This window comes from Salvelinus fontinalis, chromosome 14 (assembly GCF_029448725.1).
Source record: "Salvelinus fontinalis isolate EN_2023a chromosome 14, ASM2944872v1, whole genome shotgun sequence".
Taxonomy (NCBI): domain Eukaryota; kingdom Metazoa; phylum Chordata; class Actinopteri; order Salmoniformes; family Salmonidae; genus Salvelinus; species Salvelinus fontinalis.
This window is the reverse complement of record NC_074678.1, coordinates 48,612,976-48,685,064: the sequence shown is the minus strand read 5'-3', so window position 1 is coordinate 48,685,064 and position 72,089 is coordinate 48,612,976. Positions and strand designations below refer to the sequence as shown.

The 72,089-nt window shown below is 42.4% G+C and overlaps 4 protein-coding genes and 1 pseudogene across 5 annotated transcripts in view; 1 reads left to right on the top strand and 4 right to left on the bottom strand.

The window, feature by feature from the left end:
- Nucleotides 1–14,409: 14,409 nt before the first annotated feature.
- Nucleotides 14,410–17,677, bottom strand: LOC129869346 (leucine-rich repeat-containing protein 15-like; annotated as a pseudogene).
- Nucleotides 17,678–20,083: 2,406 nt separating this feature from the next.
- LOC129811060 (leucine-rich repeat-containing protein 15-like) lies at nucleotides 20,084–36,817 on the bottom strand. The gene is made up of 2 exons (XM_055862179.1): nucleotides 36,560–36,817; nucleotides 20,084–25,432 (listed from the first exon to the last, which is right to left on the bottom strand). The coding sequence occupies exon 2, from the start codon at nucleotides 25,422–25,424 to the stop codon at nucleotides 23,703–23,705; it is 1,722 nt and encodes a 573-aa protein (XP_055718154.1). The 5' UTR covers nucleotides 25,425–25,432; nucleotides 36,560–36,817; the 3' UTR covers nucleotides 20,084–23,702.
- Nucleotides 36,818–38,878: 2,061 nt separating this feature from the next.
- Nucleotides 38,879–47,566, bottom strand: LOC129811059 (platelet glycoprotein V). Its single transcript, XM_055862178.1, has 2 exons — nucleotides 47,511–47,566; nucleotides 38,879–45,888 (listed from the first exon to the last, which is right to left on the bottom strand). Exon 2 carries the CDS (start codon nucleotides 45,881–45,883, stop codon nucleotides 43,892–43,894), a length of 1,992 nt encoding a protein of 663 aa, XP_055718153.1. The 5' UTR covers nucleotides 45,884–45,888; nucleotides 47,511–47,566; the 3' UTR covers nucleotides 38,879–43,891.
- Nucleotides 47,567–49,370: 1,804 nt separating this feature from the next.
- LOC129869295 (urotensin-2B-like) lies at nucleotides 49,371–51,525 on the bottom strand. The gene is made up of 5 exons (XM_055943650.1): nucleotides 51,302–51,525; nucleotides 50,818–50,922; nucleotides 50,641–50,678; nucleotides 50,192–50,285; nucleotides 49,371–50,041 (listed from the first exon to the last, which is right to left on the bottom strand). The coding sequence occupies exons 1-5, from the start codon at nucleotides 51,399–51,401 to the stop codon at nucleotides 50,016–50,018; spliced, it is 363 nt and encodes a 120-aa protein (XP_055799625.1). The 5' UTR covers nucleotides 51,402–51,525; the 3' UTR covers nucleotides 49,371–50,015.
- A 15,529-nt stretch (nucleotides 51,526–67,054) lies between these two features.
- Nucleotides 67,055–72,089, top strand: part of ccdc50a (coiled-coil domain containing 50a) — a 33,035-nt gene continuing 28,000 nt past the window's right edge. The window contains exon 1 of one of the 2 annotated variants that reach the window (XM_055862176.1): nucleotides 67,055–67,403. In XM_055862176.1, the coding sequence (XP_055718151.1) occupies nucleotides 67,355–67,403 (49 nt within the window). In that variant the 5' untranslated portion in view covers nucleotides 67,055–67,354. The remainder of the gene's footprint in view (nucleotides 67,404–72,089) is intronic. The other variant, XM_055862177.1, reaches the window with a different exon arrangement.

Sequence of the window (72,089 nt, the reverse complement as noted above, 5' to 3'; positions counted from 1 at the left end):
CTGGTATTCAGTGGAGGGTACTTCGATCAAGACGAGGAACAAAACACCCCGCAGTTACATTCGCCAAGACGCACGGGTCGGGGCGGGACTTTTGATCAGCAATGCCATTTACAGAATGAACCTTGGGAATGACACGAGAAAGTCTTACTTCTTAGTTCTTGACAAACCAGTTATGAAACCCTTCTAAAACCCCAAGCAACTCAGTCAAATCCCACCAAAGCTAAAGGGATAAGTACAAAAGGACATATTGATTTCCTTACCCGTGGGTTGCTGTCTTTCTCTATCCATAGACTGCTTGCAGAATACGGAACGTAAATATGTCATTTTGTATTTTAGGTTAACTCTCCCTTTAACATGCCAGTAAGAGTTATTTCCACTGGATGTTGTTTACATGTGGATTTTCACTATAGTCCAGTGAGGATTGTTTGTCTGTTCTCTTGTTTCAATTGGGGCTACAATTGGCCTTCCATTCAGGTTTGTGGCGCTTGTCGACTCCGGTGCCCTTTGACCCGAGCCACACTGTGGGTTTAGTCCGACGTATTCAAGGTGTTACCATCTGTGTGTCCCCCCTCCTCTATGACTGACTCTGTCCCCCCCTCCACCCCTCTTTCTCCAGGCTACATGCTGTGTCCAGGGCCGCTGGCGTGGAAAAGTTGCTTACTGTGCCTTATTTTGTTTGCCTTTGTCAAACTCCTCAACCCTAAAGAGACGGAAGGAGGAAAAGAAGCCGGCTCCTTTGAGAACCCTTGTATTTGTTTAGGTTCTCCATACCTAGAACGTAACTCGTAAGCACACGGTTTCAGCTGCTTCAGTCCTTTCACTCAAAGAAAAGAGCAGTTAGAATGTCGAAGGCCACTTTTTGATGGATCTTCAGTGGCAGATACAGTATGTGTGTGTGCGCGTGTGGGAGTGCGTGCGTGTTCGTGTACACGTGGGATTGTTTGCACACATCCAAGTGTGTGGACGTGGTAGCATGAAGTTGCGGGTGTGTGATTTAATCCGAGCAAGTGGGTTTGAGTCGGTGCATCTTTCGAATCTGCATCGAGTTTCCCAAGCATTCCGGGTATGTGCTGGTTTTGACTGTTGACGTGCGAGGGGAAGGCACTGAGCAGACTGTGAAACTAGGATGCGTCCTCTTTAGGGATGCTTCTGACGTCTGTGTGGTCGGCTTCATTTGGGACGATCACTGCACAAATCAACAACGGAACCATCCCCTCACTCTAAACCCTTGCAGATGGAGAACATGGCAGTGACACACAGCCGCGGCTGCGTCCCGAGTGGCACCCTTTTCCCTACGTAGTGCACTACTTTTTTTTGTTTTACCAGAGCCCTATGGGCCCTGGTTAAACGTAGTGCACTGTACAGGTAATAGGGTGCCATTTAGGACACAGAGGCGACGTCATTTTCAATCTGTGATATATCATCTTGGTCATCATCTTCGTGGCATGAACACTCAAGGCCCATAAATATATATGGAAATAATTTTCCAAACAGAATGGCCATACATGCCATTCCGCCATATGTGTCGTTTGGCTGCAAAGAACGTGGAATGGGTGTAGGCATTTATAGAAACGTTCAGAGATTGGAATGCAAAAGATCTTTGCTGAAATGTGAATGGCTTTATAAACATAGCAATCCGCTCTTTACATCCAGCTTCTCCTGGTGGTCTTCTGGCAGATGTACTCAGATGGAGCTGAGTTGTAGCCGCGCTGTGGTTGTGTCATGTATTTTGATATTTGTACATGTCTATGGGTCAATAGTGTTTCCTCTAATTGAGCTGATTGCATCTTTGGCATAGCAGTGGTAACTGAAAACGGACAGGAGGAACTGTATCTCGCAAACTCTGTTGGTTGTCATTGGAAGACAGCACCACCTAGTGGAAAGAATGGGAATGGGGACAGTAGGTCAGTGGTATTTATGCTGAATTGAATAATGAAATAGGAGGAACAATACTTGACATAAACTCAACACATACAGCATCAATAATGATTATGCTTTATATTAAATATAACATGATTTGTTCCAGAAAGTCTAAGAGATACGCGTATACACATTGTACAAAGCCATTGTGATTTGAGTGTGTGTATTAAGCGAATGTAAGCTATCAGTCTGAAAGGATGATCTAATCCTGCCATCTAATGGCTATTCTATACTATAATGTCAGAAGGCCTTTCCATAAAATCAAGAGAATGGAAAGATATAGCCTACTAAATGTGCATACCTCTGCTTGTAATCTTTGACCTTACCATTAAAGATGGAATCCGCAGTAGGGGAAGCAGTGCCATTGTCCGCCTCACGGCCGTTATTGTTTTTTATTTTGTTGAGGAATCGTGAGCGTCGCACACCATGGTAAAAAAACAATAAATTGCAGTACATATGCTGCTGTTCTATCCTGTGTTCGATGATGTCCGAGGGACCAACCAGTGTTCATTGTTTGCAGTAACTTCTTTGTGGTTGTAATATCGCAAACGGAGGTGGCAGTTTCACCATTAAGGATTCCAGCTTTGTTATTTGATTATTTAATACAGTACTGACCAGGGTTGGGTAGGTTACTTTCTAAATGGAAACTACAGTTACTAGTTACCTGTCCAAAATGTTTATCAGTAATGTAACCTTTAGATTACCCAAACTCAGTAACATAATCGGATTACTTAATTAAGTAATCAGTTACTTTTAGATTACTTTCCCCTTAAGAGACATTGGAAGAAGAAACAAATTAATGTTACCAATTGAACGATAACTATTGCAAGATAAATCAATGTTAGAGTTTACATAGATGGCTATGAATGGATGTTGCATTTTACTTCATGGGTGATGTAGGCTTCTAACCCGTTGCTTTCTACTTCAATACGGATAGTTAAAAGATTAGGCTAAACCATTAGTGCCTTCAGAAAGTATTCACACCCCTTGGCTTATTCCACATTTTCCCGTGTTACAGCCTGAATTTCAAATGGATTAAATCGAGATTTTGCGTCACTGATCTACACACAACACCCCATAATGTGTCAAAGTGGAATTCACCATTATCCATCAATCCATTTGAATCCCACCCTGTAACACAACGACATGTGGAAAAAGTCTACTTTCTGAAGACACTGTGTTTACATGAAAAACCAAAGTCTGTCACGTGTCCTGCCATTAGTCGAAAACATGGTTGAAAGAGAAATGCTGCTCTCGTGGAATGGTATGCATTGAGCACTACCGAAAAGTGCTGTTTGCATGACAGGACAAAATGAATTCCACGTGCTGCATTTGCTATAGGCCTCTTGTTGACATTTTTGTTGGTGGCGCCATAGATTTAGGAATCAGAGTACTTCATTCATTTAATTGAATCTCTATGGGTGACAAGTTTGGCATCTCGATAATTTGCAGCTACTAAAGTCCATCAAAAGTGTGCGAGATTAAGCACGTGTCCGTCCATGAGGCCTATGAATTGTATTTTTTTAATCAGCATGAATTAGATTGAGAAATAAAAGCCCTACTCGTCGTCTCCTTAAATTAAACTTATTTTTGACAGTATGTGTGGAGCACAGTACCACAGAGAAGTTTACAAGGGAGGAACTCCCTTAAACTTTTATTCCATAGGCTGGGATCCGCTCTATGCAGCTGTTGCAAGAGCACATTTTTCACTGACTGTCCACGAGTTGCATAGACAATGATTGATTTGTGAACAGCCATCTACAACAACCGCAATTTGTAAAGTGCAAATCATTGAGAGAGCAGCAGTGTGATTCACACAATTGCTACAGTAGATATCGATAATAGGTCTAAGTGATATCCATATCGCTCACAGTCTACACCAGTGCTGTCGTCCTTACCTCCAAGTGTTTATTCAAGCCGGTCGTATAATCTTTGATGCCGACAGCAGTCGGACAATTGGATGACATAGCTTGCACTATTTCTGCTCATTTCCCACCAACCATCAAACGCATTTGGTGTGTCATCATAGTGGTCTCTGACTTGTGGTCAGACTCGCTCATGCAGAACAAACTTGAACTGATTTGAATGTCAGCGAGAAAACAGAAAGGTGTCAAAGTATTTTTTCCGCAAACATCCCTTTCTGAATTTAAAAGTCATCCTTGTTTTTTTAAATATCTGTAATCTGATTACAATATTTTTGCTGGTAACAAAACGGGTTACAGTTACAGTTTCTTTTGTAATCAGTTACATGTAATGGATTAGGCCTATATGTAATCAGTTACACCTTCACCTTGATACTGGCAGTACTTCTCCATATACCACAGTGCTTGGACTGAAACTGGATCTATGCATGAATAACTTGAATGAAATAATTCATACATTGTAGTTGCACCTGCAAGTTGTATTTTATTCACATGAAGTCAGGATGCAGCCTTTAATGAGCATGGAACAGCTGAGATGGAGCGGAGAAGAATCTCCCTGGCTACGTCCTTAATGGCACCGCATTCCCTGTATAGCGACTACTTTTGGCCAGAGCCTTGGTCAAAAGTAGTGCCCTAAATAGGGAATAGGTTGCCATTTGGGATGATGTGACCAGCCACACAGCTGACAGCCCCAGGCACTTTGAAGAGCTTTGAAGAGTTCTTGAGAGAGTCACAGCTCTACCCCGCAAGAGGTTAAGACTGGTCAACTCTCCCCTCCACTTTCTCCCCCTTCTCCCTCTCTGTGAGCAAGGACAATGGCATCATTCAACCCTCCAATAACATGTGACGACAGTGGCCTCACCGCTGGGCCATGCCCCCCTCTTCTTCTTCCTTGGTTAATGAGGCTGGCTTCCTGTCCTGCACCTGTGCTAGCTGCTAGCTAAGCTCGTCATAAAAGGCTTAATTGAGGTGTTTAGCGGTTGGCTAGCAGACGCCCTCCCTCCAGGGCCATGCCCGTGCACTGACCTGGGTCACCGCCAACACACAGCCCTTCTCAGGGGTTCCACTCAAGTACCTTTGTGCTTGATGATTCCCCAGCCTGTGTTGATTGAAAGGTTCCAAACACTGTCATGTTTTTTGTGCTATACAGTTTCTTCACTACTTTATCCATGTCGTTAAAAATGCTCAGTGAACTGATTTCATTTGAGAACTGAACCAGTCTTTTCATAAAACATCTGTGCTTTGAACAAATGTCTTTCTGAGGCATCCCCTATACACAATTGTAATGAGTAGGATTATTGGTCTACTTCAGATGACATAAATACAGTGCGGTATCAGCATGCTGAGTTTTCCCATTCATTGTCCCATGAACCACCTCTCATGAATCTCTGGCTCCACCTGCTGATGAGGAATGACATTGCATGCCACATACTGGTGTACATACTAGGAATGTCCCGGTACTTATATGTGTTTTTCTGAAGTATATTGCAGACATGCAAACCATCTAAGCAGATGTTCCCATGTAATGTTTCCTGGGGAAAGTTTATAGCTAGAGGATAAGTTGTGTGTAACGTGCTCCAGATGTGCCATGTGGATGCCAGCTGTGCCCCTGTGACAACTTCCAGAATCCGCAGGGAGCTGACAGAGATGTATGTGTTATGTGTAAGGTTTGTTAGTTGTGTGGATATATAAAACAACGGTCCAAATATACCATCTAATGCTCCTTTGCTGTTGAGATGGCAGCTTCACTTCTAGTCCTTAGGAAACTGTGCAGTATTTCGTTTTTTTATGTATTATTTCTTACATTGTTAGCCCAGAAAACCTTAAGTGATGTTACATACAGCCGGGAAAAACTATTGGATATCAGAGAGACGTCAACTTACCAGCACAACCAGCACTGCGACCAGGAATACGACTTTCCCAAAGCGGATCCTTTGCCTGCATCTCCCAGGGCATTTGAACTGATTCCAGAGGCCGACCCAAAACAACGCCGTCGGAGGAGAGGGTGCCGGAGTGGTCTTCTAGTGAGGCTTCGTATGCACCCACCGCTTCTGAGTATATTACTCTTATTACTTTAATAATGTCCAGTTCCTAGTTAACAAAGTCGACGAAATCAGGGCAAGAGTTGCTTTCTAAAGAGATATCCGGGATTGTAGCATACTCTGTTTCACGGAAACATGGCTAGTTGGGGGCATGATGTCGGAGTCCGTACAGCCAACGGGATTTTCAGTGCATCGCGCCGACAGGAATAAACATCTCTCCGGTAAGAAGAAGGGCGGGGGTGTATGTTTCATGATTAACGACTCATGGTGTAATTGTAACAACGTACAAGAACTCGAGTCCTTTTGTACACCTGACCTAGAATTCCTCACAATCAGATACCAACCGTATTATCTCCCAAGGGAACTCTCCTCGGTTATCGTCACAGCCGTGTATATCCCCCCGCAAGCGGATACCAAGAAGGCCATCAAGGAACTTCACTTGACTTTATGCAAACTGGAAACCATATATCCTGAGACTGCATTTATTGTAGCTGGGGATTTTAACAAAGATACATTTTTGGACCAAGGCTACCTAATTTCTATCAGCATATCGATTTTAGGATTTATTGTGGAATTGTTAGATATTACCTGTTCGATACTGCTGCACTGTCAGATCTAGAAGCATAACCATTTCGCTACACTCACAATAACTATGTGTATGTGACCAATAAAATTAGATTTTGAGTACAAAATGCAGACAGACCTTACTAACATGACTGTGGCTTACAGGAAGAGAATGTATTTCGTTTTACAAAAATATATAGTATCTTCAACTGTGTATAAAGAAAACTATTATTATCATGTTTTATAGTATAGAGATATAAAGTAGATATTATGTGCATTACATCAGATGACAATGAAAGTGCTCACCACACGTGCCTGCATGGGGATGGTTAAAACTATTGTTATCACGCAGGGAATGAAGAATGTTGCTGGCTTTTTCTGTGGTTTAACCAACCAGGCTCGTAATTTAACAATTGTATTCATATTTACAGATGGCATAGAAGTTTGTTATTAAGGCATATGAAAGTTCACATGTTCGAGAAGGCATTTATGCCAAAAAACGCATTTTGATAAAGAAAAATATATGTTTACGTTCAAACGGCTCTCCTGTGAAGTTCTTTTGGTCCCCTAAAATGGGGGGGAACTATGTCCAAAAAGTGGTGTAATTTTTAAACGGTTCACCCGATATGGATGAAAATACCCTCAAATAAAAGCTGACAGTCTGCACTTTAACAGCATGGTCATTGTATCATTTCAAATCCAAAATGCTGGGGTACAGAGCAGAACAACAACAAAAAATGTCACTGTCCAAATACTTTTGGACCTCACTGTAGGCACATTTAACATTCTGTGAGTGGGTGAATGAGAATGTGAAAGATGATTCATTTGTACATACTGTGTCCTGTCTGAGGAGATCAGAAAGGCAACGTGACTCAAAGTGCAACACCAGTATCATCATCACCCAGAAAGATTTGAGGGCTATGCACAGGTGCTATGTATAGAGGGTCTGACTGGGCGCTGTTACTGGGAGGCAGAGTAGAGTGGGAGAGAAGCTGTTATAGGAGTAACATATTAAGCAATCAGCAGGAGAGGATCGCTTAATGACTTATGGGCCTGGAGACAATGACAAGTGCTGGAGTCTGGACTGCTTTGATGACGGGTACATTTCCTGGCACAATCATGAGGAAACTTCTGTACGTGTCAACGCCTCACGCTCCGACAGAGTAGGAGTGTATCTGGACTGGCCGACCGGTACTCTGTCAATCTACACCATCTCCGCTGATGACAAACTTGCAAACCTGCACACTCCCTCTATGCAGGATTAAGAATTAGGCGGTGTGACTGCTCAGTTTCCCTGTGTCAGATGGACCCTGTGTCAAAAGCAACGTGATGTTTCACTCATGGACTCATGTTCAGTACGGCACACCGTAGCAAAAAGGTACATTGAATAACTTTGTAGTCATGAGTAAACACATTGGGCCTATTGCAACCAGCATTGGCCACTGTACTAACAAATCTCTCGTTAAACCATCAATATATTCTAAAATCACCTGAACACCTGATCTCAATTTCAACTGTCATTGGCCAGCAAACTACTGCTCCCTAAAGCTGATGGCAGTGTTCATTTTTTGTCCTGCTTGCTGTCAACATCTTTGAAGATATTTTCGCCCTCCAATGGGTATTATCATCTGTATCATATGATATTAAAAAAAAACGATTTTTTTTGCAGACCAAGGATAGATTTAACTATTGGAAAATTATTCTGTACAATTTAAATAAAATATTTCCTTGTTTACCAAAGGAAATGTACTGCGGCAATTGACCCTACGCGTTTTATGAATGGAAAACTCGTGTTGGTTTAGCCTACTCAAATAAAAATGTTGTTTCTAATTTATGTAATCCATTAATTACAATTTGTCCTAAAAAGTATGGTCCTTTCTTATCATTATCGTGAAAGATATCCCTGCACTGTCCATATTTGAAATATGTAACTAAATTAAGGCAATTGTGATTGAGTTATAGAATATAACTATACATCGATTTTTTATCAAATATAGTCTAACAAAGTTATTGTAAATGGCACATATTACTTTGCCATTTAAGATGAAACGTTATGAAGGAAATATAGGCCTGCTACTCCAATCACCTTGTGATTGACCCAGTTCCTGATCAAACTTGATTCTTTCCTACTTCCGGCCCATTCGCAAACATAGTTAAATATGAACTATATTTGTCAAAACTATTAAATGACGTGGACAGAATTTAAAAGCCATGTTAATTCTAGATTGAGGAAAATTCTTGAAAAAAAATTTAACATTTGTTTACCCATAGTATAAGCACTCGGGAAGCTGACATTGTTAGCATTAGCATTCTCATAGACTTTGAATGGCGGGTTAGGTAGTTAGCATATTAGACTATCTAATGGTTGTTATCCATACAGGCTGTATACCTTTTCAATCAAAAGTCAATGCTTGAACTGGCAATGTTGTTAGACACAGACTATCAATGTCAAAAGACAGAAACGGTGCCTACAGTTCAAGTCGGAAGTTTTCATACACTTAGGTTGGAGTCATTAAACTTGTTTTTCAACCACTCCACAAATGTCTTGTCAGGACATCTACTTTGTGCATGACACAAGTAATTTTTCCAACAATTGTTTACAGACAGATTATTTCACTTATAATTCAGTGTATCACAATTCCAGTGGCTCAGAAGCTTACATACACTAAATTGACTGTGCCTTCAAACAGCTTGGAAATTTCCAGAAAATTATGTCATGTCTTTAGAAGCTTCTGATAGCCTAATTGACATAATTTGAGTCAATTGGAGGTGTACCTGTGGATGTATTTCAAGGCCTACCTTCAAATTCAGTGCCTCTTTGCTTGACATCATGGGAAAATCAAAAGAAATCAGCCAAGACCTGAGAAAAAAGATTGTAGACCTCCACAAGTCTGATTCATCCTTGGGAGCAATTTCCAAACGCCTGAAGGTACCACGTTCATCTGTACAAACAATAGTACGCAAGTATAACCACCATGGGACCACGCAGCCATCATACCGCTCAAGAAGGAGACGCGTTCTGTCTTCTAGAGATGAACGTACTTGGGTGCGAAAAGTGCAAATCAATCCCAGAACAACAGCAAAGGACCTTGTGAAGATGCTGGAGGAAACAGGTACAAAAGTATCTATATCCACAGTAAAACGAGTCCTATATCGACATAACCTGAATGGCCGCTCAGCAAGGAAGAAGCCACTGCTCCAAAACCGCCATAAAAAAGCCATACTCTGGTTTGCAACTGCACATGGGGACAAAGATGGTACATTTTTGAGAAATGTTCTCTGGTCTGACGAAACAAAAATAGAACTGTTTGGCTATGATGACCATCGTCATGTTTTGGAGGAAAAGGGGGAAGCTTACTAGCCGAAGAACACCCTACCAACCGTGAAGCACGGGGGTGGCAGCATCATGTTGTGGGGCTGCTTTGCTGCAGGAGGGATGGTGCACTTCACAAAATAGATGGCATCATGAGGTAAGAAAATGATGTGGATATATTAAAGCAACATCTCAAGACATCAGTCAGGAAGTTAAAGCTTGGTCGCAAATGGGTCTTCCAAATGGACAATGACCCCAAGCATACTTCCAAAGTTGTGGCAAAATGGCTTAAGTACAACAAAGTCAAGGTGTTAGAGTGGGCAACACAAAGCCCTGACCTCAATCCCATATAACATTTGTGGGCAGAACTGAAAAAGTGTGTGTGAGCAAGGAGGCCTACAAACCTGACTCAGTTACTCCAGCTCTGTCAGGAGGAATGGGCCAAAATTCACCCAACTTATTGAGGGAAGCTTGTGGAAGGCTACCTGAAATGTTTGACCCAAGTTAAACAATTTAAAGGCAATGCTACCAAATATTAATTGAGTGTATGTACTTCTGACCCACTGAAAAATTACTTATTTTTCACCATAATTTGCAAATAAATTCATTAAAAATCCTACAATGTGTTTTTCTGGAATTTGTTTTCTCATTTTGTCTGTCATAGTTGAAGTGTACCTATGATGAAAATTACAGGCATCTCTCATCTTTTTAAGTGGGAGAAATTGCACAATTGGTGGCTGACTAAATACTTTTTTGCCCCACTGTATTTGGCTAAGGTGCATGTAAACTTCCGACTTCAACTGTAAATGTTTTATGTTGATGACATTAGGATATTTGCAATCTGTTGTGGCACAAAGCTAATGAGCTAACCCACCATTCAAAGTCTATGAGAATGCTAACAATGTCGGCATCTGATTGCTTATTTTTTTATATAACCTGGCAAGTCATTTAAGAACAAATTCTTATTTACAATGATGGCCTACCCCAGCCAAACCGGGGTAGGCCTGTTTTTCAGCGGCAGGGACTGAGAGACTAGTCAGGATCGAGGGAAAGATGAAAAGAGTAAAGTACAGAGAGATCCTTGATGAAAACCTGCTCCGGAGCGCTCAGGATCTCAGACTGGGGCGAAGGTTCACCTTCCAACAGGACAACGACCCTAAGCACACAGCCAAGACAACGCAGGAGCCAAAGCCCGGACTTGAACCCAAACGAACATCTCTGGAGAGACCTGAAAATAGCTGTGCAGTGACTCTCCCCATCCAACCTGACAGAACGTGAGAGGATCTGCAAAGACGAATGGGAGAATTTGCAAAAAAACTATTTAATCAATTTTAGAATAAGGCTGTACCTTAATTAACAAAATATGGAAAAAGTCAAGGGGTCTGAATACTTTGCCGAATGTACTGTATATTCTGTTAGGTTTGAGAAGGGGAGTGTGACGATGAGGTGAACTGGAGGTCAACTTTGATACCTACTACTATAATTGAATTTTAATAAACAACAAGTTTCTTGCCCATGATGTATTTATCAGAGTCAGACGTCACATTAAGCCAGATTCAAGTAACTTACATTGTGGTTCTGAAACTTAACGCAGCAGTCGATTTGAGCTTCTACTTTTAAAAATCCACCTTTCCAGAAACAAGTCTCTCACCGTCGCCGCTTGTTATAGACCCCCTTCAGCCCCCAGTTGTGCCCTGGACACCATATGTGAATTGATCGCCCCACATCTATCTTCAGAGTTCGTACTGTTGGGTGACCTAAACTGGGCACGCTTAACACCCCAGCCTTCCTACAATCTAAGCTAGATGCCCTCAATCTCACACAAATTATAAAGGAACCTACCAGGTACAACCCTAATCCGTAACCATGGGCACCCGATATCATCCTGACCAATTTACCCTCTAAATACACCTCTGCTATCTTCAACCAGGATCTCAGAGATCACTGCCTCATTGCCTGCTTGCATAATGGGTCCGCGGTCAAACGACCACCCTTCAGCACTGTCAAACGCTCCCTAAAACACTTCAGTGAGCAGGCCTTTTTAATTAACCTGGCCCGGGTATCCTGGAAGGATATTGACCTCATCCCGTTAGTAGAGGATGCCTTGTTGCTCTTCAAAAGTGCTTTCCTCACCATCTTAAATAAGCATGCGCAATTCAAACATTTTTGCACTAAGTACCCCCATAGAGACTGCCAGAGGTCCGGACAACAGGCCCTCCGATTTGACACACTGAACTCTATCTGAGAAGTAGTTGGTGAACCAGGCGAGGCAGTCGTTTGAGAAACCAAGGCTATTGAGTCTGCCGATAAGAATACGGTGATTGAAAGAGTCGAAAGCCTTGGCCAGGTCGATGAAGACAGCTGCACAGTACTGTCTTTTATCGATGGCGGTTATGATATCGTTTAGTACCTTGAGCGTGGCCAAGGTGCACCCGTGACCATCTCGGAAAATGGATTGCACAGCGGAGACGGTACGGTGGGATTCGAAATGGTCAGGGATCTGTTTATTGACTTGGCTTTTGAAGACTTTAGAAAGGCAGGGCAGGATGGATATCGGTCCATAACAGTTTGGGTCTAGAGTGTCAGCCCCTTCGAAGAGGGGAATGACCGCGACAGCTTTCCAATCTTTAGGGATCTCGGACGATACAAAAGAGAGGTTGAACAGACTGGTAATAGGGGTTGCAACATTGGCGGAGGATACTTTTAGAAAGAGAAGGTCCAGATTGTCTAGCCCAGCTGATTTGTACGGGTCCAGGTTTTGCAGCTCTTTCAGAACATCTGCTATCTGGATTTGGGTGAAGGAGAAGCTGGGGAGGCTTGTGCAAGTAGCTGCGGGGGGTGCGGAGCTGTTGGCCGGGGTTGGGGTAGCCAGGAGAATAGCATGGCCAGCCGTAGAGAAATGCTTATTATGCTTACTTGCACATCATCATCAGCACATCTATCAATTATTTCACCACTATGGCCTATTTACTGCCTACCTCCCCACTCTTCTACATTTGCACACACTGTACATAGATTTAAAATGAAAAAATTATGTTGTGTTATTGATTGTATGTTTGTTTATGTGTAACTCTGTGCTGTTGTTTTAGTCGCACTGCTTTGCTTTATCTTGGCCAGGGCGCAGTTGTAAATGAGAACTTGTTCTCAACTTGCCTACCTGGTTAAATAATGGTGACAGTCAATCTGAAACGGACAGCTCATGATGATGAAAGTAGGCAAGTTCTGGTAGGCATAATTCATTTAGACCGTCTTAATTTTATTTAGACTTCACTAACAACAAGAAAGCTTTGTGGTGGAGCCTATTTCTTCCTATTTAAGAAATACAAGGTAGGCCTACCTGTTTGACAGACTAAATTAGGCCATAAACTATATACATATATAGTTATAAACATATATAGTTATATGCTATATACATAGATGTGTTGGCCAATTCCTCCTCCCACCATGCACTCTTTAAATAGCCTACCTCCATGCCAGTGAAGGGCTGTTAAGTTAAAACCAGGACTCGAATTGAAGGCGTATGAGAGGGTATGCCGAAGGCCTACCATTTATGAAAGTAAATGGCAAAAAGCACAAACCTACCCATTGTTAGCTTACGATTTAAGAAAATAAAACAGATCCAATTGTATAAAGTGATACGTATATAACAGCGGTTTGGTCCGCAATGCTTCAGCTAGAAACAAGCTGTAAAATACCAGGGAAAGACATGACTCCGATGCATATGGGGAGATCATTGTTTCATTTCTTTGACATGCAGAGGCTGAGCTACAACCTTCTATAGCCGAGGAGACAAAACATAGACTTTGCTTGGGAACTAATCTAGTTATGTCACTATCCCATGATTAAGCTATTCACTTTCTGTACAATAGAAGATGTTTTAACCTAGACCGCTTTTAGGGAAACACTTCTGACCTTTTCTCGTTTTGTTAAGAGTAGCCAGCAGTGAAAGCTTACACTTTTCTGTGTCGGTGGGCCTACTGTCTGGGGTGAAACTTTTGAAAGTACCATGCATCCTAATCTCAGATTTAATTGTTTGCAAACAGGGACAATTTTGTTGCAAACAAGGCAGACTGATTTGGCATCGGAGAAATATGATAAGACACACAGGCCTCTCTGTCCATTCTTAGCCTGTAATTTTGTAAAATGATGTAGATTTGCATGAAATGTTTATGAAAGGCAATTTTTTGTCAGACCTGCAAATACGATGATAGATTCATGCAATGTTTTTACTATGAAGTAGATCTTTCCACCCCTACTCTTGTCCACAGTGGTAGGGGGAACCCACAACCATCTGGCCCGCAAAATTCCTGAGGTGCCCTGTAATGCTTACAGGAGGAAGAACGCTCTAATGCTGATCTAATGCTCTGGTCTGTCCAATAAGTGAGGGTAAACGGTAAGGATGTTCTCTGCTATTCACTTTATGTTTGAGTTCTTATTTTAGGTATAGGGGAGGGTCTAGGTTGGGGGGTCTAGGCTTTCTTTTCAAGTGTTCAGGGAGGGTTTAGGTTGAATATATTTTGCTGAAGGTAGGGCCATCCATTTTCATTTCAGATAGGGCTGCTTTTCTCCATGTAACTTCTTATGAATAACGTTCACTCCCTAAGTTATTTTAGCTTCTCAAGGCTCTCGAAAGATGCTTCAGACATGTTCAAAAAAAATTAGAGACAGATCTAGCTTTGTGAGTTTTTTTAAGAGGACTCAATACGCCCTGTGTAAATCTTGTAAGACTGTTTTGAGTGAGACTCAACTCAGACAGTTTGGGCGTCTCTCCAAAGAGGACAGGAGGTAGACTTGCACGTTTATTTTCCCGTTGTGTCAATGTTTTAAGCAGAGGAGAGCCCACAAACATCTCAGAGACAGTTCAGTCAAAAGATTATTGCCCGAAAGTATCTTGTTTAATTTGTCTATACATGTATGCGGGAACAATTTGGGTGGTATTGCGGTGATATTGTTACCGTGTAGAGTGATCTCCTTCCTATTTGGATAGACTTTCTAATATCCCGTCCGGAACGGTGGTCAACTGGTTGTCATAGAGTCTCAGTACCTGCAGTTTGTGCAGCTTTGAGAACAGAGCAGAGGCCACCAAACGTGTTTTTTTGGCCAGATGGAGGATCTGAAGATTTACAAGGTCATCAAACATCCCTCCTCGATGGTGTCAATCTCGTTTATGTGTAACTGGAGTTCTCTCGGTTTCTTAAGGCCATCAAACAATCCTATGTCCAGACTACAAACTCCTCCTATTCCAGCTGGGGGTTGGTGGTGAAGGCCCCCATTGTGATGACAGTGATTTGACTGTCCACAAAGAATACCTTTGTGGCACCTGCTTTCAGAGTTACCGGGATCTGTGATACATCCTTGCCATCAACATCCTGGTTCTCTTTGGGGCAGTCAGTCTCCTTCTCACAGGACTGAGACTAATAGCCAAACCGCAAGGCAGAAGACAGATTATGTGCCCTCTAGCCATTTTTCCTGAAAATATAACTTTTTATGGAAAGATTTCGTTTTTATATTGCATTTAACTTGATATATTCAAAAGTTGTATTGATTCACAAAGAAAAGGGATCTCTAAAGTGATACCTGCAGCAAAACGCTAAGCGCTAAGCAGAGCAACGACAGTATACACTGGAGCCATTTAATGCTAGGTCATTTAAATGCCGTCCAACATAAAAAAAACAGCTAAGCCTGATTATTTCCTCGTGTCTTGAGGCTTATAACTGAGAGAGGCGATCAGGACAGTTATAGAGAGGGTCAGACAAATGCACAGTTTTGTAGAGGGTTAACTCTGGCCAAAATATGTCCACGAATATATATACACTACCGGTCAAAAGTTTCAAGGGTTTTTCTTTATTTTTACTATTTTCTACATTGCAGAATAATAGTGAAGATATCAAAACTATTAAATAATATATATGGAATCATGTAGTAACCAAAAAAAGTGTTAAACAAATCAAAAAATATTTTATTTTTGCGATTCTTCAAATAGCCACCCTTTGTCTTGATGACAGCTTTGCTCACTCTTGGCATTCTGTCAACCAGCTTCATGAGGTAGTCACCTGGAATGCATTTCAATTAACAAGTGTGCCTTCTTAAAGGTTAATTTGTGGAATTTCTTTCCTTCTTAATGCATTTGAGCCAATCAGTTGTGTTGTGACCAGGTATTGGGGTGTACAGAAGATAGCCCTATTTGGTAAAAGACCAAGTCCAAATTATGGCAAGAACAGCTCAAATAAGCAAATAGAAACGATAGTCCATCATCACTTTTAGACATGAAGGTCAGTCAATACGGAACATTTCAAGAACTTTGAAAGTTTCTTCAAGTACAGTCGCAAAAACCATCAAGCGCTATGATGAAACTGGCTCTCAGGAGGACCACCACAGGAATGGAAGACCCAGAGTTACCTCTGCTGCAGAGGATACGTTCATTAGAGTTACCAGCCTCAGAACTTGCCGCCCAAATAAATGCTTCACAGAGCTCGAGTAACAGACACATTTCAACATCAACTGTTCAGAGGAGACGGTGTGAATCAGGCCTTTATGTTTGAATTGCTGCAAAGAAAACACTACTAAAGGACACCAATAAGATGGAGAGGCTTGCTTGTGCTAAGAAACACGAGAATTAAAATATATATATATATTACCTTTATTTAAAGTCAGTTAAGAACATATTCTTATTTATTATTACTGCCTTGTTCAGGGGCAGAACGACAGATTTTTTTATTAAATATTTTTCTATTTTTTTAATCTTGTCAGCTCGGGGATTTGATCTTGAAGTCCAACGCTCTAACCACTAGGCTACTTGCTGCACCTGATCTCAATGTACATTAGACTGGTGAAAATTTGTTCTTTGGTCTGGAGTCCAAATTGGAGATTTTTGGTTCCAACCGCCGTGTCTTTGTGAGACACGATGTGGGTGAACGGATGATCTCCGCATGTGTATTTCCCACCGTAAAACATGGAGGAGGAGGTGTTATGGTGTGGGGGTGCTTTGCTGGTGACACTGTCTGTGATTCATTTAGAATCCAAGACACACTTAACCAGCATGGCTACCACAGCATTCTGCAGCAATACACCATCCCATCTGGTTCGGGCTTAGTGGGACTATCATTTGTTTTTCAACAGGACAATGACCCAAAACACACCTCCAGGCTGTGCATCAGATGACCTGGCCTCCACAATCCCCTGACCTCAACCTAATTGAAATGGTTTGAGATGAGTCGGATCGCAGAGTGAAGGAAAAGCAGCCAACAAGTGCTCAGCATATGTGGGAACTCCTTCAAGACTGTTGGAAAAGTATTCCTTATGAAGATGGTTGAGAGAATGCAAAGAGTGTGCAAAGCTGTCATCAAGGCAAAGGGTGGCTATTTGAAGAATCTCAAATATAAAATATATTTGGATTTGTTGAACCCTTTTTTGGTTACTACATGATCCCATATATGTTATTTCATAGCTTTGATGTCTACAATTAAGAAATAGTAAAAATAAAGACAACCCCTTGAATGAGTAGGTGTTCCAAAACTTTTGACCGGTAGTGTATATGTTTTTTTTTTGTATGGAGGTCAATGAGAGTGACAAATTTCGTCAACATAAAATGTACTTGTTATTTTGTTACATGCGGCTTATTTGATCGAATAGAAATTTCGTAATGGTTCGGTTTTTACGAATGCACTGATGTAAGTGGATGTACGTGGCATTTTGGCAACTTTTGAATAAAGCAACTTTATGTCGGCGTTGGGCCTGTTATTCACACACGTATCTGCCCTCTCATTGGCTGGAATGCTCTCACCTGATCTCGCCTATCTTTGATTGAACTCCCACAGCAGGCTACCAGTGCGCTAGGTGCCTACCGGAGGCAACATGGGCGTGGCTAGAGAACCCTCTGCTGTCAGCGATAAGAAGGAACAGAACTGTGAGCCCATAGATCACACATTGGGGGCTATACTAGAACTCTGAATCTAATGGCAGTGGTGTTACGTATGCTTTAGTACTGTGTTCTTTATTCTTATTTTCTAATAATCAATTAGGCTACTACACAGTATGTGTCCATATACAGTAGGTTCAATTACAGTAGGTATGGTTTCTGTTTTGTCATGTTACCTTCCAGTTGAAATGTGTATGCGTTCTTTGGTTGGTTATGCCATGGTCAGTGATTCAGTGAGTTCCAGAACGCACTATGTGATACAGAATACAGTAGCACTGTGTCAAAGGTCACTGGTCTGATCTAAACAATGCACCATTTTGTATGGTACCGCTCCAGAAAGTCACATGCAGCAGGGGACATTATTCCTCTCTAAGTGTAGCAGATTGGTTCAGAGAATGAATAATGATGAATTGACATATTTTCTTCATGAACTAGCAGGTTTATGAAGTAGTAGTAGAGTTTGTTTCATTTATTTGGGAGAGTAGCCTTTAGGTGGCGATGTCTTGACCTGCAGAAAGTTCACTGAAAGCTTCAACGCTTCATTTGAAAGAAAACCCCAAATGTGTATCTTTCAAGATTTAAAGCCCCTAAACCTCAAACTAAAAAGAGTCTAAGTCCATCCTTTTGCAATTGTGTATAATTGTGTTGTTGGTTTAATTGTTTACGGCCTGTATCTTGTCTGTTTGAATTTAGCCTCATGTGTCCTTCATCACCACTTAGTAGCACCACTCTGCACCTCTCTTACCCTCCAAAGTACTACAGGTGCAATCAAATGTGGGACACTGCGTTAACTGAATCCAGTTGATTTTGACTGAAATTTTTGACTCTTTGGTCAAACGTATATGGGTTGAGAGTGGCAGATTTGGGCACTGATAAATGCCTAAATTGTAACGCAGTGGCTGTCCAGTAACATGCTATACATAGAGTGCAAATTACTCCGTGACTTTTGTGAAATAAAATTGTTCATGGGCCTAATAATAAAGACTTCATTTTAACAGTAAAGATGAATGACCTTTGAATGTGGTATGAATACAACCAGTCATGATGCTTTCATCTGATTGTCAAACAAATCACTTCAAAAAGTACAGTATGTAGACCTATTATCATGACAGAGAGGTGTGGGTGTTCATTTAATTTCGAAGCTTTTATTTTCATATTTACTACTGTAAAACATATTTACCACGGCATTTTAAAAAAATTGGAAAATGGTTAAAATATTATTATTTAGACAACCCCCCCAAAGTTTGACTTGTTGCATTTAGGGGAGCCAATATCCCATTCAGCGGAGCGGAGTCCACCCTGCTCCCTCGTAATTCACACCCTGGCTATATCAGACCTTAGGCCCTGGGCTTCATAGTGATAAGAAGTTGCCCCCATCACTCCCACTAATTGGACCACTTTGCAAATGTTTTATTGACTAAGTGAGGATATTGCTGTAATTTAACTCTATGTATTTTGAAATATGAGACATTGAGGATTATAATAAATACTTTTTTTAGGTCATACAAGCAAGCCAAACACCAATGTTTATGATCACTATGTTTAATGTCCAGTTACCAGATGACATGGTGTTATACCCTGGGTTACTATGAACAGAATGAGCCTATGTTTGTCTACTGTGAAGAAAATTTGCCACGGCACACGCACCTGAATGCACTCATGGTGTAAGGACCGATGCTGGAGTAGAGAAGCAGGTACGGTGAGTCAAACATTTAATCAGGAACAGACATGGAACAAGACAGGAACAGCGTCAGCACACAGGTTTACAAGGACATGTGACAATCAATGCTGAATCCAGGAACAGAGCGGGGGAACAGACCGATGTAGGGGAGGTAATGACAGAGGTGATGGAGTCCAGGTGAGTCCAATAATCGCTGTTGCGCGTGACGGGGGAAGGCAGGTGTTCGTAACGATGGTGGCAGGAGTGCGTAATGCTGGGGAGCCTGGCGTCCTCGAGCGCCAGGGGGGAAGAGCGGGAGCAGGCGTGACACATGCAGTGTTGTGTTCGATACCACCTAAAGCGAGACCGATTCAGGACCAAATCAAGTCTGAGTTTAGACCAAGACTGGAAGGGGGTGCGAGACCGAGTCAAGACTGAGACTAGGAGGGGGACAAGGGTTCCGAGACCGAGTCGAGACCATGATTGTCATTTTGTCAACTAACCACCGTAATAAGAGTTCACAATGTCCAGTATTTCTGTGTTCATATTTCAGAATAACATATGGATTCTTAAGACATTCAGAATAGTGACAAAATGCATGCTGGGGTAAAATAGAGACACTACAAAGTATTACTAACCCAAACACAGTGGGGAACAATGGACCTTCTACGCATTCAGAGAAGGGCTAAAGATATCTAAAATAATTATAATTATATTATTATTATTTTCAATGACGTTCCGATTTAATCTCTTCAGTTTTCGTTGGAAAGGGTTAATACTGAACCGGTTAGTTGAGGTAATATGTACATGTAGGTAGAGTTATTAAAGTGAGTATGCATAGATAATAACAGAGTAGCAGGGCCTTCCTCTGACACCGCCTAGTATAGAGGTCCTGGATGGCAGGAAGCTTGGCCCCAGTGATGTACTGAGCCATATGCACTAACCTCTGTAGTGCCTTGCGGTCGGAGGCCAAGCAGTTGCCATACCAGGCAGCGATGCAACCAGTCAGGATGCTCTGGTAGCATCCAAAATACCACCGTTGACTGCAGTTACTTCACCTTTTCAAAACAGCAATATTTCTTTGTAAGTCCGCAACCGTTCCCGAGTACTACAACACTGCACTCATGACTCCTTTCTTTGCGCAACAAAATTAGGATCTGTTTCCCCAAATTGCATTGTGAAAGACTAACACTGTAATATTGTATTTTATAACTTAGCTAGTTGGCAATAGAACAAGCTTTCAAATGATGCCAACCTGACCCAGATTGCGATTTATAATGGACCATTTTTGGATTGCCTAAACAACAGCAGTAATTGTGTGATGGCGGGAATGCAGGGTTGTGTTCCAAACCAAACAGCTACAAGTCTGCTTGCTCTAGTTCCTCAATGCTTTTCATGTTTCTTCTGTAAGAAACATTTCAATTTATCCCTATCCATTTAGGCCAATTCCCACGAGTGTAAAGGGTTTTAAAGAAAGCTTTCCAGAAAAACCACAATAAAAGTTTAGTAACGTTCTAAGAATTGTGTTTAAAACATTCATTCCGTTCTCAGAACGTAAAGAAATTGTTCCACAAAAAAAACACAAGAAAAGTTTAGTAATGTTCTAAGAATGTTATTTAAAAACATATACATTCCATTCTCAGCATCAACAAAACTATCTATATCCTCTATCTTGTTAAGTGTGTTCAGTCAGATGAGTGGTTTACATTTCAATGCGAAGAGTAGGCCTATACCATCAATCTGCGTTAGACACATGGAATGTACCAAGGATAAAGTCCGAATCTCCCACACACACAAACACTGGGTGCCAAGGTCATGGCAGAGTTTTTCATCTGATACCCTCCCAACCCCATCACAAACCATTGGCATAAACATGATCATCAATCTTTTTTTTTGTGCAGCCTACTCAGAGTGCATACCAAATTTGACTAGTGTGATAACTTCTCATTCAAATAGCCAGGCTTAAAACTTCAATGTTTACCCGAGGAACAAGTGTTTTTGGTACACAACTGGACCAAATACAATGGGCTGAAGAAGACGGGAATCCCCCCACATCAGTTCAACATGGTGTTGTGGAAGGATAATAACTCTTTATCACACAGTGCCACACAATGAACACTTGTCTCTTGAGCATTTCAGAATATCACTACTATGTAGTGTATTTATTTAATTTTACAGTCAGTCATTTTACTTAATTTGTGTGTGGAGCATAATCATTTGCAAGTAGATGAAACCAGCCTTTATCTACTGATTACACTATAGAAAAATGACACCGAAAGTAGCCTAATTCCAGTCAGTAAATGATAAAAAATAGCTTCTAAAAATAACAGCAGGTGTGTGATAAGACTATGCTGAACATTACATTTGTTCAGTATACAGTTGAAGTCGGAAGTTTAGATGCACCTTAGCCAAATACATTTCAACTCAGTTTTTCACAATTCCTGATATTTAATCCTAGTAAAAATTCCCTGTTTTAGGTCAGTTAGGATCAGCACTTTATTTTAAAAATGTGAAATGTCAGAATAATAGTAGAGAGAAGGATTTATTTCAGCTTTTATTTCTTTCACCACATTCCCAGTGGGTCAGAAGTTTACATACACTCAATTAGTATTTGGTAGCATAGCCTTTAAATTGTTTAACTTGGGTCAAACGTTTCGGGTAGCCTTCTACAAGCTTCCCTCAATAAATTGGGTGAATTTTGGCCCATTCCTCCTGACAGAGCTGATGTAACTGAGTCAGGCTTGCTCGCACACACTTTTTCAGTTCTGCCCACAAGCTTTCTATAGGATCGAGGTCAGGGCTTTGTGATGGCCACTCCAATACCTTGACTTTGTTGTCCTTAAGCCATTTTGCCACAACTTTGGAAGTATGCTTGGGGTCATTGTCCATTTGAAAGACCCATTTGCGACCAAGATTTAACTTCCTGACTGATGTCTTGAGATGTTGCTTCAATATATCCACATAATTTTCCTGCCTCATGATGCCATCTATTTTGTGAAGTGCACCAGTCCATCCTGCAGCAAAGCACCCACACAACATGATGCTACCATCCCCGTGCTTCACGGTTGGGATGGTGTTCTTCGACTTGCAAGCCTCCCCCTTTTTCCTCCAAACATTACAATGGTCATTATGGCCAAACAGTTCTATTTTTGTTTCATCAGACCAGAGGACATTTCTCCAAAAAGTACGATCTTTGACATGACATATGCAGTTGCAAACCGTAGTCTGGCTTTTTTTAATGGCGGCTTCCTTGCTGAGCAGCCTTTCAGGTTATGTCGATATAGGACTCGTTTTACTGTGGATAAAGATACTTTTGTACCTGTTTCCTCCAGCATCTACACAGGGTCCTTTGCTATTGTTCTGGGATTGATTTGCACTTTTCGCACCAAAGTATGTTCATCTCTAGGAGGCACAACTCGTCTCCTTTCTGAGCGGTATGATGGCTGCGTGGTCCCATGGTGTTTAAACTTGCGTACTATTGTTTGTACAGCTGAACGTGATACCTTCAGGCGTTTGGAAATTGCTCCCAAGGATGAACCAGACTTGTGGAGGTCTACAATTTTTTTTCTGAGGTCTTGGTTGATTTCTTTTGATTTCCCCATGATGTCGAGCAAAGAGGCACTGAGTTTGAAGGTAGGCCTTGAAATACAGGTACCTCCAAATACCTCCACAGGTACCTCCAATTGACTCAAATGATGTCAATTAGCCTATCAGAAGCTTCTAAAGCCATAACATGATTTTCTGGAATTTTCCGAACTGTAAAGGCACAGTAAACTTAGTGTATGTAAACTTCTGACCCACTGGAATTGTGATAGATGTCCTAACCGACTTGCCAAAACTATAGTTTGTTGACCAGAAATGTGTGGAGTGGTTGAAAAACGAGTTTTAATGACTCCAACCCACGTGTATGGTGACTTCCGACTTCAATTGTATACGTTCAACTTTTTTTACCAGTTTCGAAAAAAAGATGAATGGCATTTTGTGCGTACCATCCATGCAATTTCCAGATGATTATGATTATGATTATTCCAGATGCTGGTTTATGAGATGTTCTTTTTGGTTATTTGTGCAAGATATTGTTCAAACCTCCGAAAGCTTGCTGAAGAGGGACTTGCAAAATGGCTTAACTATAATATTATGGGATCCCAATCAGAACAACTTATTCGATCGAAGTAGAGTTCCCCAAGGATCAGGCCCCAGCTAGTCTGTCCTTGGTCATGAGTTCTTGAAGAGACATGATAGAGACATGACGGGTTCCTGTGCTAAGATGTTTGGGAACAACTGCATCAGGATGTTTGCTCTGGCGTGCTCAGCATAACTGTACAGTACACCTCCTATGTGGTGCTCGGGTCTCTGGGCCAGTCTAGATGACCGAGTTGTTTTTGTTCCTGCGGCCAAGGTTGCGGCTGCCTCTGTTGTTCCTCCTCCAGCAGACGCAGCAGACAATGAGACTGGTGATGATGGCGGTGCAGACCACCGCGATGATAATGATCTGCGTGTTCCTGGACACACCCTCTCCGTTCCCCTGCCCACTGCTGGTGTCCTCCCCCTGCTCCTGGGTGGGCGTGGGCGTGGCCTCTGCAGCAGGGGAGGGGGTGCTCCTCTTGGGAGCTGGGGTGTGGGGCTTCCTCCTCTTCTCTGTCGGGGTGATATCAGGGACGGCGGTCGGAGTGGACAACGTCAGCTCCTCGTCAGTCAGTTCGGCTATGCTGTCACCGCTTAAGACAGAGGGCGTGAGGCACACCACAGTACTGAGGTTAGTCTTGGTGGGGTTCTGTGTCAGCCAGTCCCGCAGTGGCACGATGTCCTGGTCACACTTCCATGGATTTTCAGCGAGCAGCACCTCATTGGCCACCGTGAGGGTGCTGAGGAGCTCTGAGGGCAGGTTGAGGAGGGAGTTGTTGTGGAGGTCCAGCTGGCCAAGGTGTGAGTGGCCCTGGAGAAGCCTGGCAGGAAGGGAGTGGATGTAATTGTGCTCCAGGGAGATGTTTACCAGCTTATGCAGCCCCTGGAAGGTGCCTTCCTGCAGGCTGGTGAGGAGGTTGGTGTGTAGGGACACTTCCCCCAGCTCTGCCAGCCCACTGAAGGCCCCGGGAGACACAGAGCTGATCTGGTTCCGGCTCAGTACCAGCAGACGCAGCTGGGTCAGGTTGCTGAAGGTGTGGTCCTCCAGGTGGGTCAGCCGGTTGTCATACAGCCACAGCTCCCTCACGGCCATGGGGCCGAACACTCCCGGGGACAAACTCTGGAGCTCGTTCTCATACAGGGAGATCTGGGCCAGGTTAGGGAGGTTGAGGAGAATCCCCTCTGGGAGGGAAGATAGCCGGTTGCTGGAGAGATAAAGCTTCTTTAGCCTCTGCAGCTGGGAGAACAGGTTAGCGGGGAGATGAGTGATGGCATTATCCTGCAGGGAGAGCTCCTCCAGGCTTACCAGGTCATCAAACGCTCCAGCAGGGATCTCCCTGAGAGTGTTCCGGTTCAGACGCAGGGATTTGATCTTGCTCAGGCCCCTGAAGGTGTCCCTGTAGAGTTGGTTGATGCCGTTCCTGGCCAGGGTGAGATGCTCCAGCTGAGTGACAGAGCGAAAGGCCTTCTCTGGTACAGACGTGATGAGGTTCTTGCTGAAGTCTAGGGTCCTCAGAGCAGCGAGGGAGTAAAGCCAGGCGGGGCGAAGCACCAGGAGCTTGTTGCCGCTCAGAGTCAGAGATTCCAGCTTCACCAGATTTAGAAACAGGGCCTCAGGCAGGTCATTCAGATCAGTGCCTGTGAAGCCCAGGGCACCCAAGTTATGGGTGAGGTCAAAGGTGCCAGGGAATACTTCTCTGATCCCAGTGTCTTTGACCACAAAGATGCCAAGGGCCTCGGCAATACCAGCCAAGTCATCAGGTTTGAGAGCGGTGATGTTGGTGTTGGAGATGTAGAAGGTGGTAGTGGAACCGGGCACTGAGGAGGGAAACTCTGTGATTGACCTGCCATGGCAAAGGATTTTGTTGTCTTTGCACTGGCATCCATCTGGACACGCTCCAAGAACTCCACTGATGGCAAGGAGGAGGAGAAAGATGAGGAGGTCGATTGGCAGGTCCATTGATGCTCCTAGAAAAGATCAAAAGAGTGTTTACCCACTGGGCACAAACTGGTTGAATCAACATGGTTTCCACGTCATTTCAATGAAATGACATTAAACCAACCTGGAGTAGACGTTGAATTCACATCTGTGCCCAGTGGGTAGCTTTATTTGATGCCATGCACACCCAAACAACATGTCAAGTTTATAAAGCAATATGTGCCACACTGAATAAAAAAATCCACATTAAAATAAGACCTAATAAATAAAATTCAAGTGAGGTTAAAAAATGTATTAGACAAATACGGCTGCATCATCAATTCTTTAAATTGGGTCTTGTTAAATTGGGATCATGTGGATATAACACGCATGGGAGGGTGCGAGCTAAATAGACCATTAAATGGTTAAAAAATGTATTAGACAAATACGGCTGCATCATCAATTCTTTAAATTGTGTCTTGTTAAATTGGGATCATGTGGATATAACACGCATGGGAGGGTGCGAGCTAAATAGACCATTAAATGGGCTACATTTAGCATCTCCCGTTTAAGTACTGGAATCAGTCCATCTGTTGACGTAATAGTACTTAATCGTTAAGTTAATGGCTTAATGGGACTGTTAACTTAATAGTAGCAAAAATTAACAACTTTCTGTTCAAATGAGGGTAAACCGAAAATACTGCCAGAATGTGATGTTCTGGTTTTCATGAGATTTTTTTCTTTGATTGGATCCACAATGGCTAGGCTATTATATCTAGGAAATTCCCAGAGTCTAAAGTTAGAAAGACTAATTTCTCACCCGACATTCTTACCAAATTATGCCTACACTCAGTACCATCTGAACAGACATACTAGTTCACCAGCCTAACACCAGCTTAAAGGTCTGGCATGGAAGTCTAGGGCCTACATTTTTTACAAATATTTTTTGGTCTGTTTAGCAAACATTCCTATCCAGAGCTACTCACAGTAAATACTTCAAGTAAGCTGAAGGGAGGTGAAATAACCGAGTATTGTGAGGAAAAACCTGTGCACTTGTGACATGTTACTCTCTTACAAAAAAAGGTGCTATCTAGAACCAAAAAGGCTTCTTCGGCTGTCCCCATAAGATAACCCTTTTAAGAACCCCTTTTGGTTCCAGATAGAACCATTTTGGGTTCCACATAGAAGCCTTTCCACAGAGGGTTCTACATGGAATCAATAATAGTTTTCCCTGGAACCAAAAACAGTTATCCTATGGGGACAGCTGCAGAACCCTTTTGGAACTATTTTTTCTACATTGCCTTCAGAAAGTATTCACACCCCTTGACTTTTTCCACATTTTGTTGTGTTACAGCCTGAATTTAAAATGGATTAAATTGAGATTTTGTGTCACTGGCCTACACACAATACCCCATAATGTCAAAGTGGAATTATAGTTTTAGAAATGTTTACAAATTAATTAATAATAAAAATTCTGAAATGTCTTGAGTCAATAAGTATTCAACCCCTTTGTTATGGCAAGACTAAATAAGTTCATGAGTAAAAATGTGTTTAACAAATCACATAATAAGTTGCATGGACTCTCTTTGTGTGCAATATTTTTGAATGACTACATCATCTCTGTAACCGTCATATACAATTACAGTATACAGTGCCTTCAGAAAGTATTCAGACCCCTTAACTTTTTCCAAATTTTGTTACATTACAGCCTTATTCTATTTATAAAACTTTTTTTTTTTTTAAATCTCAGCCATGACAAAGCAAAAACAGGTTTTTAGAATTTTGGGCAAAAAAAAAAAAAAGACCAAACAGAAATACCTTATTTACTTAAGACCCTTTGCTATGAGATTTCAAAATGGAGCTCAGGTGCATCCTATTTCCATTGATCACTTGATTGGAGTCCACCTGTGGTAAATTCAATTGATTGGACATGATAAGAACAACTCTGTCTATGTAATAATCAACAACCAACTTGACAGAGCTTGATTTTTTTTTAAAGAATAATGTGCAAATATTGTACATTCTAGGTGTGCACAGCTCTTAGAGACTTACCCAAAAGACTCACAGCTGTAATCACTGTGAGTCATATATTGACTCAGTGGCGTGAATATTTATGTAAATTCGATACACTATATATACAAAAGTATGTGGACACCCCTTCAAATTAGTGGATTAGGCTATTTCAGCCACACCCCTTGCTAACAGGTGTATAAAATCACACAGCCACGCGATCTCTATAGACAAACATTGGCTGTAGAATGGCCTTACTGAAGTGCTCAGTGACTTTCAATGAGGCCTCGTCATAGGATGCCAGCTTTGCAACTAGTAAGTTAGTCAAATTTCTGCCCTGCTATAGCTGCTCCGGTCAACGGTAAGTGCTGTTATTGTGAAATGGAAATGTCTAGGAGCAACAACAGCTCAGCTCAAAGAACGGCAACCTCTGAGTGCTGAAGCGCGTAGCACGTAAAAATTGTCTGTCCACAGTTGCGACACTCGAAATCCAAACTGCCTCTGGAAGCAGCGTCAGCACAAGAACTGTTCGTTGGGAGCTTCATAAAATGGGTTTCCATGGCCGAACAGCCGCACACAAGCCTAAGATCACCATGCGCAAAGCCAAGCATCGGCTAGAGTGGTGCAAAGCTTGCCGCCATTGGACTATGGAGCAGTGAAAACGCGTTCTCTGGGGTGATGAATCACACTTCACCATCTGGCAGTCCGACGGACGAATCTGGGTTTGGCGGATGCCAGGAGAACGCTACCTGCCCAAATGCATAGTGGCAACTGTGAAGTTTGATGGATGAGGAATAATGGTCTGGGGCTGTTTTTCATAGTTCGGACTAGGCGCCTTAGTTCCAGTGAAGGGAAATCTTAACGCTACAGCAGACAATGACATTCTAGACGATTCTGTACTTCTAACTTTGTGGCAAGAAGTTTGGGGAAGGCTCTTTCCTGTTTCAGCATGACAATGCCCCTGTGCACAAAGCGAGGTCCATACAGAAATGGTCGATGTGGAAGAACTTGACTTGACTTGCCTGCACAGAGCCCTGGCCTCAACCCCATCGAACACCTTTGGGATTCACTGGAACGGCGACTGCGAGGCAGACCTAATAACGCAAAAACAATACCCGACCTCACTAATGCTCTTGTGGCTGAATGGAAACAAGTCCCCGCAGCAATGTTCCAACATCTAGTGGAAGACCTTCCCAGAAGCGTGGAGGCTGTTATCGCAGCAAAGGGGGGACCAACTCCATATAAATGCCTATGATTATGGAATGAGATGTTCAACGAGCAGGTGTCCACATACTTTTGGTCATGTGGAGTATTTCATTTTCAATAAGTTAACTAAAACGTATGAAAACAAAATGTCATTATGGGGTATTGTGTCTACATGGGTGAGAATTTTTTATATTTTTTTATCCATTTTGAATTCAGGCTGTAACAACAAAATGTTGAGTAAGTCAAGAGGCGTGAATACTTCCTGAAGGCACTGCAAGAGTGTAGTAATTGAATCAAAGTTTCAAAGTAGCAGTATAAGAAGTGCAAAATTCCACATAAAATATAATACTTTTAAGTGTGGCTTAATTCACCACCACAAATGTTCTAGACAGAGGATAGCCACAGCATTAGCATACAGGGCGACTGCAGCATTCTGGGGCTTAGGACTGTTTGGACTGTTTGTAATGGCAGAGGAAGCAGCATATACAAAGCTCTGCGAATAGTATTGTCGGTTTGGTTCTCTCTCCATATAGACCCTGGTCCATTATTGAAGTCAAATGGCAGCGGAATGTGATTTTAAAGTGCAGATGGAGTGTTTCAAAGACCAGCGTGTTTGTCCTTCCATTGAACACAGCCACAGAGGAATTGAGTTTTATTTTTACATCAAAGAAGAAGGAACATAAAACCGTTCCTGGAGTTTCCCAGATGTTACCCATTTCAATAGATTTTGTGTTCGGTCAGTATGTAGCCTATTTGCTTTGAGTTTCCCTCTATAAAGTAGAAATAACATAGCCTATTTCCTGTTTCTTATCAAAATATTGGTATCATACCATTTGGATTAGGTTTGAATGAGTTTTGTGTTAGGTTGCATGTTGCTCATCATAACCATAGCAAACTGTGGGTGTGTGTGTAACACGCTGCTTCCCCTGTGGATACATGGCAACCACCGCATTTAAAATGTTATTGGTAGTCCAAATAGGTCCGTATTGACTATAGCAGCAGTATATAGTGCTTTTGGAAAGTATTCAGACCCCTTGACTTTTTCCACATTTTGTTATGTTACAGCCTTATTCTAAAATATTTTTCCCCCTCTCATCAATCTACACACAGTACTCCATAATGACAAAGCGAAAACAGGTTTTTAGAAATTTCTGCAAATATACAGTACCAGTCAAAAGTTCAGACACCTACTCATTCAAGGGTTTTTCTTTATTTTTTACTATTTTCCACATTAAAGAATAATAGTGAAGACATCAAAACTATGAAATAACACATATGGAATCATGTAGTAACCAAAAAAGGGTTAAACAAATCATAAAATATTTGAGATTCTTCAAAGTAGCCACCTTTTTGCCTTGATGACAACTTTGCACACTCTTGGCATTCTCTCAACCAGCTTCACCTGGAATTCTTTTCCAACAGTCTTGCAGGAGTTCCCACATATGCACTTGTTGGCTGCTTTTCCTTCACTCTGCGGTCCAACTCATCCCAAACCATCTCAATTGGGTTGAGGTTGGGTGATTGCGGAGGCCAGGTCATCTGATGCAGCACTCCATCACTCTCCTTCTTGGTCAAATAACCCTTACATAGCCTGGAGGTGTTTTGGGTCATTGTCCTGTTGAAAAACAAATGATAGTTCCACTAAGCGCAAATCAGATGGGATGGCGTATGGCTGCAGAATGCTGTGGTAGCCATGCTGGTTAAGTGTGCCTTGAATTCTAAATGAATCACCAAGTGTCACCAGCAAAGCACCCCCACACCATAACACCTCCTCCTCCATGCTTCATGGTGGGAACTACACATGCGGAGATCATCCGTTCACCTTCTCTGTCTCACAAAGATACAGCGGTTGGAACCAAAAACCTCTATTTGTACTCATCAGACCAAAGGACAGATTTCCACCGGTCTAATGTCTATTGCTCGTGTTTCTTGGCTCAAGCAAGTCTTTGCTTTTTATTGGTGTCCTTCTGTAGGGGTTTCTTTGTAGCAATTCAACCATGAAGGCCTGATTCATGCAGTCTCCTCTGAACAGTTGATGAACTCTGTGAAGCATTTATTTCTTCATTCAAAGACTTAACATGGACACTCTTACTTACAGTTGTGGCTGCTTTGTGATTCATTGTTGTCTCTACCTTCTTGCCTTTGTGCTGTTGTCTGTGCCCAATAATGTTTGTACCATGTTTTGTGCTGCTACCATGTTGTGTTGCTACCATGTTGTTGTTATGTTGTGTTGCTACCATGCTGTGTTGTCATCGGTCTCTCTTTATATAGTGTTTTGTCGCTCTTGTTGTGATGTGTGTTTTGTCCTATATTTATATTGTATTTTTGTATTTTTAATCCCAGGCCCCCGTCCCCGCAGGAGGCCTTTTGCCTTTTGGTAGGCCGTCATTGTAAATAAGAATTTGTTCTTAACTAACTTGCCAAGTTAAATAAAGGTTAAATAGATAACAAATTTGGGCTGCAATCTGAGGTAAATTTAACTCTACTGAACATATCCTCTGCAGCAGAGGTAACTCTGTGTCTTCCTTTCCTGTGACGATCCTCATGAGACAGTTTCATCATAGCGCTTGATGGTTTTTTGGCACATGAACAAATTTTCAAAGCTGCAGATTATAGACTGTCGTTTCTCTTTGCTTATTTAAGCTGTTCTTGCCATAATATGGAATTGGTATTCTACCAAATAGGGCTATTTTCTGTATACCACCCCTACCATGTCAGAACACAACTGATTGGCTAAAACGAGTTGAGAAGGAAATAAATTCCACAAATGACCTTTTAACAAGGCACCCCTTTTTATTGAAATGCATTCCAGGTGACTACCTCATGAAGCTGGTTGAGGGAATGCCAATAGTGTGCAAAGCAGTCATCAAGGCAAAGGGTGGCTACTTTGAAGAATCTCAAAAATAAAATATATTTTGATGTCTTCACTATTATTCTACAATGTAGAAAATTGTAAAAGTAAAGAAAAACCATGAATGAGTAGGTGTGTCCAAACTTTTGACTGGTAATATATATACACTGCTCAAAAAAATAAAGGGAACACTTAAACAACACAATGTAACTCCAAGTCAATCACACTTCTGTGAAATCAAACTGTCCACTTAGGAAGCAACACTGATTGACAATAAATTGCACATGCTGTTGTGCAAATGGAAAAGACAAAAGATGGAAATTATAGGCAATTAGCATGACACCCTCAATAAAGGAGTGATTCTGCAGGTGGTGACCACAGACCACTTCTCAGTTCCTATGCTTCCTGGCTGATGTTTTGGTCACTTTTGAATGCTGGCGGAGCTCTCACTCTAGTGGTAGCATGAGACGGAGTCTACAACCCACACAAGTGGCTCAGGTAGTGCAGCTCATCCAGGATGGCACATCAATGCGAGCTGTGGCAAGAAGGTTTGCTGTGTCTGTCAGCGTGTCCAGAGCATGGAGGTGCTACCAGGAGACAGGCCAGTACATCAGGAGACATGGAGGAGGCCGTAGGAGGGCAACAACCCAGCAGCAGGGCCGCTACCTCCGCCTTTGTGCAAGGAGTAGCACTGTCAGAGCCCAGCAAAATGACCTCCAGCAGGCCACAAATGTGCATTACATGAGCCACTTGTGTGGGTTGTAGACTCCGTCTCATGCTACCACTAGAGTGAGGGCACCGCCAGCATTCAAAAGTGACCAAAACATCAGCCAGGAAGCATAGGAACTGAGAAGTGGTCAGTGGTCACCACCTGCAGAATCACTCCTTTATTGGGGGTGTCTTGCTAATTGCCTATAATTTCCACCTTTTGTCTATTCCATTTGCACAACAGCATGTGCAATTTATTGGCAATCAGTGTTGCTTCCTAAGTGGACAGTTTGATTTCACAGAAGTGTGATTGACTTGGAGTTACATTGTGTTGTTTAAGTGTTCCCTTAATTTTTTTGAGTAGTGTATATGTATATATATATATATATATATATATATATATATATATATATATATATATATATATATATATATATATATATATATATATATATATATATATATATATATATATATATATATATATGTATATATACTGTACAGTTGAAGTCGGAAGTTTACATACACTTACTCGTTTTTCAACCACTCCACAGATTTCTTGTTAAACTTCATTTTGGCAAGTCGGTTAGGACATCTACATTGTGAATGACACAATAAATTTTTCCAACAATTGTTTACAGACAGATTATTTAAATTATAATTCACTGTATCACAATTCCAGTGGGTCAGAAATGTACATACACTAAGTTGACTGTGCCTTTAAACAGCTTGGAAAATTCCAGAAAATGATGTCATGGCTTTAGAAGCTTCTGATTGACATCATTTGAGTCAATTGGAGGTGTACCTGTGGATGTATTTCAAGGCCTACCTTCAAACTCAGTGCCTCTTTGCTTGACATCATGGAGAAATCAAAAGAAATCAGCCAAGACCTCAGATAAAAAACTGTAGACCTCCACAAGTCTGGTTCATCCTTGGGAGCAATTTCCAAACGCCTGAAGGTACCACGTTCATCTGTACAAACAATAGTACGCAAGTATAAACACCATAGGACCACGCAGCCATCATACCGCTCAGGAAGGAGACGAGTTCTGTCTCCTAGCGATGAACGTACTTTGGTGCGAAAAGTGCAAATCAATCCCAGAACAACAGCAAAGGACCTTGTGAAGTTGCTGGAGGAAACAGGTACAATAATATCTATATCCACAGTAAAACGAGTCCTATATCGACATAACCTGAAAGGCCGCTCAGCAAGGAAGAAGCCACAGCTCCAAAACCGCCATAAAAAAAGCCAGACTACGGTTTTCAACTGCACGTGGGGACAAAGATTGTACTTTTTTGAGAAATGTCCTCTGGTCTGATGAAACAAAAATAGAACTGTTTGTCCATAACAACCATTGTTATGTTTGGAGGAAAAAGGGGGAGGCTTGCAAGTCGAAGAACACCATCCCAACCGTGAAGCACGGGGGTGGCAGCATCATGTTGTGGGGGTGCTTTGCTGCAGGAGGGACTGGTGCACTTCACAAAATAGGTAGCATCATGAGGCAGGAAAATTATGTGGATATATTGAAGCAGCATCTCAAGACATCAGTCAGGAAGTTAAAGCTTGGTCGCAAATGGGTCTTCCAAATGGACAATGGCCCCAAGCATACTTCCAAAGTTGTGGCAAAATGGCTTAAGCACAACAAAGTCAAGGTATTGGAGTGGCCATCACAAAGCCCTGACATCAATCCTATAGAAAATGTGTGGGCAGAACTGAAAAAGCATGTGCGAGCAAGGAGGCCTACAAATCTGACTCAGTTACACCAGCTCTTTTCAGGAGGAATGGGCCAAAATTCACCCAGCTTGTGGAAGGCTACCCGAAACGTTTGACCCAAGTTAAACAATTTAAAGGCAATGCTACCAAATACTAATTGAGTGTATGTAAACGTCTGACCCATTGGGAATGTGATGAAAGAAAGAAATAAAAGCTGAAATAAATAATTCTATCTACTATTATTATGAGATTTCACATTCATAAAATAAAGTGGTGATCCTAACTGACCTAAGACAGGGAATTTTTACTCGGATTAAATGTCAGGAATTGTGCAAAACTGAGTTTAAATGTATTTGGCTAAGGTGTATGTAAACTTCCGATTTCAACTGCGTGTGTGTATATATACAGTATATCTATCTATCTATATATATATATATATGTATATATATATATATATATATATCTATCTATATATATATATATATTTGTTTTTTAGATAAGTATTCAGACCCTTTGCTATGAGACCTGAAATTGAGCTCAGGTCCATCCTGTTTCCATCGATCATCCTGTTTCCAGATGTTTCTACAACTTGATTGGAGTCCACCTGTGGTAAATTAAATTGATTAGACATGAGATGGAAAGGCTCACACCTGTCTATATAAGGTCCCCCAGTTAACAGTGCATGTCAGAGCAAAAACCAAGCCATGAGGTCGAAGGAATTGTCCGTAGAGCTCCGAGACAGGATTGTGTCGAGGCACAGATCTGGGGAAGGGTACCAAAATATTTCTGCAGCATTGAAGGTCCCCAAGAACATAGTAACCTCCTCCATACTCTAAGACTCTTCCTAGAGCTGGCTGCCTGGCCAAACTGAGCAATCGGGTAGAAGAGCCTTGGTCAGGGAGGTGACCAAGAACCCGATGGTCACTCTGAACGAGCTCCAAAGTTCCTCTGTGGAGATGGGATAACCTTCCAGAAGGACAACCATCTCTGCAGCACTCCACCAATCAGGCCTTTATGGTAGATTGGCCAGACAGAAGCCACTCATTAGTAAAAGGCACATTACATCCTGCTTGGAGTTTGCCTAAAGGCAAATTCTCTTGTCTGATGAATCCAAGATTAAACTCTTTAGCCTGAATGCCAAGCGTCACACCTGGAGGAAACCTGGCACCATCCCTACGGTGAAGCATGCTGGTGGCAGCATCATGTTGTGGGTATGTTTTTCAGTGGGAGACTAGTCAGGATCTAGGGAAAGATGATCGGAGAAAAGTACAAAGATCCTTGATGAAAAACTACTCCAGAGAGCTCAGGACCTCAGACTGGGGCGAAGGTTCACCTTCCAACAGGACAACAACCCAAAGCACACAGCCAACACAAGGCAGGAGTGGGACAAGTCTCTGAATGTTCTTGAGTGGCCCTGACTTGAACCCGATCGAATATCCTCTGGAGAGACCTGAAAATAGCTGTGCAGCTACGCTCCCCATCCAACCTGACAGAGCTTGAGAGGATCTGCAGAGAGGAATGGGAGAAACTCCCCAAATACAGGTGTGCCGAGCTTGTAGCGTCATACCTAAGACTCGAAGCTGTAATCATTGCCAAAGGTGCATCAACAATGTACTGAGCAAAGGGTCTCAATTCTTATGTAAATGTAATATTTAAGTTTTTGTTGTTTTTTGCAAATTTGTTTAAAAAAACGTCCTTTTTGTCATTATTGGGGATTGTGTGTAGTTTGATGAGGGGGGAAAAACGATTTAATCCATGTTAGGCTAACATAACAAAATGTGGAAAAAGTCAAGGGGTCTGAATACTTTCCTAATGCACTGTAATTACAGAATAGTTACTTGCTCAGATGTTTCCTCTTAGGAAATTGTAGTTGAATGTTATCCTACCGCTGTTCCCCTCTAAGTGCTGGGAGTGAAGACATAGCCGATGTGACTGAACAGCACCATTGGCAAACATGCCTCTTCTGACTCCTCAGCAAAATACAAATTCATAAGGTCCCTATTTGAATGACTGCTTACATTTAAACTGTCTCCTCTCTGATATAATCAGTCCCAGTCTCACCAAACCACAGTCTGGACTGGGCTGGAACATTTTACATCGTAAAACATTTCCAGTTCACCATTAATTGCTGTGATTTTTTTCTCTCTCCCCATTTCCTGGACTTAAACATCAGCACTTTGCCAGTCACAAAATATATATCCAGCAAATTAGAGGGTTAGTATATGGGGAGAGTTGCATAGACTAACAATATCACAAAGGTAATATAAAATGACATGAGACGATTTTTTGCAATGAATCCTGAAAGAAAATTGGTTATGGGTTGAAAGAGGAGCGTTTTAGCTCTCTTCAAAGCACATTTCTGTTCTTCCCCACATAATTTGCACACAGTAAGACCAAATAATACGGTTAAATCATCGTTTCAGAAAACCACGCTCCTACAGTCGTCTACTTTATAATCGTTATAGTTTTTGTCTTGCTTGGACAATTAAAACTTCACAATAAAGTAGACGACCTCACTTGATAACAATTTGTTTTAATAATAATTACAGTTTTGACCATCTCTTTCTCATATGAGCAAAAAAGCCATTTCAATAGAGTAAATACGATTAGGAATCTCCAGGTCAACCAGTGCACTGCTAACTATTGTAAAACAAGATGCTATAGGCTATATGGTAGAGCGGAGCTTACCTTGTACAGTACTTGGCAGTTGAGTGAACGGAGAAATGAGTTGGAGGGGAGTGTCTGCTATCTTTTATCCTCTCTTGTCACTGTGCTCCCTCTTCAGAAATGTCACATATGAATTAATTTGAGATTCCAGTTTCTTCCAGAACCACACATCCTCACATTGTTCAGCTCTTTGTCATCACGTTCATCATCCTCAATCAATCTTTTCCCCCTGTGCCCTTATAACTTTCAGGTCATGTACTGAAGCTTGCTTGCACCGCCTTTGCTCTGTCTGTTTCTCTTGCTCACATACACACGCATTTTTGGGAAGTATGGTGGGGGGATTGTGTAAGGGGAAAGCCCCACCCTTTCTGCAAAGGGACTGGATTTGTGTGAGGGTGTGCTTGGGACTACTTGCGTGAATGTGTGTGCCTTTTGAGCTTGTTTGAATGTCTCCATGTGTGGAATTGTGGCATGCATGTGGGGGGATGTGTTTTGATCAACAGTATTTGTGTATACGATTGTTGAGAATTTAGTGGAAGGGGGGTTTACTGTGTGTGCATGGGACTTTGTAGTTGTGAGTAAGTCGGCGTGTGTTTTAGGCGTTGACATGCTGACAGTGGGCTTTCAGTTGGGGTGGAGGGGCTGCCCAATGCACTGATGACCAAAAGCCTGATCATGGAGGTGGAAGGGGAGGGGCTGGGGTTCTCATGCATGGCTCAGAGGCATACAGCACTAGGGATCAAACCTTTCAGATGATGGAGAGCCAGGGGTATTCACTTCTTCTATTCCAAGATTCCAAAGAAACTTCAATCTTCTGCAGAAAAACAATTTTAGCTCAGTACAGGTAAAGTGGCAATCATCTGCTCTCAATTAGACCCAAAGAAAGGTTGTACGTTAACTTATTATTCGGATTAACATTCCTCTCTGTTGCTGTAAAAGGGAAATCCGTCTGTTTTTTACGACTCCTACGCAGACCAAGGGCACGGATACCCCCCCTACACCCTAAACAAGATAGCATGGGTGGAGTTAACGTATATCTCAGCCCAGCAGCAGCGAGAACATGTGCTTAATGTGACCAGCGTGGTCAAAATACAGATGTAGCTGATTACCATTAAGGAACATGCTAAATAAAGGGCGGGTCCTTGTCTTTTGTACAGGGTGTTTTTGCAGGGAAGTTGTATTAGTCAAGAAGAGCAATAGACCAACTTATGTAGGTAATGGGTTGTGCAAGGTTTACACAGACAGACGTTTGTGTAGGTCCTGATACATTATCATTAGTGCTAGCCTAATTTTGGTCCGATTTTTGGCTACTGCTAAAATGCTGTGCACAGACAATTTTTGGGGGATACCCTTTTGTGAATTGAAATGTTTGGATTGGCCAGTTTACAATGTCTTCTATTCACTGAAAATATTCTGACGAATCAAACTCGGACCCTAACCTATGATGGCTGTTTTTAAGGCACAGTCCTCGTGACGTATGACTATGGGTAAAGACTATGGGTAAAAACCCAGTGTTGCTGTTTCCTGTCCTGTGTTAGATGTGAACTATTCGAGTGTGTGTCAGTGATGTGAATAGTGTGATCTCTGCCCACTGTTATGTGAGTTCAATGTACTGGAAAGGCTTAATCACCGGTCGCCATAGTGATGAACTTCCCTGCTATTCAGTATTTCATTCTCTTTTGTTCATTGTTTGTTTTATATTCAATCACTTGGAATTTGTCATTCATTTTCCAAAGTATTTTGTGTTTGTACTTTTCAGGTTTAATAACCATTTTAGGGACTTAAATTCTACTTGTACTTACACACTGTTTAAAATGAAGTGTTTTGTAACACTAAAACTAGTGGCAACTAAGCTGCCACCAACGTTAAGGACACAAAACCTTAACTTTGCTGGAGTTTTGAAACACATGGGTGTAAGGGTCTTTGGGAGAGATTTAAGGTGTTCTGAAACATGACATGGTGTGTTGTAACACCACTTAATCAAGAGTTGTGCAACACATTGCAAGAGACTGGGCGCACTAACCTGGAAAAGGTTGTAAACTCTTATGGCAGAATTACATCCCTTCTTCTGTAATTTCCATATACTGTAAATGGAAATACCTCCTCTTATTGTACGTTCCCTGCTCTTATATAATAAACTCCAAAAAGGTCAAATGTACGGTATTATGCTCAAAGAAATGATACGAGAGTATCGTTTTGTGATAATACAAATGAATACGTTTGTCCAGGGTAATTCACGAGTACAACATTTACTTTTTCAAGACGAAGTTTCAAATGCTTTATCTTTTCTTTGCAAATCATCAAATGACGACAAAACATTGACAGGTCTTTTCCATTTTTTTATTCTTTAAGACAGTTCAAATATCTGTAAGGTGTTAATCATATTCTTCTAAATCAAGGGAAATATGGCATTATATTTCAGATTCATGGACAAAAATACAGGCAATGACTACTAATACAAAAATTCAGCCCAGGGCTCAATGCGATACACCAGTCATCCATTAGGCTAATGTACTTGACCCGAGTCTTTATATTCAAAAGATGGTACATGGAAGGTTGTTCAGATGTATTGAATCACAGTACAGTTGAGTTTAACGATATGATTGACAGTTGACAGGTCAGATGGCATTAGTCTGTGATCATTGTCTTGATTCCTTTGGTTAGGTATGGCCAGCCTGTTGGTAACGTAGTATGTATGTTTATCTGCAGGCAAATAATAATAACAAGCAATAATGATCGTGCATGAATGCATAATGAAGTTATTAACTGCTATAATATTCATAAATTGCTATACGAATATACAATTATTAAACATCAATAGCAAAATGCATATACAATTAATGAAGCTTTGTAAATATAGCAACAACAGAACAATATGAATGCCAAAAGGGGGATGCGGTAACATATGGTGAGGCAGGCCAACGCTAGAGCAGGCTAAATTGGCAGTGGCTATTTAGTGTAAAATATAGCATGTGGTGCAGGCATCAAACAATATATAAAGCTAGTAGGCAAGCCAAACAAAAATAATACTTGGCATGCAAAAAACAGGCCTCCATTTGCATAAAAACATCTGCATGACGTGTCAGCTAACTACAATGTAGCATTAAGAAAACGAATCAATGAATCAAAATGTCTGTTTGACTTGAACTATAAGCATACAGCAACCATTAGCAGCCGAAATGCTACTCAAAACAAATGCCCTTGTTTAGCCAGCAGATCCGACCCGCTTGCTTACAGCTGTACAAGAGTCGGACAGACTTCCTGTGTAGATTAAGACACTGCAGAGCCGGCGCGATATTGCTCGGAAAACGTACCTCAATCCAGGCATGAGAAATGCCTTGTACTCCTAATTGTCCCATTATCCCAACTGGTACGCGTAGAAGATTTAACGAATGCGAGTTTAACGAGTTTTCCAGAAAACAGTCCTTTTCGTCCTAATATTAGGTAGCAGAAGCAACAGCAGCCATTTAGGAATGGCAGTGTCAACAAATCAGCTCCTTTGTTGTTCAATGCGACATGCCCTTCCACAATGGCTGCTGTGGCTACTAGCTAGCATGCGGATAAAAACAACAGTTTTCAATCTTTTCGGTGTAACAGCTGGGATAAGAGGACAATTCGAAATACAACACATTTCTCATCCCTGAATTGAGGTGCGTTTTCCGAGCCATATCTCGCGCCAGCTCCGGGGTGTCTTAATCTACACAGGAAGCCTGTCTGACCCTAGTGCAGCTATAAGTAGTGATGGGAAACCGAGGCTTTCTTAAGGCTTCGGCGCTTTCACCAAATTGTGCCGAAAAACGGTTAATTACGCAGAGCTTTATTATGTTCACAATGCACATTAGTGACCTCTGCTGGTCAGCAATAAATAGCAGTGTGTGATTATCAGAGATATTTGAGTGGACTAAGATACTTTCATACCAGGTCATATGTCTTCTCAAGTCATATTGGCACTGGTCTACTACCATTGATTTAATGTATTGTTGTTCTGATTAATATTGTTGTTGTAGTTGTTGTTAATGGTAATCCCATGTCCACTACTACTATTATTATTACTATTGGTCCCACCATTTATTTATATATAAATATATATATATATATTATATATATACATATATATTTGATTTTTATTTTTCGATATGTATACTTTGACAATGTAAGTAATAATGAACTTGCCATGTCAATAAAGTCAATTGAATTGAATTGATATTTTTCCCCCCATTGTTTTCATTATAGCATCGTGGGCCAGCGGTATGTCGTTGGCTTTAGTAGCCTAATCAGTTGGAATACTAGGTTTACATCATGCTTGACTATTTTGCAAAAACTTAATCTATGGCACTATTTAGGATGCATAAGACAGAAGCTTATACTATACTATATAAAACAAATTTGAGCAACAGTGCAGAAAGAATACTTTTCTAAATAGTGTGCCTTCAAAGGGATTCGACTCGAACCCTCACGTCCATGACTGTTACATAGTTCCCTCGTCTATCTGCTAAGCTACCGGTTAGGTGAAACGTTTTGTACAAAATCCTAACTGTATTTGTATGTACGGTGTCCAGTAGAGGTCAGTGTTTGAAATCAGCTTGGAATCGGAAAAGGCACCGGAACAACGGCGTGATCAGTGGGATCTTGCGTTTGGCAACATACGGTTTGAAAAAGCACGTGATCAAACAAAGCTTCAGAGGTCATTGATAACGTACTGCTGATAAAGTCATACACGCATCGGCAGACATCTTAGAGGTTAGCTGCTTAGCGATTTCGGCGCATACCTTGGAGCGCCGGTATCAAACGTAACATCACTAGCTGTAAGCAAGTGGGTCAGATCTGCTGGCTAGTTCTTGTTGAGTGAATTCCTTTTCTGTTTCTTTCTTCAATGTAATAACGTTTTGTACTCGCATTGTCATTGACGCATACTTTCTTGGATTATTTTGGAGAGTTTCACCTTAGAGTTTGTTGTGCTCTTTCCTGTATGAGTTCGTGAAGGACCTGAATAAAGGGGAGGTGCCCGCATCCTTGCCTGTTTTTATACTTGACCATAGAGTTTGCTTAGAGGGCACACCAGACACGAATGCCCTCTCTCCACCTCCATGCCCCAGACTGGAGGAATTCTAAACAGTAAAGCAGCACAATGTCTGAAGTTCAAATTTTGCCTTTAATCTAAACATTCTGATATGGGGGCCCAAGTTCTTCACACGGTACGTGGCTGTGTGGTTGAGTGGGTAGAATTCACTATTTAATCAGTCTCTTGTTGCTAATCTTTCTAAACAAAGCACAGAAAAAATGAAGAAAAGTTGATTTAACATGGACTTTAACATTTTTGAGTTAATATTTTATTGAGTCCATGTTAAGTCTATCGCAAGTCTGAATCGGGCCCGGTGTGCTCAGTATACGAAGGGTGGTTCAGCACAACAGTTTAGTCCTGAAGACTGACTGAGTGGACTAAGACAATGTTTTGACAACATAAAGAGTTGTCATTTTGATTTGTAACGTCATTATAATCTCACAATGGGCCTGGCAACAGTAGCCTATAATTAGTGCCATTGTCTACCCTAGGAAAAGTATTCAATTCCCAGGATTTTCTTAAATTTTTCAACTCAAATAAAATCATCCCCAATCAATATTTACGCTATAAACCATTGTCATTTCAAAACCATTTGATTGTATGAGAGACAGTCTGCCAAAACATGCTTTTTGTGTTTAGATGCTGCCTTTTACATGCACTGAAACACCAGAAATGGTTTTCACAAGACAATCTTAACACCAATATTCAAATTGAAGAACCACTTTCTGAATCTCCATTCTGTTTTCAAATATTTTCACCGTATTATACCACTGGCATTGGGTTTACATTCAAACACCCTCCAAACACCAGATCTCAGCTTACGTGAACTACTTTTCATGGTTTCACAACACAATGATGGTGTTTTGAGTCTTTCTATTTTAACAGTGTAGTTCTCAAATAGCCTACATAAGAATGATCTGCCAACACAAGAGTAAGGGAATAAAGCAAATGTTTTATAGGCAACTTTGTACATGGTGATAAATGAATGCCAATGCCTGATACAGTTTTTCATGTGGATGCTTGTTTTTGTTTCGGAAGGAAACATTGCAGTGAACATTTCCAAACAAAAAATGTCTTACTACACTATGATATTGAGAAATGGTGTACTTGAGCTTCCCATTTTTAGGACTGAGATAGGAGCCTCATCGTACCTGTTTCGTAGTGTCCCGTGAGTCAAAAGAAAAGCATCAGCTCACCTACAATACATGAAGCTTAACACCTTGTTTCTGCTTTTTTTCAATGTGTTAATACATTTAAATGACTGCAATTGGTCTTGTGATGTGTGGGGGTCATCCAAAAGACACCTAATTTTCAGAATTCACACCTGTCGGCCTACCAAGATGTCTCTGAGCAGTTAAATAGTAAGATATCAGTACCTCACTTACATTGTTGTCTCTCTGTAAGTGTGTGTGTGTGTGTGTGTGTGTGTGTGTGTGTGTGTGTGTGTGTGTGTGTGTGTGTGTGTGTGTGTGTGTGTGTGTGTGTGTGTGTGTGTGTGTGTGTGTGTGTGTGTGTGTGTGTGTGATATACAGGCATATTAGGATCCCTCATAGCTGCTAGTGGGAAAGGCAGGAATAAGATAATCCTATGTCATCAGGACATTTTTATTCATGCTGTTAGTCTTACTTTCCCCAGCTGCAGAAACAGTATGACCTCTATCAACTGACACGTTTCTGTCTAACTAATAAGCCACGACAACGTTATTTTCCACTGGTTAGATGTTGCCAATCTTTGTATCGCTGAAAGAATGCATACTGTCACCATATGGCCATTAATTTAAGCATATGCTTTGACTATCCTATGATAGAGACTGGCAAATTCCTAGGAGTAATACAAGGTTGCTTAGCTTGTACTCCAGAGGTGAATTTTACCCACTGCTTAGTGGACATATGGTTCCACCCAATAAAATTGAGAAACTGTTCGCTAGGTCCATGTAGTCATCAATACCGACATCCGTTATTTTCACAATAATAATAAAAAAGAGCTTGCCTAATTCTATAATTGTCTGGCTCTTTGGACCAATGTTGTGACTGTCCTCTCCCCCTGAGAGGATCATTATTTGGTCCTGTTGTTCAAAGCTTCTACCACTGGGAGGAGACGAGATATGCCTAATGAATAAATCGTCAGCTACACTCTTCTAATACTAAAGAACTTCACACAATGCAGACAACGTTGGCTTGTGCTTTACATTGACAGATTTCCAAGGTTTTGTTCCACTGTTCTTTTAAAAACTGTTTCACCACAACGATACTCTCGACACATACTGTGCTGTATCTTCGCATTTGGTGAAGCTACAGTTCATCTGGGTCTTTCTGCTTCCTCTCTGATATGATGGTGTGTTTCCTGTTTGTGAGTATTGCTCCTAGGTCTTCCGTGGCCTGGTGGAGACGGTACATCCCGTACATGGCAGCCAGAATCAGGGCCACGCCTGTGGCCACTAGAAGGATATGGAGAGCCATGAGGAACCCAACGTAAGCCCCATTGGGTGGCAGCGTCCACAGGTAAACCCAGCCCTTCAGGCGGATGTTGTGCACAAACTCGAGCCCGTTCTCAAACACCAGCTTGTCGTGAAAGGGCGGGGATAGGAAATGGACGGGGAGCGATTCAGTGCCCATAGGCTTGAATATATAGTCGTCTTCAAGAATGTCGAGAACGTCGGCGGTCGGTGTAGCAGCTGTTGTGCGCCTCAACCCAGGTGTGGTGAACCTGACACTCTCGGTAGGATTTTCTGTTTGTCGGGTTGATGGAGCCTCGGGTGCAGTAGTTGTGGGTGTGAATTCTACAGCCTCTTGCTCCTCAAGAGCTGTAGTGGAAACGACATGGATGAGTTCAATCGAAGAGCGGGTGGTGCGGCTGCTCGAGGGTGTGGTAACGTCACACTTAAACTCTTCGTCGAGTAGGGAACCAAGTGGGCGGAGAAGTAGAGGGTACGGATTACGACATATCACATCCGTCAGATCACTAACCATGCCTTCATTAAGCTTTATCCATCTTGCAATGTCTCTGATGCCACACCTGCAGTCCCATGGGTTGCCACTCAGAGTAACAACCCTTAAACCCCCTGCAGTAGAGAAGACCTCCCCCGGAAGGGTCCGCAGCTGGTTGTTCTTCAGCTCGATGCTGGCCAAACTGGGGTTGCCCTTAAATATGTCCTCAGAAAGGGAGCGGAGTTTGTTGTCATTCAGGAGCAGAGTGTTCATATTGGCCAGCTTGGAGAAGATATCTGGATGTAGATCCTGGATGTCGTTGGACTTGAGGGAAAGCTTCTGGAGGTTGGGCAGGCAGCAAAAGAGGTCAGGGGGCAGCTCCCTCAGCTTGTTGTTGAGGTGCAGGGAGAGCCTCTCCATCCCGCTCATGTTGGCAAACAGGCTCCAGGGCACGGTGCTGAGGTTGGTGGCATACAGGTAGAATTCCTTCATCCCGGGCATTTGGCCCATCAACTTATTAGGCAGTGACAGCAGAGGGTTTTTGTAGATGGTGAGCTTGGTGAGTTTGGGAAGGTGGTAGAAGCTTTCATTCGGGACGCCCTGGAGCTGGTTGGAGGACATGGTGAGGGTCATGAGGTTGCCTAGGGCCCAGAACACCTCGGGGGGGATGTGGGCGATCTGGTTGTTGTGCAGTTTGAGCTCCAGGAGGTTGGCCAGCTCATCGAAGGCGCCTACCTCCAGCCGCTCTAGCTTGTTGTTGTAGAGCATGAGGAACTGCAACCGCGTCAATGAGTGGAACAAGGTGGGGGGCAGCTGCTGCAGGGAGTTTCTCCCCAAGTTGAGATAGCGCAGGCTACTCAGTCCGTGGAAAACATTGGGGGCGAGGTGAGCGATGGCGTTGTTACTGACGTCCAGTTCGTGCAGGTTGGCCAGACCCTCAAACAACACGGGAGCGATGGACGCCAGACGATTGTCATCCAGATGCAGCTGCTCCAGGCTGACCAAGCGGCTGAACACCCGGGAAGGGAGGCTGGAGAGGGCGTTGGATGACAGCTTGATCGAGAGGAGCTGCGGGGCCACATGGAAGGCCTCAGGGTGGATGGTGTCCAGAGGGCTGTGGCTGATGCCTAAACGCAGCATAAGGGGCAACATGGCCAGACTCTGTTCGTTCAGAACCTTCATGTTGGTGCCATTCAGCTGAAGTAGGTACATGTTGGTGGGCATGCCTTTGGGCACGTCCCTGATGTTGCCCACACATTTGACGGCCCCCTCTAGGTTGCACATGCAGCTGCTAGGGCAGACCATGCTGTCGGTGAGCAAAGGCTGGACCAAGAGAAAGAGTAATACGCTCCACATGGTGCCTATTGAAGGGAGAAATGTGTTAAGATCCAAATCTGCTGATCATCAATATTAGGCTAGTACTGTATATGACAAGTTGCTAGATTAAAGGCGAAGCTCAGTGTTTTCCAACTTCTTGTTAGATGGTTCCTCACCTTGAAAGTAGTCTATGGGCCAGAATAAACTGTTTTGTAGTCAAGCAACGTTATATATTTTTTTAAAGGCCATATTACCTTTAAGTAACATCAAACCAAATATTGAGCTGTTTTGAGTTGATTTGGCCATTAAAAAAAAAAAAACATTGCTTGGTTGCCCCTATTAGTGGGTCAGCTGTATAAAAAAAATACGGGAAATATGTTCTGTGAAAAAGATTCTAAAAATGACTTCAGTTTGACCGGTTGTGAGGAAATAGAAAGCTGTGAAAACGACCCAACATTTTTCTGATAAGATTTCAGTTTGGCTCGGATGCAAATTTTATGTGGTTGAAATACTATCGGTTTTTATGATGCTGATAAAGATACCGTCTGTAGAGGTGCTATCTAACTGCGCATTCGCATTCTCTCAAGATGCTGAAAGAAAGAAATCCTATTTCTCCACTCCTATTCCCGAGTCAAAATTTAGCCTACATTTGGAGTATAATTTTACTGCAAGAAGTGCTTAATTCTTCAGGAGTTAACATTATGGCTATGTGAGAGGTGTTGTGGAAAATATTGAGTCAAATATTTGCACAGATACCGGAACCTGTCGATTCAGTTAGACTTTATTACAAAGTAACAGAGCCGAGCAATTTTATGGAACAGCTGAATTCTCTTATCACAGAGCCCTGCCTTTATAGTATTCTGTCTTTGCATAACGTATAGAATCCCCTCCCTCTATATGAAAATAACTTCCCTTCACCTTTCTCCACCATTATCTTTCCGTCTCAGTTCTTGCTTGTTAGGTTATTGCTGTCAGTTCTTGCTGTCTAGGTTATAATGGTGGCGGGGCCCTGGTCATATATGTTCCATTCCTTTATATAGCCATTCTGTCTCAGCTCTTCAAAGTGGACAGTCTAGATGCTGCTAATAATGGAAACGTTATCATAGTGATGAGTTTTGCTCCCAAAGAGGTTATAGATTTCAGTTTCAACTCAACCCGTCTGAACAGTAGGCTACAGTTCCCTTGGCGTGACATCTTGTGACTGTCGAATTTCTATAGCACCTCACAATCATCCATCATCCTCTTGTACCATTTCACCAATTCTTTCCCAAACAGTACTTTTCAGGCCCTCCCTTCTCTTTATCTTCAACTCTCCATTTCGCAGCTTTTCTCTTATTGAATTAAACTCGACATTGTCCTTTTTTTTGTTGCCTGTTCCCAAAAGCATTTGGCGATTGGCGTGTAAGCTACTTTGGCGCCTGTACAGTTAGGCCCTGAAGCTTAGGCTTACGCACTAATGCCAGATAGCCTAAAATAATTCAATAAAATCCTCAATGTAGCCTATAAATATAAACTGCACAAGAATGATAAGTTTATGGACTTGAGGCATTTTTTTCTCTCTTTATTTAACCAAACAAATAATCAATACACAGTACTAGACTTTCTGTACTTTATAATAAACAGAAAAGGAATGCAGTAGTGGACTGATGCAATGAATTCTGCCTACCTTTCAAACGAGATGCACCACAGCAGAATTGTTGTGTTGCTCTTGTTTCCTTATATGCCTGGTAATTGAGAGACTTAATAGGATGCGTCTCCATTTCCGTATAATTTATCTTAGCAGGATGCACAGACCACATGCAAGCCCGTGTTCCGGTCAACAGGCCGCTGAACATGGCGAGATAACACCCACATTACAATATATCAGTTATAGACTGGACGGTTGCCAATGCTGCTGCTTCCTGTTCCCCGTAACGTTCTCATGGAGTAGGTTTAAATGGTTTTCTCTGTTCTATTTTGGTGTGCTTGCGTGCATTTGTGTATGGTTGCGAGCTTAGCTGTTTGTCTGCGTTTTTTGTTTTGATTAGGCCGTGAGTGATGAATAATTCACCCTATCCTGTTGTAGTCAGGTCTACACTTCTACCGCTTCAGGTAAGTCAGTGGTGCTTCATAGCCACCCGTTTCTCTCCAATATTCCATTGTGGTTTTCTGACAGGGCAGCTGATTGCACAGGCTTACTGGTTTCTCAGATGTCCCTCCACTCCCATCTATCTCTCTGTAGGGTTCAGAGAGCCCTATCATTGGTGCAACTGCCCAATGTTCAGACCTAGCCTATGACTTGGCTCCCAAATGCACCACCAAAGTGACAATGAGGGAAGAGAGGCAGAGACCATGGCAGAAAAACAAAGTCATGGGCAGAGCAATAATTCTCAGCTGAGCCAAAATTGTAGAACTGTAAATTACATAGTTTTACCATGACTAAAACAAAACATTTTTGGTGCAAGATTGAATAGCCTAAATAATATGTATTATTTACATAACAATGTGTAAATAATACTGTATTTAAGGTGGTAATCAGCAGTTGAGACAATAACAAAGTGTCCTCCCCGCCCCTGTCTCTGTAAAAAAAGCTGAGGGATGGAGTTGGAGAAATGTAACCACTCTCAAATTCATACAGATGTAGGATCTTCATTTGGTCACTCTTTTGCTCATGAGGATGTTACTGCACTGGCTCAAACTGGCTCAAATTAAGATCCTACATCTGTAGACAGAGGTATGGATGCAAGGACTGACCATCCATGATATCAAAATGATAGTTTTAACCATGTTGAGGCTATACAGGTACCCCCCAAAAATGTACTTATAAGGCGTGTGCACCTCAATGGACTTTCTCACTCTCATACTGGACACGATTGTCCTGTATGAGTCCTGGTCAGTCCCTGGATGGGAGACCAGATGCTGCTGGAAGTGGTGTTGGAGGGCCAGTAGGAGGCACTCTTTCCTCTGGTCTAAAAAATATCCCAATGCCCCAGGGCAGTGATTGGGGACACTGCCCTGTGTAGGGTGCCGTCTTTCGGATGGGACGTTAAACGGGTGTCCTGACTCTCTGAGGTCATTAAAGATCCCATGGCACTTATCGTAAGAGTAGGGGTGTTAACCCCGGTGTCCTGGCTAAAATTCCCAATCTGGCCCTCAAACCATCATGGTCACCTAATAATCCCCAGTTTACAATTGGCTCATTCATCCCCCTCCTCTCCCCTGTAACTATTCCCCAGGTCGTTGCTGCAAATGAGAACGTGTTCTCAGTCAACTTACCTGGTAAAATAACGGTAAAATAAATAAATAAATAAAAATTGCCAGATCTTGTCTTTGCGACTGAGTCGTAAAGGTGTTTCATTCAGGCAAAAGATATAGCCTAAAGATAGCCAAACATTTCCAAAACAGCCCTGGTCCTTACATTTCACATTTTTGTCATTTAGCAGACGCTCTTATCCAGTGACTTACAATTCAGGGGTTGATCTAACCATTTATTTCTCTATTCCTGGAGTGACATAATCACTGGTAGCCAAGACACAAGCTAGCATGATAATATATAGTTTATTAAATGAAGGAAACGGTAACACATTCATCAAAACAATACTGATATTTGACAATGGAAAGTACATGAATTGCGTCACTGCACCCATTTACCACTAGAGGAAGACAAAGTCAACATGTTGAGAAGAGGACACTTACTCTGGGCGTGGAAACATGGACCAAGTCCTTTGTCAGCAGACTAATATGTTAGGTTGGGACAACAATACGTTCCATTCTTAGAGAAATGCTGATAACTCCTTGTCATCGCAAAAGTTGGAGTTCTGTAGAGAAGCATCTGAAACATTACATCCAATACAGGACTGTCCATCAAGTAGTTTCAGTCGTTTGAGGCAATTATGCACTACAAGGTAATTATGCAAAACAACACAAATAAAATGTCACCTTATGCCCACCCTGATTTAGACCCAACAGTCATTGAACCTATTATAAATACCTGTAGACGCCCGATACTGCGACATCAGCACAGAGGTTACAGCACAGTGATGAGTACATTATAGTAGTAGTATATTAGTTACGTTACAACATTTAAACATTTGGTAATGGGTGAGTTGTGTTGATGTCTGTGAGCGTGTTGAGTCTTTGGAGCGTTAGGGCAATGCAGCAGGACTCAGAGGTTCTTCTCTCCCTTAGGCTGTCATACACAGTACTTCCAGAAACAGGCTGTGGACACAGAGAAAACACTGTTCAGTCTCTTGCTCGATTACAAGGAGGAGAATAATTTTGCTGTTAAAATGAAGACCACTATAGGAAATGAAATGTGTTATGACTGAAATCAGTGCCATCGCCGACAATAAGCAATAAGAAACTTACGCTCAGCCCTTTTCCTCGGTATGGACTCGTCCTCTGCTAGTGTGTTTGATGAGATCTCCCTTTCCAGCTCTAAGTCCACCTTCAAAGCCTCTATCTGTAAGGAGAGAACACAGTGGTTACAGACGGCCAAAGGATCCCCGTGTCGGTCTTTATGGAAGGTGCCGTCTCTCAGGTAAGGTAATCCCTATCCAAGGCCATGAGAGATTATGCTGCTAGAGCTCTCATTTGAACTCCGTCAGACAATAGGTAGATTTGCTTGATGTAAAGGCTAAATCCCAGAGGAATTTTCAGTGTCTCAGTCAAGGAGAACTATGTTTACCTGCTCATCTCATAAGCCCTGCTTAAAAAGCATGCCGTCTTCTCAGCTGGATGAAATATATGACTGCACAGAACACACCAATTGCTTAAACTGTTGCACTCTGTGTGTACCAAACACTTGAATGACCTACCTCCTTCAGCTCCGCTAGCTTGTTGGCAAACTCTAAACCTGCAGAGAAGAAAAAATGTGTTAGCGTAAACGGCAAACCTGAGAAACAGTCCATGTAATATTATATATACACATCCTTCTATTTTTTACATTAACAAATACTGTAGTGTGTGTGTGTGATATACTGTAAAAACCTTACCTAAAGTGTCACTTCTTTCAAAAGGTTCTAAGCTTCTATGTAGTAACAATGCTAGAATCTTGTTCTGGGCATCTGTGTCTCCTCTTTGGGGATATACATGGTTTCCTGAATATGTGGAAAAAACGGCAATACATCTGATTTACTGTAAACAACTTCAAAAGCACCTAGTGTACATAAATATATAATTACACAATATCCCCTTTAAACTGAGCCACATTCACAGTGTAGTATTAACAGTATTGTTCGACGAACACAATTGAATTGCCAAGCAAACACTAAATGACTTTGCCATAGAATACCAACAAAATAATTATTCATATGCTTTTGCATGCTCACAGTATAACAACTGACAATGCATGCAAACAGCTGGGAATTAACCCATAGTTGTAACCAGCGTCCTCAGACTGCCTACATATTCAGGTAGTCTATGCCTCAAATAGGCCAGCAGCTAGTACACATTCATTCACCAAACCAGCAGACTCACCAGGGTTGAAGATGCTTCTGCCCTCCACACTGACTACCCCTTGTAGAAGCAGAAAAGCTAGCAGTCCCAGCCAGTAGTTCACAGAGACAAAACTGTCCATGTCAACGAAGCAACGGTCCCAAAGAAGTGCTTACTGTAGTATCTACTCGTTCTCAACCTGCCCCAGCAATCCACTGCCTTTGGTCCATCCCAGCTATACTTTTATCCTGTCAGATGTGGAAGAAGGAGGGGGGGCAGTCAGCCCCCCAGTGCACTCAATCAATTGGTAGTCACCATGGCTTTCGTCAATGGACCACCGTCCTTTGCAAGAGGGACCATGTAGTGGCTGACAGAAATATGACGATCTGGATCCGTGGCCAGTGGCTCTTCATCAACACGACAGATACAAAGCCAGCAGAGTGAGAAAGTCGTCTATCACCTGTTATTTACGGGAGATGACAGTCAGATGTTCTTGGCACTTTGTCCTTTTCCTTTACATGAATTACTTCCTTAAGAATATAGAGGGAGAATTGGACGGGGAGAAGTGAATTGATTCTGTCCCTATAAAGTGCACCATGCCCCAGAGATGAGCTCTTCAATCTTGGCTCCAGGTCTGAGCATCGGCACCAATGTGGGGCTGATTGAACATCCATCACCGAGGTCAAACCACGTGACCCCGGCTGTTGTAGCCGGAAATCACGGCTCACAACTCTGTCAGTATAATGGCTGCTGTGTTTATGCACGGCAGTTTTAGTTAAATGAAGTGCCTGGCACCCATTTTGATTGGCCTGTTTCTGTCATAAAGCTTCTTGAGTGCTGTTTTCATTGACACCTTTGTCTTCCTCTGAGGAAGTTATTGACGTCTAGGTGTGCCTCTCATCCCAAATAAACATCACATATCCTTATAATACAGATTTCGGGGCTTGAGGATTTAGAGAACCTGGTTGAGTGAGTCACAGTGAATTAACCTTGTAACATCAAGGATATATTGCATCTTGTGAAACAGTCCGGTCCTCTTGTGGAAAATATAGTCAATAACTTGATGGATCTCCAGGCATGACTCACATTGCAGAGCAAAACGTTCCTAGACACTGTCTGTACCTCTGGCTGTATGGTGTACTTTTGGAATCATTCAATAAATGAAGTTCTATAATAGTGTCAACTGTCAAAGCAGATGGTGTTATGTCCTGACAGATTGCTTTGATGAAAGCCATATCTGATATCCTTGAAGTAGTACATCTATAGGGAATCATTTGTTTCCTTCTATTGTGATAAGACGTAATTTGACAATCCATTTTTGAACTCAAATACAATTTTATTTGTCACATGCGCCAAATACAATAGGTGTGGACTTTACCGTAGACTTTACCTCCCTTTCCCAACAATGCAGAGTAAAAAGGAAGAAAAGATTAGCAAAGAAAAAAAAGAAATACTTTATTAATAAAATAACAATAACGAGGCTATATACAAGAGTATCGGTACCGAGTCAATGTGCAAGGGTACGAGGTAGTTGGGGTAATATGTACATGTAGGCAGGGGTTAAAGTGACTAGACAATCAGGATACATAATAAACAGAGTAGCAGCAGCGTATGGGTGCCATCAATTAGCTTAAATTCTCAGAGATTCAATTATATTTCTGGGAAAAAAATGTTGCAGGAATGATAATCGTATCTGTTTCTAACAACAGAAACGATTTCAGAACAATCTGAGATGTGGGTGTAGAAATCCTCTTTCTTGTGCTTTTTTAGGAGGAACAACCAGCATCTATATGTTAAGACTGCCAAGGCTCAGGGAAAGACTCAGATGCAGACAGCTTCGAAGTAACAAAAGTGTATTACTCAAACAGGGGGGCAGGCAAACGACAGGTCAAGGGCAGGCAGAGGTCAGTAGTCCAGAGCAGAGTCCGAAAGCTACAGAACGACAGTTAGGCTCAGGGTCAGGGAAGGCAGAATGGTCAAAACCGGGAAAGCTAGAAAACAGGAACTAGAGACAGACAGGCTGGTAGGCTTGACGAAACAAAACGAACTGGCAACAGATATTCAGAGAACACAGGTATAAGTGTATAAGAACACAGGTATAAATCAATAAAAAAGTGGTCAGATGAAGCAGATGCTAAGCTACAGGACTGTTTTGCTAGCACAGACTGGAATTTGTACCGGAAATCCTCCGATGGCATTGAGCAGTACACCACATCAGTCATTGGCTTCATCAATAAGTGCATCGATGACGTTGTCCCCACAGTGACCATACGTACATACCCCAACCAGAAGCCATGGATTACAGGCAACATCCACACTGAGCTAAAGGCTAGAGCTGCCGCTTTCAAGGAGCGGGACTCTAACCCGGACGCTTATAAGAAATCCTGAAATGCCCTTTGACGAACCATCAAACAGGCAAAGCTTCAATACAGGACTAAGATCGAATCGTACTACACCGGCTCTGACGCTCGTCGGATGTGGCAGGGCTTGCAAACCATTACAGACTACAAAGGGAAGCACAGCCGAGAGCTGCCAGGTGACACAAGCCTACCAGACGAGCTAAACTACTTCTATGCTCGCTTCGAGGTAAATTCACAAGGCCGCAGGGCCAGACGGATTACCAGGATGTGTACTGCGAGCATGCGCTGACCAACTAGCAAATGTCTTCACTGACATTTTCAACCTCTCCCTGTCCGAGTCTGTAATACCAACAAGTTTTAAGCAGACCACCATAGTCCCTGTACCCAAGAACACTAAGGTAACCTGCCTAAATGACTACCGACCCGTAGCACTCATGTCTGTGGCCATGAAGTGCTTTGAAAGGCTGGTCATGGCTCGCAACAACACCATTACCCCAGAAACCCTAGGCCCACTCCAATTTGCATGCCCGCCCCAAAAGATCCCCAGATGATGCAATCTCTATTGCACTCCACACTGCCCTTTCCCACCTATACAGAAGGAACACCTATGTGAGAATGCTATTCATTGACTACAGCTCAGCGTTCAACACCATAGTGCCCTCAAAGCTCATCAATAAGCTAAGGACACAGGGACTAAACTACTCCCTCTGCAACTGGATCCCGTACTTCCTGACGGGCCGCCCTCAGGTGGTAAGGGTAGGTAACAACACATCCACCACGCTGATCCTCAACACAGGGGCCCCTCAGGGGTGCATGCGCAGCCCCCTCCTGTACTCCCTGTTCACTCATGACTGCAAGGCCAGGCACGACTCCAACACCATCATTAAGTTTGCCAACGACACAACGGTGGTAGACCTGATCACCGACAACGACAAGACAGCCTATAGGGAAGAGGTCAGAGACCTGGCCGTGTGGTGCCAGGACAACAACCTCTCCCTTAACATGATCAAGACAATGGAGATGATTGTGGACTTCAGGAAAAAGAGGATCGAGCACGCCCCCATTCTCATCGACGGGGCTGTGGAGCAGGTTTAGAGCTTCAAGTTCCTTGGTGTCCACATCACCAACAATCTAACATGGTCCAAGCACACCAAGACACTCGTGAAGAGGGCACGACAAAACCTATTCCCCCTCAGGAGACTGAAAAGATTTGGCATGGGTTCTCAGACCCTCTAAAGCAGGGGTGTCAAAGTCAAATGGACGGAGGGCCAAATAAAAAATTTAGCTACAAGCCGAGGGCCGGACTGTTCGAATGTTCATTGAAAAATGTTTAAATGACGCATATAGTCTAGTGAACCTAATTGAACCTACTGAAAACCTAACAAATATATTCCAATATGATCAGATAAATAAAGCAATATTTTCTTATGGCTCTGTCAGTAATCTTTAATTTTCAACAGACACAAAAGACAAATTTCCTTTATATAAAAATCCCCATAACATGAACATTAAATGAAAGAAACCGGTATTCAAGGCACCATCAGTAGCCTATATTTTCTATTTTAGCAAAAGTGGGCTAAATTTACTTCAAAGAAAAAAACAATAATAGCAATTTTCTATCATCCACTCAACTGAAATATTTTTGAAATATAATTGGATTGAAATACAATAAAATAAAGTGCAAAAATCTATTAATCAAAAACAACACTTTGTTTAAGGAGAAGTAACATGCAGTGAAAACAAATATTAAACTTTAACTTTTAAACTTGAACTGAGTAAAAACTCTAAATATGTGATTGCACAGTAATGTTCACTTGTTTGAGGTTGAGGGTGATACTTGGTGGTGTCCCATCTTTTCCACAAGTTCATCAATGTTCGGGGTAAGGCTCTGAGCTGAGGAAATCCTCAGAATTGAGTGGAGGTGTTCAGCAGTAAGTCGACTTCTGTGTGATGTTTTGTTCAGGTTCATCAAAGAAAACAGTTGTTCACACAGGTATGTGCTGCCAAACATAGACAACGTTTGAGCAGCCTGGATGCGCAGCTGGGGCATTGTGTCGGGGAGGAAACGGGCGAACTCCGCAGCACCCACTGCCGCATATTTTGCCCTCAGTGCATCATTGCATTGGAGGTCAATCAACTCCATTTGGAGGTTTGGTGGTGAGCTTTCCACGTCAACAGCAAATGGGTTACCGAGCAGTTCCAACCTGCTTTTTTGTGCTTCAAAGTCAGCAAATCGGCGTCGAAAGTCAGCGGCAAGCATACCTATTTTATCAGCCAACTGTGCGCTCGGGAACGCACTGGTAGAGAGCTTCTCTTTCATGGTCTGGCAGCTGGGAAAGTGGCTCAAATTTTCTTTCCGCATCTGCGTCTCCCACAGAGTCAGTTTGGTTTTAAATGCCTTCACTGTACTGTACATATCAGAGATGACATGATCCCGACCCTGCAGCTGCAAGTTCATTGCATTCAGATGACTCGTAATGTCACACAGAAAAGCCATTTCACACAGAAACATTTCGTCTCGGAGTTGTGTTGTGTCTTTCCCTTTGCTGTCCAAGAACAGACAAATCTCCTCACGAAGCTCGAAACATCTTTGAAGCACCTTTCCCTGGCTTAGCCATCGCACCTCTGTGTGATAAGGCAAATCACCATGCTCCGTTTCTAACTCCGTCAGAAATGCCTTGAACTGGCGGTGATTCAAACCTTTGGCTCTGATAAAGTTAACTGTGCGCGTGATGATGCTCATTACATGCTCCATTTTCAAGGCTTTACCGCACAACGCTTCCTGGTGTATGATACAATGATAAGCTGTCAGCTCACCTGTCGCGTTTTCCTCTTGCATCTTTTCCCGTATCTTCGCCACCAGTCCGCTCCTGTGTCCACACATCGCAGGTGCTCCGTCGGTTGTCAAACCCACGAGTTTTTCCCAAGGCAGCTCCATCTCATTTACACATCTTGACACCTCTTCATACAAATCATGCCCCGTAGTTGTGCCATGCATAGGACGTAAAGCCAAAAACTCCTCTGTCACGCTTAGGCTGGAGTCCACTCCGCGGATGAAAATTGACAACTGGGCAATGTCAGAAATGTCGGTGCTCTCATCCACAGCCAAGGAATATGCAATGAAATCTTTTCCCTTTTTCACAAGCTGCTCTTTTAGATTGATGGACAACTGGTCTACTCTCTCGGCAATGGTGTTTCTGCTCAGACTCACATTTAAAAAGAGTTGCCTTTTTTCTGGGCAAACTTCGTCACAAACTTTAATCATGCAGTTTTTGATGAAATCCCCCTCCGTAAATGGCCGGGCTGATTTAGCGATCTCTTCTGCCAAAATAAAACTGGCCTTGACAGCAGCCTGGCCTTGTGATTTGGCTTTTTTGAACAGAGCCTGTCGAGATTTGAGGCCTCGTTTTAATTCCTCTGCCTTTTGTAGCCTTTGTTCCATGTCCATATTCTTGTTTTTGTCCGCGTGTTTCGTTTCATAATGTCGTCTCAGATTATACTCTTTCAGTACCGCCACACTTTCTCCACACAGAAGACACACAGGTTTTCCAGCTACCTCCGTGAACATATACTCCGACTCCCACCTTGTTTGAAACCCCCGGTTCTCAGTGTCCACCTTCCGTTTTGCCATTTTTGATGGGTATCTGAAAGTTAATTTTACTGTGATGCTGACGACTGCTGTGCCAATAAATATTGAAATGAAGCAGCCTACTGCTCGGTGCGTCACCGTTGCATTGTGGGAAATGTAGTATTGGTGCGTGTAAAAGATCTGCGGGCTGCCGGCTTGCTGCGGTCTGCGGGCCGGTTCTAATAATAAATCAAGATCATCCCAGGGGCCGTAAAAAACCTTCTCGCGGGCCGGATGTGGCCCGCGGGCCTTGACTCTGACATATGTGCTCTAAAGGATCTACACCTGCACCATTGAGAGCATCCTGAATGATTGCATCACTGCCTGGTATGGCAACTGCTCAGCCTCCGACTGCAAGGCACTACAGAAGGTAGTGCGAACGGCCCAGTACATCACTGGGGCCAAGCTCCCTGCCATCCAGGACCTCTATACCAGGCAGTGTCAGAGGAAGGCCCTAGAAATTGTCAAAGACTCCAGCCACCGGGCCTCCCAGGTGGCACAGTGGTCTAAGGCACTGCATCGCAGTGCTAGCTGTGCCACCAGAGACTCTGGGTTCGAGCCCAGGCTCTGTCGCAGCCGGACGCGACCGGGAGGTCCATGGGGCGACGCACAATTGGCCTAGCGTCGTCCGGGTTAGGGAGGGTTTGGCTGGTAGGGATATCCTTGTCTCATCTCGCAGTAGTGACTCCTGTGTCGGGCCGGGTGAGGTGCGCGCTGACCAGGTCGCTAGGTGTACGGTGTTTCCTCCGACACATTGGTGCGCATGGCTTCCGGGTTGGATGCGCGCTGTGTTAAGAAGCAGTGCGGCTTGGTTGGGTTGTGTTTCGGAGAACGCATGGCTCTCGACCTTCGTCTCTCCCGAGCCCGTACAAGACAGTAACTTCTAACAATTGGATACCACGAAAAAGGGGATACATTTTTTTATTTTTTATTAAACATTTAAAAACACTCCAGCCACCCTAGTCATAGAGAGTTCTCTATGCTACCGCACGGCAAGTGGAACCGGAGCACCAGGTCTAGGTCCAAGAGGCTTCTAAACAGCTACTACCCCCAAGCCATAAGACTGCTGAACACCCTCTTCCTCTTTTACTCTGCTGCTACTCTCTGTTGTTATCATCTATGCATAGTCACTTTAATAACTCTACCTACATGTACATATTACCCCAACTAACTGGTGCCCACACACATTAATCCTGTACCGGTACCCCCCTGTAAAGATCTCCATAATAAAAAAAAGCACTGCATGAATCTATCATTTTATTTGTGGTCTGAAAAAAAAATCTAGATCTTATAAACTCATTTCATTTACGTAATGTGTGTCATTTTACATTACTGGAGACAAGCAGAATATTTTGTAATACCACAATGGAGGATGACAATGAATGAGCGCGTGTTGCAGCTCCGGAGATGTATTGATCTATTTTATTTTGTTAAAAAAAGAGGATAGTCTAAGTTTGGAACAGGCCTAAAGTTGTCTATCAACTGTAAGAATTGAGCGCAACAGAACCAGTTACAACTGAAGTATCTGATCATCAATGAATTCGAGAAAAATCCATAGTTTTTTTTAACACAACAGCCTCATATTATCAGTTAGGCCTAAATGCATTTGTAACTTTATTTCATTTGGGAAACTATAATCTTATCATTTATTCTACTCCATGATATTATTGTTGCAAAATACATTTCTGTTGACTGTGATTAAGGCATGGGAATTTAAGGAATGTAATCAAAATGAGCTAACTAGGCATGCATACTGTAGCTCGCCACAGGATCCTGAAATCAAAGACTGGCCAAACTCGTGTTAATACAAGTGAATTCAAAAGGCACTGACTATAGTCTAATAAGGCATTTTTTCATTTCGTTATTATATATTTCTAAGCAATATTTTTTTTATGTCATTGTATACCTCCTGAATGTGAAATTTATAGGCATGTTGTTGAAGTGCAAGTGCTGTTGTTGATTTGTTGTTGAAATGCTTATTTCTTAAATTGCAGGCTATAGTCTTGTAATAATAATTATATAGCCTAAATAATTAATTTTTGTTCTTTCTTAGGCTACCTGGCTTGCTCCTGACTGATTAAAAGTTAGTACAGTATGCTGTTTAATAGCCTGTTGAAATGTTGAACGTAGGCCTCCCGAGTGGCGCAGCGATCTAAGGCTAGAGACCTGGGTTCGATCCCGGGCTGTATCACAACCGGCCGTGATTGGGGGTCCCATAGGGCGGTGCACAATTGGCTCAGCGTCGTCCGGGTTAGGGGAACGTTTGGCCGGGGGGGCTTTACTTGGCTCATCGCACTCTAGTGACTCCTTGTGGCGGGCCGGGCGCCTGCAGGCTGACCTCCATCGTCAGTTGAAAGGTGTTTCCTCCGACACAGTGGTGCGGCTGGCTTCCGGGTTAAGCGGGCGGGTGATAAGAAGTGCGATTTGGAGGGTCATGTTTCGGAGGACGCATGACTTGGCCTTCGCCTCCCGTGCCCGTTGGGGAGTTGCAGCGATGAGACAAGATCGAAACTGGGGAGAAAAATTTGTTTTTACAAAACAAATGTTGAACGTCAATTGATAGTGACATAATCACACATTAGTTCCCAAGCAAAGTAAACATGTTTGTCTCGTCGGCTTTGGAAGGTTGTAGCGCTGCCTCTGAATGTCATAAAGACAAACCAAAGATATCCCATATGCATCGGAGTCACGTTTTTCCCCGGCATTTTACAGCTTGTTTCTACAATTGCGGAATAAAGCATAATTTTAGATTGCTTTATATAAATCAGGTCCATAAAAAAATCGAAATCTTAAGCTAACAAGGGGTAGGCCTATGCTTTTAGCCATTTTCTTTAACAAAAGCCACAAATCTCTCACATACCCTCTCAATTCAAGCCCTAGTTTTAACCTAGCACAACAAGCCCTTTACAGACACTGAGATATTTAAGGAGTGCATGGTAACTGAAGGAATTGTCTGACAAAATCTATGGATAGTAGAATATAATTGAGTCTGTCAAACAGGTAGGTCTTATTTCTTGAAAAGGTATTAATAGGCTCCAACACAAAGCCCTCTTGTTGTTAGTAGCCTAAGGTCAAATTAAAATGAAGACTGTTTAGATGAATTATAGGCCTCGAAATAGCCTACTTTCAGAACCCATGCGCTTTTCATCTCTGCGGCTGCCTCTTCATAATAATGTAAGTAATGTACACTTAATATAAACACAACATGCAACAATTTCAAAGGATTTACTGAGTTACAGTTCATATTAGGAAATCAGTCAATTGAAATAAATAAATGAGGCCCTAATCTATGGATTTCACATGATTGGGAATACAGATACAGTGGTAAGAAAAAGTATGTGAACACTTTTGAATTACCTGGATTTCTGTATAAATTGGTCATCAAATTTGATCTGATCTTTATCTAAGTCACAACAATAGGCAAACATAATGTGCTTAAACTAACGAAACACAAATTATTGTATTTTTTTTATTTAACCTTTATTTAACTAGGCAAGTCAACAAATTTTTATTTACAATGACAGCCTACCCCGGCCAAACACGGACGACGACGGGCCAATTGTACGCCACCTTATGGGACTCACAATCACGGCCGGATGTAATGACTTCTCCAAAAGCTAATTGGAGTCAGGAGTCAGCTAACCTGGAGTCCAATCAATGAGACGAGATTGGAGATGTTGGTTAGAGCTGCCTTGCCCTATAAAATTTGAGTTTGCTATTCACAAGTAGCATTGCCTGATGTGAACCATGCCTCGAACAAAAGATCTCAGAAGACCTAAGATTAAGAATTGTTGACTTGCATAAAGCTGGAAAGGGTTACAAAAGTATCTCTAAAAGCCTTGATGTTCATCAGTCCATGGTAAGACAAATTGTCTATAAATGGAGAAAGTTCAGCACTGTTGCTACTCTCCCTAGGAGTAGCCATCCTGCAAAGATGACTGCAAGAGCACAGTGCAGAATGTTCAATGAGTTTAAGAAGAATTCTAGAGTGTCAGCTAATGACTTACAGAAATCTCTGGAACATGCTAACATCTCTGTTGACGAGTCTACGATACGTAAAACACTAAACAAGAATAGTGTTCATGGGAGGACACCACGGAAGAAGCCACTGCTGTCCAAATTGTTTTTTTGCTGCACGTCTGAAGTTTGCAAAAGTGCACCTGGATGTTCCACAGCACTACTGGGAAAATATTCTGTGAACAGATTAAACTAAAGTTGAGTTGTTTGGAAGGAACACACAACACTATGTGTAGAGAAAAAAAATTGCACAGCACACCAACATCAAAACCTCCTCCCAACTTTAAAGTATTGTGGAAGGAGCATCATGGTTTGGGGCTACTTTGCTGCCTCAGGGCCTGGACAGCTTGCTGTCATTGACGGAAAAATGAATTCCCAAGTTTATCAAGACATTTTGCAGGAGAATGTTACACTATCTGTCCGCCAATTGAAGCTCAACAGAAGTTGGGTGATGCAACAGGACAATGACCCAAAACCCAGAAGTAAAATCAACAACAGAATGGCTTCAACAAAAGAAAATACACCTTCTGCAGTGGCCCAGTCAGTCCTGACCTCAACCAGATTGAGATGCTGTGGCATGACCTCAAGAGAGTGGCATGACCAGACATCCAAAGAATATTGCTGAACTGAATTAGTTTTGTAAAGAGGAATGGTCTAAAATTCCTCCTGACCGTTGTGCAGGTCTGATCCTCAACTGCAGAAAATGTTTGGGTGAGGTTATTGCTGCCGAAGGAGGGTCAGCCAGTTATTAAATCCAATGGTTCACATACCTTTTCCACCCTGCACTGTGAATGTTTATACAGTGTGTTCAATAAAAACATGAAAACGTATAATTGTTTGTATTATTAGTTTAAGCAGACTGTGTTTGTCTATTGTGACCTAGATGAAGGTCAGATCAAATTTTATGACCAATTTATGCAGAAATCCAGGTATTTCCAAAGGGTTCACATACTTTTTCTTGCCACTGTATGCGTCTGTTGGTCACAGATACCTTAAAAAAAGTAGGGCATGGATCAGAAAACCAATCAGTATCTGGTGTGACATCTCCTTGGCATAGAGTTGGTCAGGCTGTTGACTATGGCCTGTGGATTGTTGTCCCACTCATCTTCAATGGCTGTGCGAAGTTGCTGGATATTGGCAGAAACTGGAACATGCTGTCATACCCGTCAATCCAGAGCATCCCAAACATGCTCAATGGGTGACATGTCTAGTGAGTATGCAGGCCATGGAATCATTTTCAGCTTCCAGAAATTGTGTACAGGTCCTTGCGACATGGAGCCGTGCAATATCATGCTGAAACATGAGGTGATGGCGACAGATGAAGGTGATGGTGGCTAGGGTTGCAAAGGATCGGAAAACTTCCGGAAATTTTCCTGAAATTTTGCATGGGAAGTTAAGCCTGGGAATTTTGCTTAAATTCATCAAAAAAAGTGAGCTTTTTTTTGTGGGATACATAAGGCAATTCTAGGTCATGTGGCATATTTTGGTTAAACTATCCCCAATTCAATGGAATTGCAACCCTCTGCATGCACAGTGCAGTCTTCTATCACATGTGCAGTGCACACTTCCATCACATGTACAGCTGATTCTCAAGATCTTGCACACTAATAAGATGCTATTGAGCCCACACTACTACACTGTCTGAGCCAAGGACTACGTGCTTTCTGGTAAATTCTGATTACAATACTGGGTGGACTGAATATATTTGTTATGACATACATTATTATTTTGTTAACTAGTAAATAGTAGCCTACAGCAAAGTGTGTTGAAATCATTTCTAACTTGCTAACAATTTCTGCTAGTTAGTTTTTGCTACAATGTGGGTTTTAGCTTGCTTGAGCCTGCTAACTGAGGAGTGTTAATTCACCTGTTTCCATACATGTTTCATTTTGAAACATTTAACTTACAAAGGAGATGTTTAATCTAACTGCGTAACTATTGATCTGTACAAGGAATTGTATTTCTTTTATTTACACATTTTGTTCTAATCTTTACAGGAAAATGCCACGGGCACTATCTGATGTGTCGAGACATTTCACTGCAGCTAATGTAGAAGGAAAAGCTGTGTACATTTGCAAATAATGTGGCAAATCATATGTGAAGAATGCAACAAAGCTGCAGAATCATCTGGCCAAGTGCATAAAGTTCCCTCAGCGCTCACAACAAGCAACCTCTGTCAAAATTCCCTCTACTTCTATTCGAGGTGGAAATTATGAATCAGACACCTTATCGATAGCAACAGCTCATGGTCCTCCTGGAATCAGAATTTTTTTTGGCTCAATGGAGTAACGTAGTCAGAGAAATGGTGATGAATGTCTTGTTCGAGCTGTGTATGCAACTGGTTCACATCTGATTCTCAGAGGCAATGTGTATTGGAAGAGATTTCTGAATGTTCTTCGCCCAGCATACACCCCTCCAACCAGACATGCTTTATCTACTAATTTGCTGGATGCAGAGTTCAAGTGAAGGTCAAACAAATCATAGAGAAAGCAGACTGTTTTGCAATCATCTCTGATGGGTGGTCGAATGTTCGTGGGCAAGGAATAATTAACTACATCATCTCCACCCCTCAACCAGTTTTCTACAAGAGCACAGACACAAGGGACAACAGACACACCGGTCTCTACATTGCAAATGAGCTGAAGGAAGGCATCAATGACCTTGGACCACAGAAGTTATTTGCACTGGTGACAGACAATGCTGGGAACATGAAGGCTGCTTGGTGTAAAGTGTAGGAGTCCTACTCTCACATCACACCCATTGGCAGTGCTGCTCATGCATTGAATATGCTCTTCAAGGACATCATGGCACTGAAAACAATGGATACACTCTACAAGAGAGCCAAGGATATGGTTAGGTATGTGAAGGGTCATCAAGTTATACCAGCAATCTACCTCACCAAGCAAAGTGAGAAGAATAAGAGCACCACATTGAAGCTGCCCAGCAACACCCGTTGGGGTAGTGTTGTCATCATGTTTGACAGTCTCCTGGAGGGGAAGGAGTCTCTCCAAGAAATGGCCATATCACAGTCTGCCGATATGGACAGCCCCATCAAGAGGATCCTCCTGGTATTTTGTGAGAGAGTGGTAAGCAGCCTTAAACTCCTGAAACCTAGAGCAGTAGCCATTGCACAGACAGTGAAGATGAGGCCTCAGAGTCTGATGTCCATATTACCATTTGTAAATAAATATATCCAATGCAAAGAAACATCAACATTTAAATGGTATTAATATTAATTTGCATATATTTATTTTTTAACCCTTTACCCCTTTTTCTTCCCAATTTCGTGGTATCCAATTGGTAGTAGTTACTGTCTTGTGTCATCGCTGCAACTCCCGTACGGACTCGGGAGAGGCGAAAGTCGAGAGTCATGCGTCCTCCGAAAAACAACCCAACCAAGCCGCACTGCTTCTTGACACAACGCACATCCAACCCGGAAGCTAGCCGCACCAATGTGTCGGAGGAAACACCATACACCTAGCGACCTGGTCAGCGTGCACTGCGCCCGGCCCGCCACAGGAGTCGCTAGTGCGAGATGAGACAAGGATATCCCTGCCGGCCAAACCTTCCCTAACCCGGACAATGCTGGGCCAATTATGCGTCGCCCCATGAGCCTCCCAGTCGCGGCCAGCTGCGGCAGAGCCTGGGCACGAAACCAGAGTCTCTGGTGGCACAGTTAGCACTGCGATGCAGTGCCTTAGACCACTGCACCAACCGGGAGGTGTAATTTGCATATATTTAATTTAATTCCCATATATTCCTGTTAATTCCCACTGAAAGTGTCCACCTCTAAACCCTAATGGCGGCAGATGAGCTTTCCCTGAGACGGTTGTGCAAACCCACAGATTCAACAGCTGTCCGGGTGGCTGGTATCAGACGATCCTGCAAAAGACACCAGATGTGGAGGTTCTCGGCTGGCGTGGTTACACGTGGTCTGCGGTTGTGAAGCCGGTTGGACGTACTGCCAAATTCTACCAAGGCGGCTTATGGTTGAGAAATGAACATTCAATTATCTGGCAACAGCTCTGATGGACACTCCTGCAGTCAGATTTCCAATTGCACGCGCCCTAAAAACCAAAGACATCTGTGGCATTGTGTTGTGTGACAAAACTTTTATTGTCCCCAGCACAAGGCACACCTGTGTAATGCTTATAGTTTAATCAGCTTCTTGATATGCCACATCTGTCAGGTGAATGGATTATCTTGGCAAAGGAGAAATGCTCACTAACAGGGACGTAAACAAACATTTTAGAGAAATAAGCTTTTTGTGCGTATGCAACATTTCTGGGGTCTTTTATTTCAGCTCATGAAACTTGGGACCAACACTTTAGACATTGCGTTTATATTTTTGTTCAGTGTAATATAATTTACTTTAGGGAAAGCTTGTCTTCCCCTAGTCTTATGAAAAAGTCGCCTATGCAGTGGCGATTTTAGCATGTAAATCTTGTTGGGGCAAACTCCCCATTTTTTTATTTTTATATGCATTCCAGCAAAGCCACTACACAACACTAAACAATACATTAATTGCACTATAACGGTGACAAACGGTGCCCACAAACTGTTAGGACTTACATAAAGCTGTCCTAAGCAAAAGAGAGACCATGTTTGTATGCAGCTTTATTAACTCAATGATTTTTATGATTTTTTACATTGTTTGCAAACTGATGTGTGACACGTATTAATGCGAAAATAACATGCAAAACAGGCAACCGCACAAAAAATAACATTATGCGATCGTTATTAAGCCTACACTTGTAGCCTAAATGGATGCATTTACACGCACGCCTCGGTCTGGGCAACTCATCATCCCTTGTCTGGAGCTTCTCTGTAAACTGGTCATCTCTGTATTCCCGTCGCAAGACCAACTGGTTGATGCTTATTTATAAAACCCTCGTAGGCCTCACTTCCCCTATATGAGATACCTACAGCAGCCCTCATCCTCCACATATACCACCCGTTCTGCCAGTCACATTCTGTTAAAGGTCCCCAAAGCACACACATCCCTGGGTTGCTCCTCTTTTCAGTTCGCTGTAGCTAGAGACTGGAACGAGCTGCAAAAAAACACTCAAACTGGACAGTTTTATCTAGATCTCTTCATTCAAAGACTCAATCATGGACACTCTTACTGACAGTTGTGGCTGCTTCACGTGATGTATGGTTGTCTCTACCTTCTTGCCCTTTGTGCTGTTGTCTGTGTCCAATAATTTTGTGCCATGTTTTGTGCTGCTACCATGTTGTGCTGCTGCCATGTTGTGTTTCTACCATGGTGTTGTCATGTGGTGTTGCTGCCATGCTATGTTGTTGTCTTAGGTCTATCTTTATGTAGTGTTGTGGTGTCTGTCTTGTCCTATACTTTTATTTTTAATCCCAGCCCCCATCCTGCAGAAGGCCTTTTGGCAGGCTGTCATTGTAAATAAGAATGCGTTCTTAAACCACTTGCCTAGTTAAATAAAGGTTAAATTAATACATTCAATGATCAGCCTTGACAACATTTAATTGTTCTCTTCAAACCATAACAATTTGGAGCATATGCCACCCGGTTTCCTGTCAATTCGCACATTTTCCATGCAGCAATGTTAAATAATGGTGTTATAACCTATAGTTTTTTGGGCATGTTGTAATAATTGTGATAGGCTTACGTTTTGCCCGTACCGTACCGCATTACTTTTACTCCTGATATACAGCCAGGGATTTAATAGTGGTTATGCTTGTGTAATTTGATGTGTGTGTGTGTGTGTATGTTGCGCGAACGCAATATCTCCTCTATACTCTTTCATTCCTTACATATTTAACAGTGGCCCGCCTGCTATCCGTAGCTGGGCTCTTTTTTTCTTCCCTCAGCTAGCTAGCTCGCTAATCAAACGCACAGCTGCAGAACGGAGGAAGAGGGAGGGTTGCTCGCACAATCTGACTGGCGAAGCGGCTAGCTAGCTACAGTGCCGACAATAATAAAAAGGGACACCCGTAATGTTAGTACCTGAATCATCAATCGTTTTTATGACAACAAACAATCAGACTCTGCTCTGGTAACCTTCCGCACATCGCGGAAGCATAATTCAACGTGAACGGCTTTGACACGTCGCTGACAACATGGCTGAATTTCCCATCGATCAAAACAAACTGCCCGGAGTAAAAGAAGGTAACGTTTGCTAGCGAACGTTCTCTATTCAACGTTCATCTGTAGAACTAGCCTCGTGTTTAGACCTACTTGTGACAGGTGGTTGTTTTCAACATTTCAGGTGTCAAGTGCGTGCAGCTGTTTGTTTTGTTAGCCAGGTAACGTTACAGTACCTCGTTTACAGTACTTGTACTGTACTGATGTTATGAGGGTAAACTCACCCCCATAACACCAGTAATGTTACTGTTCAAATCATGTGTGCCAGTGTAACTAGCTAACGTTCGTTATATTGTATTTGCTAGCTAGCCTGGTGCAGATTTTTTTACGTGAATCCGGAATGATTTATAAAGCTACTGTATGTATCACACGTTTGTCAGCGTGAGCTTTTAGCTGCCTGCCTGGCAACCAACCTAGCTAGCAGATTGTAACGCGGGCTAATGTGACGCTCCATTAGGGCAGGATAGGTACTGAATTTTCGACCAACCTTATTAACTTGGCGATAGTGTCTTCATTCTCGATTTGGCCAAACACGTATCTTCTAAAATGCATATGTTCAGTTGCAGGTGGTTCGTTTGAATTTAGAAAATGGAATGTTAATAAAATATAGATTTTATTTTTTTATCGAGATTTTCTTCTCTCCATTAAGTAGCTAATACAACAATGTGTCCTCTTGTCTATTTCAAATATTCTCTCATTGATCGAGAGTATACAGATGAGTGTCATCAAGACATGCAGCGTTTGGGGTGGACCCACCTTTGTCTTTTTTTTCTTCTTCTATGGTGGCGGTCCGCAAACAAACGTTTAAGGTACATGCCGCCACCTACTGTGCTGCAGTGTGCGGTCAATCACGGTTACATTAGCTCTACATTGATATACACTCAGTGGCCAGTTTACACAAATGGCTTACTATATAAAGCAGGCAGACAGGCATCGAGGCATTCAGTTACTGTTCGGTTGAACGTTAGAATGTGCAAAATTAGTGACTTAAGCAACTTTGAGCGTGGTATGATTGTCGGTGCCAGGTGCGCCGGTTCCAGTATCACACAAAAGGCTGGCCTCCTGGTCTTTTCATGCACAGGTGTCTACGGTTTACCAAGAATGGTGCAAAAACCATCCAGTCAGCAGCAGTTCTGTGGGCAAAAACAGCTTGTTGATGAGAGAGGTCGATGGAGAATGGCAAGAATCATACAAGCTAACAAGTGGGCCACACAGGCAAATAACTCGCAGTACAACAGTGGTGTGCAGAACAGCATCTTGGAACGCATAACTTGTTTGTCCTTGTCACGGATGGGCTGTTGCAGCAGACAACCACACGAGGTTCCACTCCTATCAGCTAAAAACAACAAGAGGCTCCAGTGGGCACGCTGTCACCAACACTGGACAACTGAGGAGTGGAAAAACATCGCCTGGTGTGACATTCCAGTTCCTGTTGTGTCATGCTAATGGCAGAGACAGGAAGTAGAGTAAGCAACGTGAGTCCATGGCCCCATCCTGTTTGGTGTCAACGTGTGGGGAATGTTTTCCTGGCACACGTTAGGTCCCTTGATACCTATTGAGCAACGTTTGAACGTTACAGCATATCTGTAGCTGTTCTGGAGGCAAAGGGGGGTCCGACCCGGTACCAGATGGGTGTACCTAATAAACTGTGTGAATGTGAGCTCAAAGTATTTGGACGGTGACACATTATTTTTGTTGTGGCTCTCTACTCCAGCACTTTGGATTTTAAATGATACATGGACTGTGAAGTTAAAGTGCAGACTCAGCTTTAATTTGAGTGTATTTTCATCCATATCGGGCGAACCGATTTTTAGGGGACCAAAAGTATAGGGACAAATTCACACGTGTAAACAAGTGAAGTATTTGGTCACATATTCCTAGCACGCAATGACTACATTACGCTTGTGACTGTACAAACTTGGTGGATGAATTTGCTGTTTGTTTTGGTTGTGTTTCAGATTGTGTGCCTAGTAGAAATGAATGGTAAATAATGTATTATAATTTTGGAGTCTAAGAAGAGAATGTTTCTAAACACTTCTACATTAATGTGGATGCGACCATGATAATTCTGAGTTAATTAATCATGAATAATGAGTGCGAAAGTTGCAGACCCACAAATATCATACCCCCAAGACATGCTAGCCTCTCACCATTACAAAAGTTTATTCAAGTGCAGTCGCAAAAACCGTCAAGCGCTATGATGAAACTGGCTCTCATGAGGACCGCCACAGGAAAGGAAGACCCAGAGTTACCTCTGCTGCAAAGGATAAGTTCATTAGAGTTACCAGCATCAGAAATTGCAGCCCAAAAAAAATGCTTCATAGAGGTCAAGTAACAGACACATCAACATCAACTGTTCGGAGGAGCCTGCGTGAATCAGGCCTTCATGGTCGAAATGCTGCAATGAAACCACTACTAAAGAACACCAATAAGAAGAGACTTGCTTGGGCCAAGAAACAGGAGCAATAGACATTAGACCGGTGGAAATCTGTCCTTTTGTCTGATGATTCAAAATTGGAGATTTTTGGTTCGAACCGCCGTGTCTTTGTGAGACGTAGAGTAGGTGAACGGATGATCTCTGCATGTGTAGTTCCCACCATGAAGCATGGAGGAGGAGGTGTGGGGGTGCTTTGATGGTGACACTCAGTGATTTTATTTAGAATTAAAGGCATACTTAACTAGCATGGCTACCACAGCATTCTACAGTGATACGCCATCCCATCTGGTTTGCGCTTAGTGGGACTATCATTTGTTTTTCAACAGGACAATGACCCAACACACCTCCAGGCTGTGTAAGGGCTATTTGACCAAGGAGAGTGGAGTGCTGCATCAGATGAACTGGCCTCCACAATCACCTGACCTCAACCCAATTGAGATGGTTTGGGATGAGTTGGACCGCAGAGTGAAGGAATAGCAGTGAATAAGTATTCAGCGTATGTGGGAACTCCAAGACTGTTGGAAAAGCATTCCAGGTGAAGCTGGTTGAGAGAATGCCAAGAGTGCGCAAAGCTGTCAAGGCAAAGGGTGGCTACTTTGAAGAATCTAAAATATATTTTGATTTGTTAAACACTTTTTGGTTACAACATGATTCCATAGGTGTTATTTCATAGTTTTGATGTCTTCACTATTATACTACAATATATAAAATAAAGAAAAACCCTTAAATGAGTAGGTGTGTCCAAACTTTTGATTGGTACTGTGTATATATACCTAAGTCCCACCTGTTTCAGTCAATAAGAAGATTTGAAATAGAAGATGGACAAGGGATCCTTGGGACATCCCAACTCTTACATCACCCCTGTTGAAGTTGACATTTAAAACGGTTAAGGATTATGGTTGAGGGTTAGGGCAGTGCTATTCAAACTTTTTCAGCGAGGGCCCCATTTTGTTTTCTACCAGAATTTCTGGGGACCTCTTGTTTTTTTTAATGAAAAGAAGCCAATAAATACATTTATTCAAAATTATATATTTTTAAAGTCTTTCTCAAATGTTGTATGTTGTCTCATACAATCTGTTCTCTTAATTTTTTTGTTCCCCCGCAACCCTTCGAGCTCATGACCCCGACTTTGAATACCACTGGGTTAGGTTTTAGGGTAGGGACGTCCGAAGGATCCCGGTTATCACTAGCCTAGACAAGATGGCAGCATACACATTGTTGAGTTACTTCATGGAGCAAAACATTTATTTTAATAGCGGTATGTTGACAGAAATATTCCATGTCAGTGTGCAAAACAATCCCAAACAAATGTCCCTTTCCTCACAATCAATGTTTCCTCAAAATGGCCTAAATGTTATTCAGATATTGAGTGGTGGAGAAATCAGAAAGCACCTCTTCCCTAAAACAATAGTACGTTACAGCTGTTGATATATGTGTGGACACTGGACAGATCCCGGTTTGGATATCTCGTGCACGTTTCCTGTTCCTCTGTATGCTTTCAATCTGATCGGAATGGAGAAGTGTAACGAACTCTTCCTGCGTGTGCGAAACAGCTGCTCCAATCCAGCTCCATGGAATATTTGAGATGTTGGTCTAGAAAAGTGCCTGATGGGAGAATGTGCCTTTCCACTGCTCTGCGGCGGTCTCCATAGCACCATCCAAGTGATTCATTATGGTCATCGGAGATGGTTCCAGCCCCCCCATTCGTTAACCTCTCGGTTTAGAAATGACAAGGATTCATATTCACGGGGAAAATAACTTATTTACATCCTCAGTTAGGCCTAGTTTTGAAAGCAACTGTGTGGGCTAAGTGCTGCTAGATGTGCAACTTCTGCACATTTCGGTGTGTAAAACATCTGAACTTATGATCTGGTGATAAAATTAGGCTAGACGTCAGCCACCCACTGCCAGTAGCAGATGGGGACATGGTTAATTACACATTTATAATCACAGCTTACTTGTATCCTCTAACATAGTCACAGTGCAGGGAGAAAAGATGTCCACCACAGAATAACAGAAGGGGCTTAAGTACAGTTTACCCAGCTTATGAAACACACGTGAATGTTCCTCAGCAAACATTTGCTGTGCTCACCCTGAGAATGTTCTAGATCAAAACAGACCCTACGGTAGCAAGGCTCTGTACAGGTCTATTGGACTCATGGAGTTAAAATGCAAAAAGATATTAGCACGTCTGTTTTGAATCATTTGCTTTTTGAATGTCAACTGGTTTGAGATGGCTGGTGCATACAGGTGTATACAGGTGATTAGGACGT

Bases quoted from the DNA above. Each gene is read 5' to 3' on its own strand.
- LOC129869295 (XM_055943650.1), bottom strand. From the start codon at position 51,401: ATGGACAGTTTTGTCTCTGTGAACTACTGGCTGGGACTGCTAGCTTTT. The intron at 50,286-50,640 runs GTAGGTCATTCA...CTCTCCTTACAG, and splicing joins AGCTAGCGGAGCTGAAGGAG to ATAGAGGCTTTGAAGGTGGA. The intron at 50,042-50,191 runs GTAAGTTTCTTA...CTGTGTCCACAG, and splicing joins ACCGAGGAAAAGGGCTGAGC to CCTGTTTCTGGAAGTACTGT.
- LOC129811059 (XM_055862178.1), bottom strand. From the start codon at position 45,883: ATGTGGAGCGTATTACTCTTTCTCTTGGTCCAGCCTTTGCTCACCGAC.
- LOC129811060 (XM_055862179.1), bottom strand. From the start codon at position 25,424: ATGGACCTGCCAATCGACCTCCTCATCTTTCTCCTCCTCCTTGCCATC.